The sequence below is a fragment of the Amphibalanus amphitrite genome, unplaced genomic scaffold, assembly GCF_019059575.1.
Source record: "Amphibalanus amphitrite isolate SeventyFive unplaced genomic scaffold, NRLGWU_Aamphi_draft 001999F_arrow, whole genome shotgun sequence".
Classification (NCBI taxonomy): Eukaryota; Metazoa; Arthropoda; class Thecostraca; order Balanomorpha; family Balanidae; genus Amphibalanus; species Amphibalanus amphitrite.
The window spans coordinates 12,607-81,215 of record NW_024883492.1 but is presented as its reverse complement, the minus strand read 5'-3'; the positions used below and the strand labels follow the sequence as shown (position 1 = coordinate 81,215).

Genomic DNA, 68,609 nt, shown 5'->3' with positions numbered 1-68,609 from the left:
TATGGGGAAAAAGTGAAATTTTCCTGCAGGACTGTGTCTGGGTAAACGAGAGCTTTCGATTGATACCCATTTTTACCATAGCACCACTTTTTTGTCCGTACAAAGGCGATTTTACGGATATTTTACGAGTCTAGGGGGCTTTACGGGCCTTAAACGTCAATGCAACGGGGACCGTTTTGGGGAAAGTTTCTCGGCTGGTGGTGGGGCACCTGTGTGCCGATTTTGAACGAAATCGGGGGGGACCCCCCATTGACCCAAATTTTGATTTTCCCGTACAAACTTTCCTATGGGGGAAAAAGTGAAATTTTCCTGCAGGACTGTGTCTGGGTAAACGAGAGCTTTCGATTGATACCCATTTTTACCATAGCACCACTTTTTTGTCCGTACAAAGGCGATTTTACGGATATTTTACGAGTCTAGGGGGCTTTACGGGCCTTAAACGTCAATGCAACGGGGACCGTTTTGGGGAAAGTTTCTCGGCTGGTGGTGGGGCACCTGTGTGCTGATTTTGAACGAAATCGGGGGGGACCCCCCATTGACCCAAAATTTTGATTTTCCCGTACAAACTTTCCTATGGGGAAAAAGTGAAATTTTCCTGCAGGACTGTGTCTGGGTAAACGAGAGCTTTCGATTGATACCCATTTTTACCTATAGCACCACTTTTTTGTCCGTACAAAGGCTGATTTTACGGATATTTTACGAGTCTAGGGGGCTTTACGGGCCTTAAACGTCAATGCAACGGGGACCGTTTTGGGGAAAGTTTCTCGGCTGGTGGTGGGGCACCTGTGTGCCGATTTTGAACGAAATCGGGGGGGACCCCCCATTGACCCAAAATTTTGATTTTCCCGTACAAACTTTCCTATGGGGAAAAAGTGAAATTTTCCTGCAGGACTGTGTCTGGGTAAACGAGAGCTTTCGATTGATACCCATTTTTACCATAGCACCACTTTTTTGTCCGTACAAAGGCGATTTTACGGATATTTTACGAGTCTAGGGGGCTTTACGGGCCTTAAACGTCAATGCAACGGGGACCGTTTTGGGGAAAGTTTCTCGGCTGGTGGTGGGGCACCTGTGTGCTGATTTTGAACGAAATCGGGGGGGACCCCCCATTGACCCAAAATTTTGATTTTCCCGTACAAACTTTCCTATGGGGAAAAAGTGAAATTTTCCTGCAGGACTGTGTCTGGGTAAACGAGAGCTTTCGATTGATACCCATTTTTACTATAGCACCACTTTTTTGTCCGTACAAAGGCGATTTTACGGATATTTTACGAGTCTAGGGGGCTTTACGGGCCTTAAACGTCAATGCAACGGGGACCGTTTTGGGGAAAGTTTCTCGGCTGGTGGTGGGGCACCTGTGTGCCGATTTTGAACGAAATCGGGGGGGACCCCCCATTGACCCAAAATTTTGATTTTCCCGTACAAACTTTCCTATGGGGAAAAAGTGAAATTTTCCTGCAGGACTGTGTCTGGGTAAACGAGAGCTTTCGATTGATACCCATTTTTACCATAGCACCACTTTTTTGTCCGTACAAAGGCGATTTTACGGATATTTTACGAGTCTAGGGGGCTTTACGGGCCTTAAACGTCAATGCAACGGGGACCGTTTTGGGGAAAGTTTCTCGGCTGGTGGTGGGGCACCTGTGTGCCGATTTTGAACGAAATCGGGGGGGACCCCCCATTGACCCAAAATTTTGATTTTCCCGTACAAACTTTCCTATGGGGAAAAAGTGAAATTTTCCTGCAGGACTGTGTCTGGGTAAACGAGAGCTTTCGATTGATACCCATTTTTACCATAGCACCACTTTTTTGTCCGTACAAAGGTGATTTTACGGATATTTTACGAGTCTAGGGGGCTTTACGGGCCTTAAACGTCAATGCAACGGGGACCGTTTTGGGGAAAGTTTCTCGGCTGGTGGTGGGGCACCTGTGTGCCGATTTTGAACGAAATCGGGGGGGACCCCCCATTGACCCAAAATTTTGATTTTCCCGTACAAACTTTCCTATGGGGAAAAAGTGAAATTTTCCTGCAGGACTGTGTCTGGGTAAACGAGAGCTTTCGATTGATACCCATTTTTACCATAGCACCACTTTTTTGTCCGTACAAAGGCGATTTTACGGATATTTTACGAGTCTAGGGGGCTTTACGGGCCTTAAACGTCAATGCAACGGGGACCGTTTTGGGGAAAGTTTCTCGGCTGGTGGTGGGGCACCTGTGTGCCGATTTTGAACGAAATCGGGGGGGACCCCCCATTGACCCAAAATTTTGATTTTCCCGTACAAACTTTCCTATGGGGAAAAAGTGAAATTTTCCTGCAGGACTGTGTCTGGGTAAACGAGAGCTTTCGATTGATACCCATTTTTACCATAGCACCACTTTTTTGTCCGTACAAAGGCTGATTTTACGGATATTTTACGAGTCTAGGGGGCTTTACGGGCCTTAAACGTCAATGCAACGGGGACCGTTTTGGGGAAAGTTTCTCGGCTGGTGGTGGGGCACCTGTGTGCCGATTTTGAACGAAATCGGGGGGGACCCCCCATTGACCCAAAATTTTGATTTTCCCGTACAAACTTTCCTATGGGGAAAAAGTGAAATTTTCCTGCAGGACTGTGTCTGGGTAAACGAGAGCTTTCGATTGATACCCATTTTTACCATAGCACCACTTTTTTGTCCGTACAAAGGCGATTTTACGGATATTTTACGAGTCTAGGGGGCTTTACGGGCCTTAAACGTCAATGCAACGGGGACCGTTTTGGGGAAAGTTTCTCGGCTGGTGGTGGGGCACCTGTGTGCCTGATTTTGAACGAAATCGGGGGGGACCCCCCATTGACCCAAAATTTTGATTTTCCCGTACAAACTTTCCTATGGGGAAAAAGTGAAATTTTCCTGCAAGACTGTGTCTGGGTAAACGAGAACTTTCGATTGATACCCATTTTTACCTATAGCACCACTTTTTTGTCCGTACAAAGGTGATTTTACGGATATTTTACGAGTCTAGGGGGCTTTACGGGCCTTAAACGTCAATGCAACGGGGACCGTTTTGGGGAAAGTTTCTCGGCTGGTGGTGGGGCACCTGTGTGCCGATTTTGAACGAAATCGGGGGGGACCCCCCATTGACCCAAAATTTTGATTTTCCCGTACAAACTTTCCTATGGGGAAAAAGTGAAATTTTCCTGCAGGACTGTGTCTGGGTAAACGAGAACTTTCGATTGATACCCATTTTTAGCTATAGCACCACTTTTTTGTCCGTACAAAGGTGATTTTACGGATATTTTACGAGTCTAGGGGGCTTTACGGGCCTTAAACGTCAATGCAACGGGGACCGTTTTGGGGAAAGTTTCTCGGCTGGTGGTGGGGCACCTGTGTGCCGATTTTGAACGAAATCGGGGGGGACCCCCCATTGACCCAAAATTTTATTTTCCCGTACAAACTTTCCTATGGGGAAAAAGTGAAATTTTCCTGCAGGACTGTGTCTGGGTAAACGAGAGCTTTCGATTGATACCCATTTTTACCATAGCACCACTTTTTTGTCCGTACAAAGGCGATTTTACGGATATTTTACGAGTCTAGGGGGCTTTACGGGCCTTAAACGTCAATGCAACGGGGACCGTTTTGTGGAAAGTTTCTCGGCTGGTGGTGGGGCACCTGTGTGCTGATTTTGAACGAAATCGGGGGGGACCCCCCATTGACCCAAAATTTTGATTTTCCCGTACAAACTTTCCTATGGGGGAAAAAGTGAAATTTTCCTGCAAGACTGTGTCTGGGTAAACGAGAACTTTCGATTGATACCCATTTTTACTATAGCACCACTTTTTTGTCCGTACAAAGGTGATTTTACGGATATTTTACGAGTCTAGGGGGCTTTACGGGCCTTAAACGTCAATGCAACGGGGACCGTTTTGGGGAAAGTTTCTCGGCTGGTGGTGGGGCACCTGTGTGCCGATTTTGAACGAAATCGGGGGGGACCCCCCATTGACCCAAAATTTTGATTTTCCCGTACAAACTTTCCTATGGGGAAAAAGTGAAATGTTCCTGCAGGACTGTGTCTGGGTAAACGAGAGCTTTCGATTGATACCCATTTTTACCATAGCACCACTTTTTTGTCCGTACAAAGGCGATTTTACGGATATTTTACGAGTCTAGGGGGCTTTACGGGCCTTAAACGTCAATGCAACGGGGACCGTTTTGGGGAAAGTTTCTCGGCTGGTGGTGGGGCACCTGTGTGCTGATTTTGAACGAAATCGGGGGGGACCCCCCATTGACCCAAAATTTTGATTTTCCCGTACAAACTTTCCTATGGGGGAAAAAGTGAAATTTTCCTGCAGGACTGTGTCTGGGTAAACGAGAACTTTCGATTGATACCCATTTTTACTATAGCACCACTTTTTTGTCCGTACAAAGGTGATTTTACGGATATTTTACGAGTCTAGGGGGCTTTACGGGCCTTAAACGTCAATGCAACGGGGACCGTTTTGGGGAAAGTTTCTCGGCTGGTGGTGGGGCACCTGTGTGCCGATTTTGAACGAAATCGGGGGGGACCCCCCATTGACCCAAAATTTTTATTTTCCCGTACAAACTTTCCTATGGGGAAAAAGTGAAATTTTCCTGCAGGACTGTGTCTGGGTAAACGAGAGCTTTCGATTGATACCCATTTTTACCATAGCACCACTTTTTTGTCCGTACAAAGGCGATTTTACGGATATTTTACGAGTCTAGGGGGCTTTACGGGCCTTAAACGTCAATGCAACGGGGACCGTTTTGGGGAAAGTTTCTCGGCTGGTGGTGGGGCACCTGTGTGCTGATTTTGAACGAAATCGGGGGGGACCCCCCATTGACCCAAAATTTTGATTTTCCCGTACAAACTTTCCTATGGGGGAAAAAGTGAAATTTTCCTGCAGGACTGTGTCTGGGTAAACGAGAACTTTCGATTGATACCCATTTTTAGTATAGCACCACTTTTTTGTCCGTACAAAGGTGATTTTACGGATATTTTACGAGTCTAGGGGGCTTTACGGGCCTTAAACGTCAATGCAACGGGGACCGTTTTGGGGAAAGTTTCTCGGCTGGTGGTGGGGCACCTGTGTGCCGATTTTGAACGAAATCGGGGGGGACCCCCCATTGACCCAAAATTTTTATTTTCCCGTACAAACTTTCCTATGGGGAAAAAGTGAAATTTTCCTGCAGGACTGTGTCTGGGTAAACGAGAGCTTTCGATTGATACCCATTTTTACCATAGCACCACTTTTTTGTCCGTACAAAGGCGATTTTACGGATATTTTACGAGTCTAGGGGGCTTTACGGGCCTTAAACGTCAATGCAACGGGGACCGTTTTGGGGAAAGTTTCTCGGCTGGTGGTGGGGCACCTGTGTGCTGATTTTGAACGAAATCGGGGGGGACCCCCCCATTGACCCAAAATTTTGATTTTCCCGTACAAACTTTCCTATGGGGGAAAAAGTGAAATTTTCCTGCAGGACTGTGTCTGGGTAAACGAGAACTTTCGATTGATACCCATTTTTACTATAGCACCACTTTTTTGTCCGTACAAAGGTGATTTTACGGATATTTTACGAGTCTAGGGGGCTTTACGGGCCTTAAACGTCAATGCAACGGGGACCGTTTTGGGGAAAGTTTCTCGGCTGGTGGTGGGGCACCTGTGTGCCGATTTTGAACGAAATCGGGGGGGACCCCCCATTGACCCAAAATTTTGATTTTCCCGTACAAACTTTCCTATGGGGAAAAAGTGAAATTTTCCTGCAGGACTGTGTCTGGGTAAACGAGAGCTTTCGATTGATACCCATTTTTACCATAGCACCACTTTTTTGTCCGTACAAAGGTGATTTTACGGATATTTTACGAGTCTAGGGGGCTTTACGGGCCTTAAACGTCAATGCAACGGGGACCGTTTTGGGGAAAGTTTCTCGGCTGGTGGTGGGGCACCTGTGTGCCGATTTTGAACGAAATCGGGGGGGACCCCCCATTGACCCAAAATTTTGATTTTCCCGTACAAACTTTCCTATGGGGAAAAAGTGAAATTTTCCTGCAGGACTGTGTCTGGGTAAACGAGAGCTTTCGATTGATACCCATTTTTACCATAGCACCACTTTTTTGCCCGTACAAAGGCGATTTTACGGATATTTTACGAGTCTAGGGGGCTTTACGGGCCTTAAACGTCAATGCAACGGGGACCGTTTTGGGGAAAGTTTCTCGGCTGGTGGTGGGGCACCTGTGTGCTGATTTTGAACGAAATCGGGGGGGACCCCCCATTGACCCAAAATTTTGATTTTCCCGTACAAACTTTCCTATGGGGGAAAAAGTGAAATTTTCCTGCAAGACTGTGTCTGGGTAAACGAGAACTTTCGATTGATACCCATTTTTACTATAGCACCACTTTTTTGTCCGTACAAAGGTGATTTTACGGATATTTTACGAGTCTAGGGGGCTTTACGGGCCTTAAACGTCAATGCAACGGGGACCGTTTTGGGGAAAGTTTCTCGGCTGGTGGTGGGGCACCTGTGTGCCGATTTTGAACGAAATCGGGGGGGACCCCCCATTGACCCAAAATTTTGATTTTCCCGTACAAACTTTCCTATGGGGAAAAAGTGAAATTTTCCTGCAGGACTGTGTCTGGGTAAACGAGAGCTTTCGATTGATACCCATTTTTACCATAGCCCCACTTTTTTGTCCGTACAAAGGCGATTTTACGGATATTTTACGAGTCTAGGGGGCTTTACGGGCCTTAAACGTCAATGCAACGGGGACCGTTTTGGGGAAAGTTTCTCGGCTGGTGGTGGGGCACCTGTGTGCTGATTTTGAACGAAATCGGGGGGGACCCCCCATTGACCCAAAATTTTGATTTTCCCGTACAAACTTTCCTATGGGGGAAAAAGTGAAATTTTCCTGCAAGACTGTGTCTGGGTAAACGAGAACTTTCGATTGATACCCATTTTTACTATAGCACCACTTTTTTGTCCGTACAAAGGTGATTTTACGGATATTTTACGAGTCTAGGGGGCTTTACGGGCCTTAAACGTCAATGCAACGGGGACCGTTTTGGGGAAAGTTTCTCGGCTGGTGGTGGGGCACCTGTGTGCCGATTTTGAACGAAATCGGGGGGGACCCCCCATTGACCCAAAATTTTTATTTTCCCGTACAAACTTTCCTATGGGGAAAAAGTGAAATTTTCCTGCAGGACTGTGTCTGGGTAAACGAGAGCTTTCGATTGATACCCATTTTCACCTCTTTGTGGCGTCATTTCTAGGGGAAAACGGTACATAAAGGTTTCCCTCTACCGGGGCCTTTTTTCCCCCTACCGAATCTGTGCTGTGCTGAACCTGTGCTGAATCTGTGCCAACTTCCGTTACATACACATCATTCATAATAAAGCATACTAACACGCCGCTTTTGACAATTGCGGCGTCGAGTGGCGCGCTGCTAGCGCTCTTTTTCGATCGCAGAGACCCTGCACGCGCGCGAGCACACTACGTCACGTCCGGGGGGCACAGGTATATGAAAAATCGCAGTGACGTAACACTTTTCTCGCTTCTCATTGGTCAATAGCCCGTTGCCGGGGTAACGTGCACGTATGTGAGCGCGGGCAAGAGTACTAGCCGCAGGGTTGCCAGACTTGGCGATATGTCGCCAATTTGGCGAATTTTGGAAGTCATTGGCGATAGAAGCACGGCGTTTGGCGATAGGCGATAAAACGTCAAATATTGGCGAATTTCCGAGTTCGCCTCCAAATCACCGAATATTACTTAAAAAAATAAACAAAACAAAGCGAAAAACATCGTTACGAAATATTTCGTAATCTGATTAATTTAACCTTCCGACGTTTCATATTAGGCACTAAAATACAGGGGCGCGGGAACTACTTTCCGACTTGGGCACACCATAATAGAGATTAACCTAGGGTACCCCCAAATCTAGTTTTCTCACCGGTTTTAGGCCACTTATTTTTCACCCCTTGGCTTTTTCAACAAAAAAAAGAAAACGTTTGCAAAAAAAGTGTGGTATTCCGTCTCAAAGCTGTGGGGGCACCGCCCCCACGACCCCATTGTTGGGGAGGCAAGCTGCCCCCACTGCCCCCCGGCTCCCGCGCCTATGCTAAAATATAAAATCTTCCTGATGAAAATATCTTCTGAACCACATCTCGCACGACCTTTGCTCAGGGGTGGAGATCTGTCAAAATGTCAGGGGGGGGGGGGGGTCCATGCCGGGCAGATGGAGGCGGGCTGGATGCAGTAGGTACCATTGACTTACATAGCAGTAATTCGTTTTCAGGGGGGGTCCTGACCCCCCCCCCCCCCCCCAAGATCCCCACCTCTGCCTTTGCTATTTTATTTGGCGCTGGTTAAGGTACGCTGTTATTTAGATGAATATGAGAAACGAGATAGGTTCTTGGATAGGTTACACGAACGCCAACTTGCGCTGCTACGTATGCTTATACAGCGCATCCTATTTGGCGAATTTTGGCGAAATTCGAGGGGCGAATTTGGCGATAAGGACCATTCTGGATCTGGCAACCCTGACTAGCCGGCCGCCGATCAGGGCTCATGACAATTTGGCATAAGTTGTCCTTTTCTCTACATGGCGATTATATTTGAACAGTATTTTCAGGTATTTTCGGCACCTTCTACCTTTCATCCATTTTGATTTCAATTCAATTTGAATTGGTTTGAATTGGTTTGGTCGGTGGTGGTGAATATTGAAAGCCATATTAAATGCGCAGGGGGATTATACACGGTTGATGTGCACTGAGGTGGATTAATTTTCGTACAAAATTAATATATACCTGCTACTAACAGAGCGTCAGCAACTATTTCTTGATCAGGTAAGCAATCAGGCCTCAAAGATGAGGTGGAGAGTGAGAGGGATAATTCTGTAGAATCACAATATGAATCAGAATCACTAAATGATCTCTTGCTGGACCACTGCAGTTGTAACTGAAAAGTCAACAAACGCATACCTAGTGTATAGGTAGTTTTTTCCGGTCTCGGTGGATCACATCAGCGTGGTGGTTTGTCTGGGGACTCCAAAGACAAATCGCTGTACGCAGCTTTCTTTGACACCCAATTCTTTGTCCTCAAAACTTTGCACATTTCTTTGTGTCAACTGTCATGTCCTTTGCTCGTATTTCTTTGTTGCACAGATATTCATCATGTTTTTTTTTGTATCCACGTTTGTTTGGCGGCGCATTTCTTCGTTTCACATTTTTTGTCCTCATATTTCTTTGTCTCCTAAAATCTTTGGCAAGTCTTCATCTGAAAATTTTAACCTAGCCTATCCAGTGGCGTATCTAGGATTTCTCTCAGGGGGGGGGGGGGGGGGGTCCGCAGTCAAAAGGGCCCTTGACTGACTGGGTTGAAAGGGCCCTTAACCCTCGCCGGACCTATTGGTTTTCTACATACGCGCCGGCCGAGGGGGGGGGGGCGGGTACGACCCCCCCTCGCCGTTTCGCCCCTGGTGGAGCTAGCGCGTCGAGGAAAAAACGAGCGTGTGCGCCGTTACGAGACGCAGAGATTGGTACCCGATTTTAAGGTCCTAGGTCAACCGGTGACCTATGAGGTCAGGTCAAGTGCCCCAAGGTACGGTTCAGTTTTTGGTGAATAACTTCGCAAAAAACGGCCGCAGAGCGCCGATTTCGGCAGCATCGTGTTCGTCTCGCTCAGGCGCGTCGAATGATATACTTTTTGTCCGGGTCAGGTCAACTTGGGGTGTTGACCTCAGGTCAAGGTCAGGTCAGCACCCCCAGGTCACGAAGTTGGTCGAAAGAGGTCATGTCGCATATCATTCGATTCGGCAGGTCTTCCTGAGTCCATTGGTGGCTTTCTCGACTCGCTAGCTCAATTTGATCAAGAGTTATTGTCGAAAAACTAATATGACCTTGATGACGTCATAAATGACGTCACGCAAGGTCAACATTGCAAAAGTGACGCATCTAACCTTGCAAGGAGTGCATCAAATCACGATTCTGTGTGCTTGAGATAGTTGGAGATCGTTCCCGGCGCCAGAATAGCAGTTTTCATTTTTCCCCATTGACTTATAATGGTGAGGTCACGAAAATGACCTGACCTCATATGACCTTTAGGAAAAATCCGAGATATACAATTTGTGGGACTCATAATGGATACTAGATCCTGCAAGTTTCATTTCCCTGTGACATCTCCTCTGGCAGTGAGGGCGTTGCGAAGTTGCGACATCTGAAGACAGTGCAGAGGTTCACTTATGACGTCATAGGTCAGTGACCTGACCTGACCCAAAAGTGCGGTTGGTGTCAAAAGATCCGGCTTGGATCAAAGGTCAGGTATGCCAAGTTTCAGCTCTCTATCGCCAGCGTGTTCGGAGCTATCGCGAAAAAACCCTATGGGGGGGGGGGGCGGCACCCGCCCCCCCCCCGGCCGGCGGGCAAAAGGGCCCTTGTAGCCTGAGTTGAAAGGGCGTTAACCCGCGCCCCGTAGGGAGGGGGGGGGGGGGCGAAATGGCCCCCTGTCCTCTTCCGTAGCTATCTCCTAAATGACTGCAAATATCGCCACCAAACTTTCAGGACCTCTCTGGGCATCCATTTTACACATTGTGACCAATTTTTTTCCAGAGGCTATGATAGGTTGGCCGCAAATGACGTCGGAATGACGTCATGTTCTGCCATTTTCGACAAAAAAAGGTTTCGCAAGAAGAGCCACAGGCCTACAGAGCTGTAGAAGCATAAAAATGTTCCGACTTAAAAGGTGTAGAATTGACAGGCCTAGATCAAATCTGAGCACAGTTTACAGAAAGAGCATTAAAAGAGCTTTGATTGTTTTGTTGGGTTGGGCCCAGGCCCTTTCGGTCTGACGAGTCCATTTCAGAGCCCTGTTCGATCGCTGTTTTTATATCAGCGTGCTGTCGGTTTTCCCCATATAAGGAAGCTATTGCTGGCGCTTCTTGGCCTCTCATTGGTCTAACGAATAGACCACTTGAATTCGACCAATGAGCCAAGAAGTAGCAGTATGCTCGCAGCCTGCTGATAAATAAACGGGGTGCGAACAGAGCTCAGGGCCGGAAGGATGGTAGGAAAGGAATTGAGGGAGACATTGGTCTGGGCGGGCACCTTGGTGAGTCACCGGGGCTGAGCCTGTCCAACAGGACAGGCCGATCAGCCCCCCAAGTGCTCACTGCACCCGGTTACGAGCGTGCTTGATTAGGAGCTGCACTGCGCTCCAATGGGAGCCGCCCGCATGGAATAAAGTTGCCCGTCCAGGTCCAGCCCGGATCAGGGTTTGCGGCATGGATGAGAAGGATTTGAATGTCATGAGGATGGAACCGGCGAAACGGGTGTTGAAGAGCTATTAACTACGCTTTTCTGCGGCACTGTAGCTCCACATTTCCGAGTCATGCGATGGTTTGTTGAAAATTGTCGAAATTGGATCTGAAAATTGGCGAAATTTGCCCTTGATGACCTATGTGAACTGACTTTTGACCTGATCTAAAAAGTGACCAGAGTAATTTCGTCATTATTGTTTGCGTCCCTTCAGACGCTGCCTTTGGCGTGTCGTGGCTCAGAAGCCGAGTTAGAAGCAGGGGTGCGTGGTGAGTCGCGGAGCTGGAGCTGCAGAGCCGCCGGAGCAGGCATATTTTGCCCGGAGCCGGAGCCGTGAAAGAATTTAGCCCGGAGCCGGAGCCGGAGCCGGAGCATTCAAAAAAGGCGGCGACTCCGGCTACTTTTTTTTTGAAGAGGAAACAATTATTGACCTAGTTCGGTTTGACAGTACAAGGCAGTAAAACATGTGACATTCAAAACAGCCTTGCTATGCAAATACAGAAGCAACGTGAACCAATCCTTCATCTTTTCTCTTCCACCCGTATTTAACTGTATAGAGGATTACTGAATACTGGATCCGGAGCCGGAGCCGGATCCAATTTTTTTCTCCGGAGCCGGAGTCGTCTGAAATTTCCACGGCTCTACATCCCTGGTTAGAAGGACCCTGGCCAGCCGAGGGGGGCCGGGGGCGTGGGTGCCACCACATTGTGTTTTTTTTTCGACAGTTCGGAACACGTCGGCAACAGAGAGCCAAAACTGGGCATAGCTACCTAACCTTTGATGCAAACCGGGCCTTGTGACACCTGCATTTTCACGGGGGGCCTCTGGTCGTCTTAAGGACTCTCTGTTACCCTCAGAGGGAACCTCTGATGGCCTCTGAAGACCATCACTGGCCTCAAAGGGCCCTCTAGTGGCCCCCATGGTCCTTCTGAGTACCCAGAAGGGCCCTCTGTTTTCTCTCCAGGGACCCTTTTTACCTCAAAAGGTCCTCTTTTACTTCAGATGGCCGTATGTTGGTCTAATACATGAGACCCCTGGTGGCCTAAAAAAGCCCTCATATCATCTAAGGGGACCCCTGTTTGCCTTAGAAAAGAGGTCCCTCCGGGTGCCTGAGAGGCCGTTTGTGTCCCAAAGACCCAAAGGGCCCATTGTTCAGGCCTCATAATGTCCCTAGTTGGCCTAAAAAGTCCTCTGGGCCCTCTGTTCGCCTCATAGGGCCAGCTTTTTCCTCAGAGTGCCTGATGACCTCATAGAGCCCATAGTGGCCTGACATAGCCTTCATATCACCTCAGAGGGCCCTCTGTTGTAAGGCTCGAGTGGCCTTCTCAGAGGGCTCCGACTGCGCTGTGACTGACAATTGTTCACTCTTATCCCCCTTTTGGGTGACCTATTTCCCCCTCTGACACCCAAGCCAAAATACAATTTTGGGACACTGACTCCGAGGGCCAGTTGATTTTCAGAGGGCCCTCTTTGAGGTGGATGTGAGGGCCCTCTGTTCGCCTCAGGGGGGTCCTCTGGTGGCTTCAAACTTCAGAGGACCCTATTTTGGCATCAGAGGGCGCCTCTCTGTGGCATCAGAGGGCCCTCGGATGCCTCAAATGGCCCTATTACATCTCAGAGAGCTGTCTTTGACCTCAGAGGGATCTTTTTTACTTCTTTATGGTGTCTAAGGGGCCCTCTGGCCTTTGTTTGCCTCAAGGGGCCTCAAGGGGTCCTCCGATGACTTCCAAGGACCCTCTTTGATCTCAGAGGGCCTGATGACCTCATAGGGCTCATGATGGTCTGACATAGCCTCATAGCACCTCAGAAGGCCCTCCAGTGGCCTCAGAGGGCACTTTGTGGCATTTGAAGACCCTCCATTCGCCTTAGAGGACCCTCTTTGATCTCTTTGATCTCTTCGACCTCAGAGGGCCCTCTTTGAGGCGGCTGAGAGGGCCCTTTGTTCACCTCAGAGGGCCCTCCGGTGACCTCCAGGGACTATCTTTGATATAAGAGGGCCGTCTGGTGGCCTCATGGCTCATAGGACACCTTGTGGCCTGAAATTGACCTTGGTACCTCAGAGGGCCTTCTGTTAGTCTTAACCCATTTACGCCCTTCGTTGCGTTTTCGCAACGCAAGTAAGCGTCGACGTGATCGAAGCTTGAGAAGTGTGTAATGGAGGCTAACCGATGAGACAAGTTTCAGTGTGTGTAACATGGTTGTGCGCATGATGCTACGCAGTTACAAGTCTGTGCGGTCGGTAAGTCACTGCCTAGAGCTCCCTGAGGGAAGTCGAAGGTCTTGTGAGTGATGACGTCACGAAAAACAACACAAATAGGCTAAGTGCTCAATGATATCGTAATGAAGATTGTGTAAACATATTCTGCAGAGTCCCTACAATAGGTTAGATATGCATTTTGTTAAGAAATCATGCTGCAAAAAGGGTTTGTGACTATTTTCAAACATGACTACGGTGGCGTTGCGGAAACGCAACGAAGGGCACATCGGAAAGACAGCGATGTTGCGAAAACGCAACGAGGGGCACATTGGTAGGGTAGCGGAAGTATGAATATCAACAATAGAGTTCACTCGTGATACGCTGTGGGTTCTTTCTTTCTCTCCCCCATCTTCCTCCCTCTCTTCCTCGTTCCCCCAACTCTCTTCCTCCCTCCCTCTCTCTCTCTCTCTCTCTCTCTCTCTCTCTCTCTCTCTCTCTCTCTCTCTCTCTCTCTTTCTCTCTCTCGTTTTGTAGTCATGATGGACGTGTATAGGTATGTTAAGTGCAATGTGCGTTTGCACTTAAAATGTTGCGACATATTTCACATTTACTGCCTCAAACAGCTACAAACACTCCTTTCTTTTTCTCTCATATCGGGATGTTCGTTCACTATGTAAGCCATGTGTTCCCATGCATCTGAAAATCGCATGGTAGGAAGAGGACCTGTATCAAACGGTCGGCGATGCTAACGGACCTGAGAGATAATTAGGTCCTTTGGAAATTGGATCGACTATGCACATACATTGTGCATATACAGGGTGATCCAAAAAAATGGGAACCCCTAACTTAAAATGTCTATAAGTCCGAAAGTATTCACTTTATTGACAAATTGCAAACACCATTAAAAAGAGCATTAAGTCCTCCATAAAATCACGTCAAATTCGTGCATGTATGTTGTAAAGCATTGGCACACTATTAGCTTTTGGAATGAGCGTCAGAAAACTGAGTGAAACGAAATCGCCAAATGTTAACAATGCGCTGAAATCCGTTAGCACTCTATCTGTTGTCTTTTTGCGAATAACACCACATCCATATTCAATATTATTTCATAAAAGTTAGCACAGAAGCACAAAGTAGAACAGATACGCGCGTCCTAGCTTCCGCTGTTCATCACAGCATGTGCTCAACGCGAGCTCCGGGGGCCGTTACGCAGGCCTGCAGTTGCTTGGGGACAGCTCCGACTGCGCGTGCCAGCAGTCTCTGGGACAACTGGTCCCAGCAGGCCGTCAGCCTTTCCTTTCCTTACAATAGCACGTGAATGAGCTATTTTTATTCATGAACCTCCAACAAGCGACATGGTCAGAACAGCAAACCGTCAATCACTGATTTGCGCATAGGATGTTCAAAACCGTTTCACTGAGTTTCGTGACACAAATTTTATAGGCATATGTCTAGGGCAATATTGATAATAATAAGTAAGTACAATCAACTCGATTTTATAGAGAATTGAACCCTCTTTCTAATGGTGTTTGCAATTTATCAATAAAGTAAAAATTTTCTGACTTACATGCATTTTAAGTTAGGGGTTCCAATTTTTTTGGATCACCCTGTATAATGAATAACGGGGATGTAGTCTGGTATCAGACGACAGATAGACATTGCCATTCTCTGGATACAATCTGCTGACTACCAACCTTTACGTTAGAAAAGATAACTCAGGGTCGGCAAATAGTGGGATATGCCCCCTCTGTGGGTGGCAGAGCCCTTCGGCAGGGGTAATGAGGGCGTCTGGGAAAATAGTCTTTTTTAGGATTCATAAGCTGCATAAGTTAATAAGCTGCTTGATGTGGAGTATACGCTTGTTTTCTTACTTGGGATAGGCCTTTTATCGAATCAGACCATTTTAGAGCTAGCAGTATTATTGGAATTAGGGGAGACATTTGTCTGAGCGGGCACAGTTAATCGTCGAGACTGAGCCCAGCCAGTGGGCAGGCCACCCATGACCCAGCCCCCCTCCCCCTCCCAAGCACTCACTGCACCCGGCTACAGGCGTGCTCCTTTGTGAGCTGCCCGAATGCGATACATATACAGTTGCCCGTCTAGCCCGGAAAAGGGGATTGAGGCGTGGAGATGAAGGATTCAACTATCCTGAAGATGGAAAGGACGTATTCACGGAACAGTTGGAAAGTGTGCCACTGCGTCGAATCACCATTCTGCCCTGGCATTGCCTCGAGAAAGAGGTTACACGTGAAGGTCACTGAGAGTGGGACAATGACAATTTTGGATCAGATGTAAACATGATAAACTGGGAGGCGATTTGTTATGATGCGCTACGCCTTGCGCGGGTAATTTGTGAAAGCCCGATCGGTTCATTTTTTTCTCTTTTTTTTTTTTTGCTGGAGTGGGTACGACTAACCTGCAATGGAATTTAACTTTACTCCTAGGAGGGTGGTTAACGATCATTGCGGATACGCGTATACGTGAGGCACTGGTTTACTCCCAACCTCCGTTCAATTGTTTTCAGTGTGGGGTCTGATAGGTGGGGCCCGATAATGGCTCTGTCTAGCATCCAAAAAGAAAGCGTCACCCTGAGTACGTATCGACCACAACTTTAAATGGACAACTGTTGTCGAAAATGACCGTTTGTTGTCATCTCCCCGTTCGCGAATCCTGAAGTTATGCTCCCCCACTGAGGCTTTTAGGCGGGTTATAGAGCATGAGGGATGTGGGTTCCACATTTTCAAGCAATAGTTGTCAACAGTTGATTGATGTTTTGTCAAAATAAATTAGCATATACGGCAGTTCAGTGTACTTTATGGCCGCCTGATGTGCCCGTCGTTGCGTTTTCGCAACGCTGATGGCGCCCGGTGTGCCCTTCGTTGCGATTTCGCAACGCACATTTTTTACGTTTTTCTCGAAAAACTTTTGCTGCAGGCAAAAACTATTTTCGATTCCATGCAAGGCCCTGGTAGGAGCATAGCATATTTTGATTTCATCGATTTTCATGATGGTCAATATTCCTGGGCATAAATGGGTTAAGGGGCCCTCTGCTGGTCTTAGCGGGCCCTTTGTGTGTCTGGGAGGCCCCCCTGAGTGCCTGAGAGGGCCCTCTGTGTACCTGAGAGGGCCCTCTGTGTGCCTGAGAGGGCCCTCTGTGTGCCTGAGAGGGCCCTCTGTGTGTCTCAGAGGACCCTCTGTGAGCCTGAGAGGGCCCTCTGTGTACCTGAGAGGGCCCTATGTGTGCCTGAGAGGGCGCTCAGTGTACCTGAGAAGGCCCTCTGTGTGCCTGAGAGGGCCCTCTGTGTGCCTGAAAGGGCACTCTGTGTGTCTCAGAGGGCCCTCTGTGTACCTGAGAGGGCCCTGTGTGTTTGAGAGGGCCCTCTGTGTGCCTGAAAGGGTCCTCTCTGTACCTGAGAGGGCCCTCTGTTTGCCTGAGAGGGCCCTCTGTGTGCCTGGGAGGGCCCTCTGTGTGCCTGAGAGGGCCCTATGTGTGCCTGAGAGGGCCCTTTGTGTGTCTCAGAGGGTCTTTGTGTGCCTGAGAGGGCCCCCTGTGTGCCTGAGACGGCCCTCTGTGTGCCTGAAAGGGCCCTGTGTTTGCTTCACAAGGCCCCTCATTGGCCTATAGGTGTCCTCTTATAGTCCTCAGGGGGTCCCTAAAAGAGTTCTACAATACTTTTTCTTTTTGCGAATAAAATGGGAAGTGGTCAAAAGGGCCCTTGAAGTCGTTTCAATTTTTTCGTGTTATAAAAAAACGTTTTGTCTAGGCTCCAGGGGGGATCCTAGGACCCCCAGGGTCCCCCCTTGGCCCTTGGATACGCCACTGAGCCTATCCTAACCTAATAAGCTGTCACACTCTTTGCACTGCTACAACACGAAACGCTCGGCTCTGCGACGGGCCGGCGGTAGAGTGAAAGAGATAAGCACCGCCGTTGAGACAGATTCAATAATTGTACGGCCGATGGGAGGGCCAGAATCTCACTGCTGCTACGCTTCAAGCAGTCAGATGCGAACAATTTCAAGATTCTTCAAGATAAACAATTTATCGGGGTATCTTTGATGCAGCTAACCTGCGCTCACACTCAACTCGGCGGGACACTGATCTGGCTCACCTACGCGTGAGGACCGAACCAGAGAGGCGGCGCATGCTCTACAACATCCTCCAATGATATTAACGCATGCCCCACGATTTTAGGAATCTGTCGGTTGGGAAGTGCGTTCGATTTCAGAGTTGTATCTGCGTTTTAACCCTATTCCTGGCGGGGGGGCCTCAGGAGCCCCCCCTGAGGTTTTTTGGTTATTTCTCCCAAACGCGTTGAGCTAGGAAGCTCAAATTTTCTGACTTTTCCTAAAAGGCTTCTACGCAACATGTCTGAAAATTTTGAGCTGATCTGACCTCAGGTCAGGTCACCAGAGGCGGTTTGGTGACCCTACCTCAGAAAAGTTTGCAATCACGCCAGAGCTAGAGTTTTTGACCGATCAATTTCTTCTCTTCAGGCTTTAGTTAGGGTACCAGTATGTGCAATTTGTATATCTCGGAATTTTGATATCGGTGACCTAAGGTCAGGTCAGTTTCGCGACCTCCCCATTATAAGTCAATGGGGGAAAAATCAACTCCCTGTTTTTACCACTAAAACGGGTCGGAATGGCCCCATATACCATACATGACTTCATATACGATCAACCTTCACTACCTTGAGGTCTGTTTTGCTGTTGGGCAGCTGTGAGGTCATGTGACGTCATCAAAGGTCACCAAAGGTTTTTGGCCAATAACTCCGTACAGGAACAAGATACAGATGCGTGGATGGTCTCATTGTGTTCAGCTCGTCAAGACGCATCGAATGATATACATGATGACCTCGAGGTCACGTGACCTGAGGTCAACCTTTGACCTTGACCTTTCGAGGTCAACATATATATCATTCGATGCGGATTGACGAGAGGATCACGATGATGCCCTTAGTTTGTTCCTATCTTGACTAATTCGAAAGTTATTCGAGAAAAACTCTCCATATCTAGCGCCGCCATTTTGACTTTTTCGACCCCTGTGACGTCATCTTTGACCTGACCTGAAAATGACCTCAGTAAAAATTGTAGATCTTGACCGTGCGTATCCGATGCCGTTTACCGTTTGTCGCTGCGATGTGTAGTTTTTGAGATCTGAAGGGGGGCCGAATCGGCCCCCCCCCCGCCAGTTTCTTGTCCCGGCGGAGCCCGCCAGGAATAGGGTTAACCCTCGCCCGTATTGGTGTTTTTCCATGCGGGAACGTATGAGGGGGGGGGGGGGTCCGTTGGACCCGCTTGCCGTTTCGCCCCGGATCGAGCTAGAGATTCGCGGAAAAACGAGCGTGCTGCCCGTGACGAGAGGAAGCCGATGATACCCAATTTTAAGGTCTTAGGTCATTGGGTGACCTTCCAGCTCAGGTCAATGACCCAAAAGTCGAGAAAATCGGGACCTGTTAGAACGTCGTAAAGTGTGGCTGCTATGGGGTTTTTCGAGGTGCTGATCACGAATATCATGTTAGTTTTGATCACAGATGATGCTTTTATGCCTTTAGGCCAGGTCGGTTCAGGTCAGGTCAGGTCATCCAGTAGGGGTCCTGCCGGGTATTCGTAGTAGGTGTCAACCGCCTCTGACAGCTTCGTAACTTGTTACGAAGGCACCAGAACAATTTCGTAAGTGTTCATTTGGTTGCTAAATTCGAATTCAGCTAAAAAAAACTGGCCTAGAATCATGTAAAACTCGAAAAAGTGAACCGAGGTCATCGAAGGTCATTGACCTGACCTGACCTTCAGGTGACCTTGACCGGGCTTGACACCCACCGTAATGCATGGGACGAACATCATTTCACATGTTTGAACGTTTATAACCGCAAAAAGACTAGAAACGCGCGGATGATGAGAGCTGACATACGCTGATTCGCCATTCCGGCAAAACATGGTTTCGAGAAATAGGTCACATGTCAAAGGTCATTTGGGTCAGGATCATGAAATTTACAGAGTAGGTATAAAATTGATCACCTCGAGGGTACTGAAAGTTTCGTTGCGATCGACCTCTTTTTCCGTGAGTTATTCGCGGAAAACCGAGGGCGGGGGTCCGTTCGACCCCCCCCCCCCCCCTATGCGGGCGAGGGTTAAGGTATGAATGAGGGATTTGGTATGTGTACTGGCGACTGCGTGCTGTGATTTATGAGTGGGTTTTAACTCAGATTCGATACTCAGAATAGCCATTTTACTGTGGAGAGTGTTTTAATTGTCATATGCAAATGCCAAATGCAATTAACTGCGTCCTGCGATACGTAAGTTGTTCATTTCTTTTTGAATGATCAGCGGTGAACTGGGCGGGGACGAGATCGGGCAGTGTCCCAAAATTTGCCAGTTTCGGTGGAAAGTAACATCAAAATAAAAAAAATTCCACTCTCAAGTCTCATCCCCAATTTTCCAGAGCGATTTTTCACTCCCTAGTTTACCAATTAAGAGCATCTGCGTGCACCTTGTACCTCCCTCCATATTCGATTCAATGATCTTTTAGGCAGCTCCCACATCCTCCAACACTCACAAATTAATTGTTGATATATATTTTCTGCTCTTTTTTGTACTCTTCTAACTGGCAATTTTCCACTCTCAGCCCTCCTTATAGTCACAGTGTATAATGTATATAACTGCTTATAGTGACGAATCTTCCCCTCTGACACCCAAGCCAAAATATAATTTTGGGACACTGAGGTCGGGTGATGGGTTCGTGGTGTCATTCGCAGCAAGCATCACTTGGCGAGGCACCCGGGTCCAAAGCCATCCAAAGCTACCATTCAACCATTCGAACACATTTTTTTTTTTATTAAAAAAAACTATTATTAACATTTCGTGCGCAATGCGTATAGTGCCTCTGCAACGAAAGACGTGCATCAGCCTCATGCATTACATTTCAGACTGTTGTGCAAATGGGGAGGACGAAAAGGGTGCGCCGTAGGAAGCGGGCCGTGTCCGCCGAGAGCTCGGTTGATGTAGATGGCCGGCTGTCCGAGCTGGTGGGCTGGATGCGGCGCCGCCGGTGGTCGGGACCGGGCCCTCTGAGGCCGGCCCTGTTCCCGGACACGGGCCGCGGCCTGCTGAGCCGGCAGCCGCTGCAGCCCGGCGCCACGCTCGTCTCGATCCCGCTCTCGCTGCTGGTCAGCTCGGCGACGGCGCTGCGCTCCGAGCTGGGCGCGGCGCTGCGGGCCGCCCGGCCGGCCGTCTCGGCCCAGCTGGCCGTCAGCCTGTGGCTGGCGCTGGAGCGGCGGCGCGGCGCCGACTCCGCCTGGCGGCCGTACCTGGCCTCGCTGCCGAGCGCCTACACGACGCCGGCGTACTGCGAGCCGCGCGAGCTGAGCGCCGACCTGCTGCCGGAGGCACTGCTCTCGGCGGCGCGACTTCAGCACGCCGCTGTTCGTCGAAATCTACTGCGTGCCCGGCGGGTGCTGCGCGAAACATCAGCGCCGTGCGTGGCCGGCTGGGAGCTCTCTGAAGAGGAGCTCCGACACGCCTGGGTGACGGTGAAGACACGCGCCATGTGTGTGGAGCCGGAGGAGGACCTCGGAAACGCGCCGTCCGGCCTCAAAGACGACAACTGCGCGCTCGCACCGTTCCTGGACCTCTTCAACCACCGGTCGGGCGCCACCGTCTACAGCAGCGTCTCCGACGGCTGCTATCGGCTGATGACGGAGCACGGCGTAGCCGCCGGCGAACAGGTCTTCATCGACTACGGCCCGCGTGACAACCTGCAGCTGGTGCTCGACTACGGGTTTGTGGTGCCGGGCAACGAGCGAGACGCAGTGCCAGTGCCTGCCGAGTGGGTACCTCTGCCCGCGGAGGCTCAGCGCGCGGCCGACGACGCTCGCCTACGCTCCTTTCTGTCCGTGGGTCGTGAGGGCTACTCCCGCGACCTGCTGACGCGGCTGTACCTGGCGGCGCTCCCGGAGCAAGAGTTGGCCTCCGTGGACGGCCAGGAGGTGCAGTGTATGAGCCTGCAGGAGCTGACTGCTCCGGCGGCGGTGCGCCGCGCGCTGGCCGCCCTGCTGGTGCGTCTGGTGCGGCACCTGGAGTCGTGTCTGGCGGCGCAGCGCGCCATGCCGGCGCCCAGTGACGCGCTGCGGGTCTGCTCGGCGCTGCTGCGCGAGTGGCTGCTGGTGCTGCAGGGCCACGTATGGGAGCTGGGCCGGCGGCCCGGCGCCGACGGTGTGGTGCGGCCCGTGTACGGCACGCGGCTGGGTGATGTCGTCACAGAGAGCGTCATTCATGGCGCGGGCGGGGAGCTCTACGTGGAGATGTGTGCTGATGGGTAGCGCTTCAGGTTATCCACCTTCGGCTACTGATCACGAAAGTAGCAACCAAGTGTTACTCACAACTACTGACCATTGGTTGTAAGTCTTTGTTAACCACTTACTACTTCTGTTATTTGTTATGTAACATGGTTTGTTGTTGTGTACAAATTAGCTAACGTCTCAGGCTTTACTGGAATTAACCGTTTGGTACAAACAATATGCTTTTACTGTGCAATATCTATTGACAAATAGCTGTGAAAAAATGTAAGTGCACTAATGCCTCAGGTTTTGTCTAATGGTAATCGTTTAGTCATCTAATCGTGGTTCAGTCTTGTAGGTATTTACATTTACGTGTTGTGCTTTACATCTCGTTTGTGCTTTGTGCTCACAATCTGCTATGTATTGTCTCGTTTCTGTAACTTGTGCGTAGCTACTAGCCGGCTGGTGTCGAGCGTTAACGTATTCTTACATCGTTACATTGTATTTTACTCGGTGTGTTATTGGAATTCACTCATCACAGCAATGTGCCCTTATAATCGGTTTGTTGTGGACATGTGCTAACGTCTCAGGCTGTATTGTGGTCGCAGCGATGGCTGTGTCACAGGGCTTTCATTCTTGCCTTCCAATAAACATTGAACTAAAATGAGTGTTTTGCCGAGGAGGGCGAAGTATTTTACTTTCTCTGCTTGGAAATTTACGCTGAACTAGGAAACTCTTGATCGGCCTAGTTTTGCGATTAGTTATACATATTTATTTTTAGAGCGAAACTTTTTCGGACTGGAAATGTAACTTTTAGCTTCCTGCCCTTGCTTTCTGAATTGCGACCATCCTACTTTCGCTTCTAAACCTTCAACCGACTTTTGAATTTTGCCTTTACAAATTTGAAGAACATGCAATCATTCATCGAGTATCGACCTGAAGATAAATTGATGACCTGGGTTTTCAAGATACATGATCTATTGTGATACACTGTGAACGACACATTGTATTTTCAGATCAGCTGAAACATGGGAAGAACGAAAAGACATCGCCTTCGGAATCGCGCTAATGCTACGGAGAAACCCATTATCGTGTCGTCCGAGCTGGCCGAGCTGGTGGTCTGGATGCGGCGCCACCGGTGGTCGGGACCGGGCCCTCTGAGGCCGGCCCTGTTCCCGGACACGGGCCGCGGCCTGCTGAGCCGGCGGCCGCTGCAGCCCGGCGCCACGCTCGTCTCGATCCCGCTCTCGCTGCTGGTCAGCTCGGCGACGGCGCTGCGCTCCGAGCTGGGCGCGGCGCTGCGGGCCGCCCGGCCGGCCATTTCGGCCCAGCTGGCCGTCAGCCTGTGGCTGGCGCTGGAGCGGCGGCGCGGCGCCGACTCCGGCTGGCGGCCGTACCTGGCCTCGCTGCCGAGCGCCTACACGACGCCGGCGTACTGCGAGCCGCGCGAGCTGAGCGCCGAACTGCTGCCGGGGGCGCTGCTCTCAGCGGCGCGCGGTCAGAGGCGGCTGCTGCTGCGGCAGCTGGAGCGCGCCCGGCAGTTGCTGCGCCAGACATCAATCCCGTGTACGGCCGGCTGGGAGATCTCCGAAGAGGAGTTCCGTCACGCCTGGTTCACGGTCAACACGCGCGCTGTGTTCCTGGACCCGTCACACGCTCCCGGGCTGTTCTCTGAGGACAATCTAGCGCTGGCACCGTTCCTCGATCTGTTCAACCACTCTCCGACAGCGAATATGAGCAGCCGTGTCGTCGGAGATCACTATGAGCTCGTCACCGAGGACCGTTTCTCCGCTGGCGAGCAAGTGTTTATCAACTACGGCCCGCACGACAATCTGAGACTGCTGCTCGACTACGGGTTTGTGGTACCGGGTAACAGCCAGGACGCTGTGCCGGTGCCGGCCGAGTGGGTGCCCCTACCGGCGGCGGTTCGGGACGACTCGCCCTCCGGGGACTTAACCGTCGGCCGCTCGGGCGTCTCCTGGGGTCTGGCAGTCCGCCTGTACCTGGCTGGTCTGACGGCGGCTGAACGGGCTGCCGGCCGCGCCGCAGATGTGTGGAGACTGGCTCCAGAGGAGCTGACGGCGCCGTCGGCGGTGCGCCGCACGCTGGCCGCCCTGCTGGTGCGTCTGGTGCGGCACCTGGAGTCGTGTCTGGCGGCGCAGCGCGCCATGACGGCGCCCAGTGACGCGCTGCGGGTCTGCTCGGCGCTGCTGCGCGAGTGGCTGCTGGTGCTGCAGGGCCACGTATGGGAGCGGGGCCGGCGGCCTGACGCTGACGGTGTGGTGCGGTCCGTGTACGGTACGCGGCTGGGTGATGTCGTCACCGTCAGTGCTACTCGGGAAAATGGCGAGGAGTGCTACATGGTGGAAAAGGCTGCAGTCAAACCTTGAAGGCTAGTGAAATGTCTCAGTGGTGACGTAAGTTGGTGCTAAAGCTGTGACATTGTTTCAATACTGTTCCGTGCATGTACATCCGTGACGACACATAACCTGTTTTTTTTTTTTTTTTGCATGCATTTGCTGTGAGACATATGTCGAGATTGTTACATTCATGACTGTTGTTAGACTCCAGCAACCGTTTTTGCAATATAGACTGCTGAGATGGATGTCCGAGCATTTTGTTGTCCCTCAGTAGTTTTTTTTCTTATCAAGACATTATTGTAAGATTGAGCTTATCTTCTGCTTGGGAGACACTGTTCAGGTGGATTAGTAGGCACGCCTACACACGCGGCTTTCCTGGTCAAACGGGAAGCGTTAGAAGATTCGATTCGATCAAATATGACGAGCTCGACGAAAATCTTTGGCCTTACTTTTGATCCACATATGCAGTTGTAATATTCGACGATTCTTCACGATTACCCCGACACGCACCTTATGCATGCCCAAACCCTAGCTGACTGCTGGTCAATCACATGTGGGAAACTTGTGAAGCCGTCCGACTGAGTTGACCTGTACCCGCACCAATTTCCACTGCCACTCCATCCGACTCTGACTGAAGGGTGCCACTATCGCCCGACCCTGTCACCATGACGCGGCACTTGCCCGGTGTTCACGCGCCTGTGTGTGACCGCCGTCTCCGTCACGTTTCAGTGGGCCGGCCGCGGCGGGGACGCAGTGAGGTGGCGGAGGCCCGGTGACGCTGCCAGCTGAGCGGTACTGCCCCTCTCCTGAGGTGTCGGTGGTCTGAGAGGTCGGGCGGACCGACGTGACCCGCCGGCCGCCTGCCATGCTGCTCTGGCGGCTGACGGTCCGCGGTGGCCCGCTGTGCCGGCGGGCGCGCCTGACCTGGCCGGCGCCCCACACAGGTCAGTGACCGCCGACGGGGCGGGCTGGGGAATATTGCCGGAGAGGTGGCGTGCGGTGCGAGAGTGTGGATCTGGATTTGGCTCTGGTGAGGTTTTCTACGCTTCCGCCCTGTCAAATGGGGAATGTTTACACTGCAAACACTTTTTGTAACCTTTCTTTCGCCTTGAACTCTAGTTGTTCAACCGAACATGTTGTGCTATTCTGATCAAACCGGATCAGAATCTTTCTAAATTTTCCGTATAGCTACTTGCCTCCGACCGGGTATATTTCGTAGCGCCTAAGACGAAGTGACTCGTTTACTAAGGACCCTCGAGAATAAACCATTTTGGATAGTAGAATCTAGAACTAGCACTCCTGTACTGTATTTTGACCTCTAGACTGTACCCATTTACCCATCAACCTATTTAAAATGGTAACACTTGTTTCAAGAGTTATTTTAGCCCGAAAACATGCAGTACACACAGATAGCCATCGTCCTCTTGTTGCAATCTTGTGATATGTTAATAAATGTAAATAGTGGTTTATTGAACGTGATACACTGAACACTCCTAATTTACATCCTTATTGTAAACTGCACACGATTGTCTTGTCAACATAGCATCTAACCACTGTGTTGTCCTCCGTTTGTAGTGCTCTCCTCCGTAGTTCTCAGCTCCTCGCACGCTGCTTGGTGCCGCTCCCGCTCGCTCTAAACGCCCCGCTGCCGCTGTGTGTGCCCGCTTCCCCTGTCGGCGTCCCTCCCGCGCCCAAACCTTTTAGCACAGAGCGCTCTGAACAGACGTCGCTCCTCCTGACTCGCCGCTCGCCTGCTTCCAGCGGCCGTCACCGCCGGCGCGCACTGGCTGGCCGCCGGACCCAGCCGCGGCCGCAGACGTAAGACTGGCACTGAGGAGCTGACATAGGGTATATCGAGAGACTCGAGAGTAGCCAGGATGGAGGAGTTGACAGGGTATATTGAGTTGAGAGACGGAGGATAGCGGAATCGGAGGAGGTGCGGTAGCGAGCGGGCTTCTCTGGTCGCTTCTGGAGTTTCGCAGTGAAGAGACTGAGTGGATGACAAACGGAAGATGGTGCATGTCGAAACTGCTAATATCTTTTCCCGTTTACTCTTACGATCAGCTTGCATTCGTAAATGTTACTAGCTTTAATTGTACAGAATATTGTATGATCAATAGTGCTGACCCCATCGGTGATACTCTTGAATATAATATGCCCTCTTGATGTCTGACCTTCCATTGTTAGGGACCACGTCTCGACTTTCTCCGAAACTGCGAACTTTGCGCACTGGTTATGCCAAAATTATTCTAGAGCGTCTGATATATTTCGACACACCCGTCACCGCACTCTATTATGTTGTGCCCTATAGGTATTGATGCACAAACTTGACTTTCTTTTTCACTCGTCTGACGCTCTGGGGCGCCGGGTGCCGTATGCTGCAGGTCTGCTTGCCAGCCCTCCCCTAGTCCGTGGCTGCTTTCACCCTGGGGCCTCGACGCTCTCGCAAGAGAGCCTCGGTCCTCTGCAGGGACCGGATGTCTCCTCCTCACAAATGGTCAAAACCATGCTCGGATACGTCTGGCCGAAGGTAAGCGCCTTGGGTGGCGCAGGGAGGGTGGTATAATATGGAGGGGGTTCGGTATCGCGTAGAGGGTGTAACAAAATGTGAGGTCATCTCCCCTGCAAAACCCAGATGACTGACGACCATGTCACCAGAGTTCAATAGACACTGTTCTGAGTTGAATTAACACATTCTTGTTTGGGAGTACTGTGTTTCTCGAGAACAATTCTCATTCATGCCCTGCACATCACAGATAAGCCTCTAACTGGCACCCACCCCACATGCTGACCTCCCCGTATTAACCAGGACGACAAGGAGAGCCGGCGCCGAGTGGTGGCCGCCGTCGGTCTGCTGGCCGGCGCCAAACTGCTGAACGTCCAGGTGCCGTTCATATTCAAATCGCTGGTGGACTACCTGAACACGCACACGGGAGAGATGCTGACGCTGGCCGAGCCGGTCAGCACAGTGACCACCTACGCCACCGCGCTGGTGATCGGATGTGAGTGGCACTGGGCCGGTCCTAATGCTGGGAGACGGAGGAGTGAGGAGGCCAGAGGGGAGAGGGCAATGTAGCAGCCCTACAGTCTGCTGCTCGAAAGTGTCGTTAGGTGTTGAAACAACGCTAATCTGGGTGACATTCATAAGTTCTTTGTTGTATAGCATTCTTTCTCACATAGTTGTTTTACTTTTACATTTGTTCTGTACTACCCCGTTTCATCTTGCTTGTGCTCTTCTCCTTTTGGTCTTCCCCTATTCTTCCCCTCACCCACCCCCTGCGCCCCTCAGACGGTCTGGCGCGCGCCGGAGCGGCCGCCGGTAACGAGCTGCGTAACGCCGTGTTTGCCACCGTGGCGCAGCGCTCCATCAGGAAGGTGGCCAAGAACGTGTTCCTGCACCTGCACGAGCTCGACCTGAGCTTCCACCTGAGCCGGCAGACGGGAGCGCTCTCCAAGGTGAGACCCGAGGGGAGAAGGGCTTACATAGACTGGGAGTGGCGTGATCTGGCTCTCTTCTAATTAAATTCATGCTGCTAATTATGTGGGCTACCTATACCTATCGCTAATACAGCCACGCATCGCCCGCTATCTGGCGTGTAGCACGTCGCGCTGTGTCGCGTTGTTGTTGTTGTTGTTGTTTGACCCCCCGGCTACCGCCGGAGCGGTAGCGTAGCCGACCGGCTCTTGTGGGCCATGTATCCGGCGGCCAAGGCCGCCACCACGTCGTCGCGCCGGACATCGTGGGCCGCGCCGATGATGTTGCCCAGCGCACGGAGCCGGGGGCCGTACAGGCACGGGCATTCCAGCAACACGTGCGCCGGGGTGTCCGCTGCTTCAGAGCAGACTAGGCAGCGGCCCGCTGGGCATTCCTTGTCGTCGCATTGAGCGCACTCAGGTGTAGGTCTTCGACCAATCCGGTGGAGGTACTGCTCCGATCGGGCCCAGTGGCCAGACCGGAGCTGGTGGATGTCGACGGCCTCCTCCCTGGTGGCGGTCCGGACCGGGGCGGGGGCGCGGTCCCCCATGACGGTGCGGTACCAACCGGCCAGCCAGTCCGCCTGCCACTTCCTCTTGGAGTGCCGCGCGACAGCCCGCGTAAGAGTACGGACATCCACCGGCGTTGACTGCTGAGGAAGAGCGGCCGCCTCCTTGGCCAGGGCGTCCGCTCTTTCATTACCGGCGAGCCCACAGTGGGCCGGGACCCATTGCAGCGTGACCGTGCTGCCGTCGGCCGTCATGCGCCGGAGCTGGGCCCACAGCCTGGCGCCCAGTGTCGAGGCCTGGGCCGCAGCGCCTCCAGCCAGGAGCAGCAGAGCCGCCTTCGAGTCCAGGCAGGCGACTACAGGCACTCCTCTGCAGCCCGGCAGCTCGGCGGCCGCCTCCAGAGCTGCCAGCAGCGCGGTGAGCTCCGCGCGGGTGCTGGAACAGAAGCGGCCCGCCGGCACCCGTACCTCCAGGTCGTCTCCGTTTGGTGGGCGGAGCAGCGCGCCGCCGCCACCGTTCTCCACGCCGCCCTCCGCCGAGCCGTCCGACCAAACCCATACGGCCTCGGGCGGGAGCTCTCGGATGCGCTCCTCCGCCGCGGCTCGGCGGGTCTCTGCAGATGTCGCGCGGCTGGCTCGCGGACCGAGGTCCAGATGGAATTGGACGGCAGTACTGTCGGTCCACGGCGGCAGGGAGTGGTGTAGTCGGGTCTCCACTGGGATGTCTTTAGCCCCGGCGGCTGACAGCGCAGCGAGCCCCACCTCTCTCCATCCCTCGGTGGTACGTAGTCGGCGCGGGACGACCGCTTCACCCACTGTCCTCAGCGGGTCGCCCTCCGGGAGGGACGCGGCGAGGCCCACCATTCTTGCCGCTAGCGTCACGCGGCGGGACCGCGCGTCTGCCATCCCGGCCTCCGACATTAGGGCGTGGACGGGCGTAGACGCTGCGCAGCCTGTCACCACACGGGCCGCGGCACGCAGCTCTCTCGCTATGATCTCCACGTGTGTTGGGGGGGTCGCCGGCAGCCAGGCGGCTGCAGCGTACTCCAGCGCCCCCCTGACGTACCCATTTGCCACAGTCCTTAGTTGCCGTTCCTCCAGACCCCACGAGCGTCCTGTCATCTTCCTGAGCTGGGCTACCCTGGGCCTGACTTTCCGGCGGAGTTCCGCACAGTGTGGGCCGAAGTGCAACAGGCGGTCAAACGTCACTCCCAGGAGGCGGAGTTTGGGACCCGCTTTCACCGGGGCGCCTGCCACCTTCACCGTCACATCTTTGGCATCCTGGGCCCATTGCGAGAGGACAATGGCCTGGGTCTTCTCACCCGCCACTACCATCTTCCAGCGGGTCGCCCAAGCTGCGATGGTGTCGGCTGCTCGCTGTGCTCTCTCCCGGGCCAGGGCGATAGAGCATCCGCTGCTGAGGGTGGCGGTGTCGTCCGCGTACATGTAGGTGGATGTACACGGGATACACCGCAGTTCCAGGATCAGGTCGGCGGCCCACAGGGTGTACAGCGTCGGAGCCAGAACGCTGCCCTGCGGGAGGCCGGCTCTGAAGACGCGCTCTGCGCTCCGGGTGCCGTTCACCTCCACCGACGCCCGGCGGTCACGCAGGAACGCCCAGATCCAGCGGGTCATACAGGCGGGCAGGCCCAACCGCAGGAGCTTCAGCTGTAGCATACGGTGGTCGATGACGTCATAGGCGCGGCTGAAGTCGTATGCCATAAGAACGAACTTCTCGGCCGTGACGCCGTCCACCGGCTTCCCTCTCGGTTTGGGCTTGTTCCATCCGTCCTGGACCGTTTGGATCAGCCTTCCCAGGTTCTCTTCCGCGGACCGTCCTCTTCGGAAGCCGACCTGCTCAGATGGGACCATCTCCTCCCTCTCCGTCAGGTAGGTCATGCGTGCAGACACCATTCGCTCCATCAGCTTCGCCAGGTGTGACGTCAGCGCAATGGGTCGGTAACTTGATGTTAGCTTGGGGTCCTTTCCAGCCTTGGGGATCGGAACGATGACGGCTCTGCGCCAGTCAGCCGGTACCTCTCCCCGCAACCAGGACTGATTGATGACGCGCAGGAGCAGGGCCTTGGCTCTCGGGCCGAGATGCTTCAGATGCTCCGCGCAGATATTGTCTGGTCCGGGGGCTTTCCTATCGCTCATCTTCCTCAGTTGGTTGTTCAGCTCGTTTTCCGTGAAGGGGCCGCAGCAGCCGCCGTCTTCTCTCTGACCCGCGCACGCGGTACACGGGAGGCGGCTTAGCTGGTTAAGCTCCTGTTTCACGACGCGGTCCCGTTTCCTGTTACGGACCTGTCGACTAACTCTGGAGTAGGTGCGCACGAAGGAGGTCGCCTTCTCCAGGTCCTCCACGGCGAGGCCGCGGTCCCCTTGGAGAGCGTGGCCGGGGCACGCCTGCACCGATCCCTCCATCTTGCGTAGCACCTTCGTGACTCTCCCGATGTTAGTCGGCTTGTTGAGCGTGGTAGAGGCGAACTCACGGAAACTGCGGGTCTTGGCCTCCTCTTCTACCTTGGCGGCCCGACGTTTGGCTTCCAGCCATCTATCCTTAGCCGCACGGGATCGGTCCTGCTTCATGGCGTCCCTCGCCTCCCGGCGCTCCGCCACCGCCTCGACGAGTTCTGGGTCCAGGGCCCATGGCCGAGGGTCGGCCCGCGCTCCCCGCGGAATTGCGGTGGTGCTCTGGTACAGGAGGACCCGGTTGAATAGTCCCAAGAGCTGCTCCGTGGAGGCGTCTGGCGGCGGCGGGGTCGACTCGAGCACCGTCTCAATGCCAGCGCTGAAGCCGTCCCAGTCTGCCTTATGGAAGGCCCACTTGGTCTTCCTGATGCGTCTCGGCCGGCCCCCATGACATGTGACCTCGATGAGTTGAGGGAGGTGGTCACTGCCGAGATCCTCACCGACAGTCCACTCACACCTCCTGGCCAGGCCACGGTTGCAGGCAGTGACATCCGGGGCCCCCGTGTTGCCTCGATAGTCGGCGTGAGTCGGGGCGCCGGAGTTGAGGGTGTGCCAGTCACCGGACGCGATCCAGTCAGCCAGCCGTTGACCCACGTCGTCCGCGTCGTCACACCGATGATCCCATGAAGGGTGGTGCGCGTTGAAGTCCCCGGTGACTATGCAGTCGCTGTTTGTTCTGAGGGAGAGAGCGAAGTTGTCCACCCGGTCGTCATTCTCACCCGGACGGATGGGCGGCCTGTAGAAGTTGTGTATGTCGATAGACGGTTGACTAGCTTGTTGACTAGAAGAGGGCAGAAACAGTCGAACGCCACACCACTCCGTGACATCGTCAGAGCCGTCGAGCGGGCGGTCCTCAAGCCTTTGGAAGTGAAGTCCGTCCCTGATGTAGATCGCGACGTCTCCTCCTTTCACGGCGCCGTCTGATCTACGCCCGCGCGCTCTCCGGGTGACCGAGGCGGTCTGGAAACCAGGGATGTTGATGGTCTTGTTCGCCGGCATTTGGGCCTCCTGAATCGCCACCACGTCTACCTTCTTGTCCGAGAGCCAGCGTTGAACCTCCAGCAGCTTCCTGCGAAGGCCTTCCGCATTCCAGCTCATGACGAGTAGTCGGCTTCGGACACGGCAGTTTCTACGGTAGCGGCGGTTCTTCTTCGCCCTCCTGCTGCGGCGACCAGCCCCAGCCCGGCCACCCATGGCCCCGCCGCCCGCGCCGGCGGCGGGGGGCGCCTGGCTATTCATTCAGCGCGGGCCGGGCCGCTGCGAAGGGCCGGCCATCGGCCCTCCTGTCGCGGCACCCGGTCCCGCTGGTGGGCATCCGCTGCCCCAGGCGTGTCGTTGGAGAAGATGAAATCCGCGACGACGTGGTGGCGCGTCGGCCACCGGCGACCGGCCCCCGAGGGGGCGATCCGGATCCCGTTTGGTTTCCTCGGGCGCTCTCCACGTCCGAGGCGGGGGAGGTCCCCCACACCGCCCACCTCGAGAAGGCGGGATCCATCCAGGCGGCGTCGTCCTGGATCACGGCGCGCTGGCTGCCGGCGTCTCAGACATCTTGAACTGCGCCATGACGATGATGTAGGTGACGATGGTGGACCAGACGCTGATCAGGGTGGAGCGCCGCAGACGGAACAGGCCCAGGTCGCCGGCCGTCTCCAGGTCGTGTTGGACGTTCCTGAGCAAGGGGCCGACGGCGCCGTCCAGCTGCGGGCGGTGCCACTCGAGCCGCAGCAGCAGCCGGCGGCCGGCGTCCAGCCGGTTCAGCAGCTGCTGGCAGGTCTCACACGGTCCGCCCATGGAGACGGCCGCCAGCGGCAGGTAGCGCAGCAGGAAGGCCACGTCCTGCAGCGGGTAAAAGAGCAGCGCGGCCAGCATCACCTGCGACAGCACGGCCACCGCGCTCAGCATGACCAGCTCCGGGGACATCGAGGAGCACAGGCTGCTGGTCACCTCCGACAGACGGCGGTGCAGATGACCGAGCCGACGCAGCTCGGCCTCATCCAACAGCGGCGGCGCAGCGGCTTCCACACGCGTGACATCAGCCTGGGCGGCTTCGGCGACGGCTTCGACACCAACCGGCTCAGCAGTGGCGGTGGTGTCAGCAGCGACGGGGGCGGCAGCCAGTACCTCCAGTCTGCCGTTCACCAGTTGATGACCGTGCGCCAGCAGCAGCCCGACGAGGACGAACTTCATGGCGATCAGAGCGAAGGACACGGTGGAGTAAGCGAGACCGATCGTCAGTGCAACCCACTCTGTGCACGATAAGTGATGACTCACACCGACCGGAGGTGGTATTACTTTACACACCCACACTATGGTATGTACCTTAGTGGCGAAATAAATGGCCGTCACGCCAGCAGTAAGCGCCCACATGGCCGCGCCGATGGTGCTCGGTCGTAGCCGCGAGGTGACGGGCTGTGGCAGCAGCTGCTCCAACTCCTTCAGAACGCTGCAGAGGTCGGATAGCACACGGCTGTAGCGGCGCCGGCCCACGGTCAGCGACAGCATCAGAGACAGGTAGATCATGGCCAGGGGAATCCCAATGAAGTTCGACTGGAAAAACGATCTGAAGAACGGCTCTCCGGCGCGCTGATCCTCTCTAAACGCCTCGAGGCTAAATATGGCGAAGGTGAATCCAACGACGGAGTGTATGAGGAAGGCTACCAGCGCGCCGACGACGGGAGTCCAGCCGCTGCCAGCCAGCAGGCCGGCGGCACTCAGCAGGCGGACGAACGAGCGACAGGCGCCGGACGGCAGCTCGATGCGCTCGTCGGCACACTTCGCGTCCCCAGGTTCAGAAGGGCCGGCCGGCGAGCGGAGCGGCGACGGACCCACTCGCAGAAAACGAATCCTCATTTCGGATAGGGAGTTCTACCGAAGACAAGGTTAGCTTTGTGCCTCAGCAGCTTCCTCTCGTTCAAAAGTTTTGGAAATGCCTGCGGCGCCACTTCAATAGAAGCTGACCGAAGTAGGACATGTACAAGACTGGTGAAGCTCAGGTGTTGTTCGATATAAATAGGTCAGCAGCAGCGGCAGCGTAATTGTCAGTATGCCTGCCCTATGGAGCATCAAAAGAAAGCCTCAAACAAAAAGGACAACGCGCTAGCGATGTGCTTTCCATCGTACTACCTTCGATCATTTCGAGACAAGACAATGTTTGATTTCCACCCAATGTAAGCAGCTCGTGCACGTCAGAATGGCCAAGTCAATGGAGTAGCTCGTCGCTGAAGTGTCCTGCCGCTTTTCAGTTCCAATACGCACCACTGCCATTTGTGGACATGGTCGACCATTTACCAATAGCGGTCGATATAGCGCAAATGGTGATTCGTCACTTTGTTATATAACACGAGCTTGCACTCAAAGATTATGTAACGCATGAACATTTGGAATTTGGCACACTACCTAAGCAAAAAGAAGTATCGAGTTTCCAAAGTAAAGGGTACTTACAGGATAAGGATAGATAATGCTAATTCCGAGCTATCCGTGCAAAATTGGTTACCACTTACCAGGGAGAGCATGAATTGCTGTGACCGCACAGCGTCAACCCTTGTCAACTCTGTCTGATGTGACAGGCTGACAGCACATGCCGAATGTGGTCAGAACGGAGCTAGCAGTGGGCCGGATGTGACATGGCTTATAATTTATCCGAGAGAGCCTATAGTCTGTACTGAAACTGGTAGACGAAACGACAACTCAGTGCACACCCAAATGATTAATTGATCTGACATTTGACACTATGTATGCCGAATGGCGTGTCCCTCAGCTCAGTTGGTAGAGCGTTGGACTCCTGGTAGTGAGAGCCCGGGTTCAAGTCGCTACGGCGCTCGATATTTGAGATTCCTTGCGGGGATGTCTTGCTGTTGATGGGAGCCGCCGCCGCCAAATCGGCTGAAATCGGCTGAGTGGGACATGCCGTGTCCGGCTTTGATGGGCACATTAAATTTTGACACCTAAATTATCCTATTACTCAGAATTGTGTGATCGGATCGAAGTGGTCAGGGTCTCAAACAACAAAATCTGCCTTGCACTGACTCTGGCTTTGTGATCTGTTAGGTCCTACAGTGAGATGCTGGCACTTAATGAAAGATTGAGACCAGGTTAGGCGTGCTTCAGCCCACTCTGCCCTTAAATGGCACAATGTTGCTTACAGCTTGATTGTTCCACCTATGGTAATCAGCAGAAGCAGCCTATCTGCTATTTACCTACCTATTTACTCACAGCTTTGTGCACAAGGTCCTCAGCCTCACTTTTCACTAGCACCCTAGGCTTTGACCCCCAGCTCGTGAAGTTTGCCTCTCGTCACCTACACAATGACTGCATTTGAGGGGATTGCGTCGGGTATTGACAGAGTTTTTTTGCAATTCATGCACAAAACAGCAACAGAGATCACTCTGTTACCTTGCCAGGGCATACGGTTCATCTTGGAAGTTGATCAGTAGCTACTTCTGTAAAAACGTAAGACACAACTTATGGTACTGATAGAAGGTACTGTAGGCCATTTCAGACGCGTTGGATCAGCGATTTGGGATTTTCCATTAAAATGTTGATGCAACACCTTGAATTAAGCTACGTCTCTCACAAAGCCTTCGTTATTCACGAGGAAATCAAGCAAATCATTTTAGATTGCCTGCTAATCCACGCTCTGCGCTTACATACATCTACCGGATACGATCTTGTGGGATCCTCAGTAATGCTATTTTGACGCCCTTTCCGTGTGTGCTGGTCCCCGCAGGCGATCGACCGAGGCAGCCGGGGCATCAACTTCGCCCTCTCGGCGCTGGTGTTTAACGTGGTGCCCACCATTTTCGAAGTCAGTCTCGTCAGCGGCATACTGGTGAGTGATGTATTTGACAGAACTATAATATATCAACTTCTACAATGGATCGGCATTTTGATGGGCTAGAGACGATGTGGTGTCATGTGCTTCCTAAATAAGTGGAGATGGGTTTCGATAACAGATGAATGAAGTGCAAAAATTACTTTAATCAAGTGGTTTCAAGAATCAGCACAAACGAGCAGATCAGAAATGTTTGGTTACCTTGCATGATTGACGCAATTTCTTTCCTCCACTGATTCTTACGTCCACTGATGGATATCTGGTGTATCCTGACCAGACCCGACCTCCCTATGACAGTGGTACAGCTGCGGGCCGGCGTTTGCCGGTGTGACGCTGTCGTGTATCGCTGCGTACACGGCTCTGACACTGGGAATCACCCAGTGGCGCACCAAGTTCCGAGTTCAGATGAACAAAGCCGACAACGAGGCCGGCAACAAGGCCGTCGACTCACTCATCAACTACGAGACCGTTAAGGTGAGTGTTGAAGGTTGATAGATCTTCACGACGGCGCACCTCATTGTACGAGCCCCAGTCATGGCTCTTCGTTACACAGCGAACATACATATTTGTGTTAAAAGCTTTACACGTAGATTGTGCTGTGAATGAGTTGAAACCGACAACAATGTTCATCTGTCAACAGTCCCCATGTCCGCTGTCCAACGCAGAATCTGACTGGTCTCGTTCCGTTTTCAGTACTTCAACAACGAGAAGTACGAGGCGGACCAGTACGACGCCGTACTGGCCAAGTACGAGCACGCCTCGCTCAAGACAACCACGTCTCTGGCGCTGCTCAACTTTTCGCAGAACGCCATCTTCAGCACAGCGCTGGCAGCCATCATGGTGCTGGCGAGTCGAGAGATCGTCAACGGTGCGTATTTCCTTCGTCCAAGGGTCTTAGTTTTTTTCTGTATTTTGAGGTCTGTTGTGAGTATGGGGCTCCATTTGCTTGTTGGGAATTTCGTATGCATGATCGAGTGGTAGCTGTCGGTCCTAGTCCCGTTGTTTTGGGATGCGTGACCGAAACTCCTTGAGCAATAACTTAGGCCCGATCACTGAGCTCGATAACTAATCATACTCACTGGGTTTCCTAGGCGACGGTAGAGGGACGTCCTTTGGTAGGAGACATAGTTGATTGGCTGTTTTCTTTGACAGACGCTTTGCAGTAGATCATCTGACTGACTAAATAGTGTTTTGGCGAATAGTGATGTCTGCTGTCGAGATATCAAGATATCGTGATGTTGAGTTGAAATATCGCCCTGGTAACACTTACCCCCTCTCCGTACAGGTAACATGTCGGTGGGTGACCTGGTGATGGTGAACGGCCTGCTCTTCCAACTCTCCATCCCGCTGAATTTCCTCGGCTCGGTGTACAGGGAGATCCGCCAGGCTCTGATCGACATGAAGGCCATGTTCACACTGCTCAACGTGCAGCCCAAAGTCCAGGTCAGTCGACACCGCTCTTAGTCCGCGCCTTCGTTGACTTTTATTATGGTTTAATTGTTTTTGAATGACCTCCTTACAAAATTATACTTAACATTCATGTATTTTTTTTTTTTAGATCTTTGTTTTCGAACCTTTCATGTGTTTTTCATAGCTTATGGCTTGTCTTGTATTTTCCCTCTCGGCATTACGTTGTGTTCTGCGTATATCAAATTATAACGATCGTCATGGGGGTCATTATGTGCATCCCTCACTACCACTACCATTACCATGACACACTTGACTGCGTCCGCAGAACAAGCTGCAGGTCCCGGCTCTGTCCCTCACTACCACTACCATTACCCTGACACACTTACTGCGTCCACAGAACAAGCTGCAGGCCCCGGCTCTGTCTGTCACTCCGGAGACGGCGTCCATAGCGTTCGACAACGTGTCCTTCCGCTACCTGAACGACCAGTCGATTCTGCGGGACCTCAGCTTCACCGTGGAGCCGGGGCACAAAGTGGCGCTGGTCGGCGGATCCGGATCCGGGTAGGAACGATAACGTTATTGCTTTGGTGGTATATTGGAGCTATGTGATGCCTCGTATAGTTTCAGTGGTTGGTTCCGATTATTTGGTACTGGCTTTTTTGTGGGCTTGGTTCGAGAGCTGTGAGTGTCCAAGGTCTGCGTGCGATGTGGGCACCAGCACTGGCTTGCGAGCCATGTGATAACTCGCGTGGGTAGGCGGTCGAGCGATAGCATTCAGTGATCAGGAAGCATGGTTCGGTGGATCGTTTTCATCTTGGGTGTTCAATGTTCATGGAGTTTCATTTTCAATTAGGAAGAGGAAACCACCTTGATTGCGCTCACTCATTTTTCACATTGGCTCATTTAGCTGCTCGTATATTGAGAGTGTTGTGATTCACTTGCGGATTTTCGAATGCCCCATTTGTCGCACCTGCAGGAAGTCGACCGTGATCCGCCTTCTGTACCGGTTCTTCGAGCCCTGCTCGGGATCGATCTCCATCAACGGTCAGAATATCCAGGACGTGGACCTCGAGTCACTGCGGAAATCCATCGCCGTTGTACCGCAGGTGAGAGAGAATGTCCTTCGCAGGGAGGATTTCACGAGCAGAAATCGATGCTAGCCCCCCGTGATACCGGAACGATATACTTCATTTTCCGTCGTCACGGGTCCTATTCAAAGTTTTCGTTTATTCATGAATGAAATGAGAAGTCCGCACGGATTTAGCCTTTGCAATGCCTACTACCTCTGCGTTTTGTCCGTGCTGTTTATGTCTACGGTGATGTGATTTTGGTTATTCCAACCCTCTCGTTTGTTGTCAGGACTCTGTGCTCTTTCACGACACCATCTACCATAATCTGGCGTACGGAGACCTGAGCCGACCCAAGGAAGATGTGTACGAGGCTGCCAAGATGGCTGACCTGCACGACTCCATCCTCAACTGGCCCAACGGATACGACACGCAAGTGAGTCGCTTATGTTAGATTCTAATTTGTGCCATATCCCATCAATTGCTGACAAGGAAGTGCGACGGTATCCGTCCCGCCTTCCATATTCGAGTTGTTCCATCCTTTGCCTTATTAGCGGCACAGCCGTTGACGGTGACGCATGAGTAAGTGTGTCTTTGCTGCTCTCAGGTAGGAGAGCGTGGTCTGAAGCTCTCCGGAGGCGAGAAGCAGCGGGTGGCCATCGCACGCGCCATCCTGAAGGACTCACCTATCCTCATCTTTGACGAGGCCACGTCGTCGCTGGATTCCATCACAGAAGGGGTGAGTACCTTGCACCGTCAAGTGTAGCTTGCCCCAGCACCGTTCAGTACCATGACCAGCCCCTGCTGCATTTACGAAATGACTGAGTTGGGTTTGATCGGTTTAGAGGATATGCCACTATCCACTTTGTTTATCCATGTGCACCATTTTTCCGGTAGAGCTGCGTCCTAGTTATAGAACTGCGTACTATCGGCGTCATTTTCAGCATCGTGGCGTTTCTATTCGCCAATCTTGACATTATGCTCTTTGCTCTTGCCACCCACCGGCCACCACCAACCGCTGTCCCTGGCCCGTTTTCAGAACATAATGGACGCGCTGCGGCGGGCCACCAAGGGACGCACCTCCATCTGCATCGCTCACCGTCTCTCCACCGTGCTCGACGCCGACCAGATCCTGGTGCTGGGCGAGGGCCGGGTCGTCGAGCGCGGAACCCACTCCGAGCTGCTGCGCAACCCCGACGGTCTCTACACGCGCCTCTGGCAGTCGCAGTACTACAACGGCGAGGCATGACAGCGCCACGGGCGGCTCTAGGAAAATGTGGACTTTAGGCGGTGGAATCGAGCTTCTCGGACGGAGCTGTGGCGGTGGACGGCAGAGTTGAGGTGAGGAGAAGCGGGGAGTGATGTGTGCTTGCAGCGGTGGAGTCGGCTATTGCTAGCAACGGGTGACGAGCTAGAAATCAGGCGGCGAGATAGCGTTAGTATTATGATGATTTGACATCAGGTGGTTGTTACGAAGTCAGGCGAATATGTGATATGGCCAGCCAAGCTCTACTGAAGAGTTCAGGGCGGTATATGACTGTTACGTGGACAGGTTACTGAATTATTTGCGTCAGTCTGGCCAATGGTGGCAGTGGTGCTCCCCTATCCCTATATGCCGTTTTATTGGATGATCTACTTTCTCTGTTAATTCAACAACAGTCTGCCTTATGTCGTGGTATCGTCTAAGATTGTTTTCTCACAGTCCAAAAATTTTGGCATACCCTACCCTTCAGAGTCGTAACGTTACTCATATAGAAACAAATTGAAAATTATGTATTTCATGCCGATTTTTTGATGAGCTCTTGACTCTTTCATTTTCTTGAGGTCAGGAAGGGAATGTGTGTCGCCAGACTGATAAATTATGTGAGATATGCCACAACGAACTAATGTAATGGGCCCCGCTGAACATATCTGCTGGACGAGACTGACAAGTGATTCGGACGACAATCATTCCCAGCATCAAAATGGTCCGGCCTGCAGTCGTCCGGAGCACAGGGTTTATATACCTACCTAAAAAGCACATCTGAGCTTTATTGCTGAGATGCATACGAGCTCAAAATCCGTACCACAGCTAAGCACTAAGCAGTCATCGCTAAAATCTATAGCTGTCATTCGCCATCGTTTCAGCTAAATTTTATCCATAGCTGCAGTCACATATTGAACGTTATTGAAACGCGGTATGAACTTGAATGGTTGACTCAAGTATTCTATTGAGTGCAGGATGTAGTTTCGCGGAGAAGGCAATGAAATCAACGACCTCTGAGCTAATTGTCATTAATCCCCGGCTAATGTCCGATCTTGCGTTGTCTCTTCACTCGGTTGATATGCCTCTTGGTCTTCACATATCCTCGAATGTGTGACTTTTGACCTTTGGTTATCAAAACGATTTCGGAACACCTCTCGATTTTCTGTCTAAGAAGGGTGCAGCGACCTACCTGCCACCCAGATATGCGTGAATGTTCGTGGAATGTAGTCATACATTGAGAACAAAGGTTTCAATGTGCGAAGGCGTGTGTAGTGCGGACACCCCTGGACACTGTGCAGTTCAGTGGCAGTGGATTTCACTAATTGTACAAATAGATGCGGGGTGTTGTTTGTCACATTGATGGATAATATATTACCCGACTTTTAAACGTTTTCTTTTGAGCTTTTCTTCTACTGGTTTCTTCTTTCCTGGGTGTTCAGCATTTCGTGCGTAACTTCGACATGATCCACGTCGGACATCGTACTTCACAAAAGGCTCAAGCCATTCGTAGAACTTACAGCCTACTGCGCTGTTTCCTAGACGGCAGTCGGTGTCCGTTTGGAACAGTAGCATTGGAGTCTTACTCAGCTTTGTACACCTACACGCGTGTATTATTTCGATGCTGAGATTGCGGATGGGTCTTCATGAAACCGTGCTTATAATGTGGCTCAGTGTTCACGGTACAATAGTCACGCATTGCCATAGTATATTGTCGTTGCAATCCACACGTTACACACACGGAACGTTCAGCGCGATTAGATAGATAGTTGCGTCGTTGCATCAAGCAGTGACCGATCCCCCAACTCGTTCCGTTTCACAGCGACCGGCGCTTTCCCAGCTAGCTACTGCCACAACATTGGCCAATGGCCTCGTTCCACCTTCATATCCCAGTCCCGGACTGCATTGAATTTGCTGTGAATGGATTGTTCTTGTGACAAGCCATGCGTAGCATCGACAAGCCTCAGTTTCGACACTCAAGAATGCGGCACGCCCAGACATTTAGACCACATTTAGACAGTCCACATAACTCTGGGATAATCTGACTCCTTAGATTTCCCACGGCGAAACGCTTAGCCCGCACCCGATCGGGTCTGCGGGAAGTAGTAGCCCAGATTGCGTTACAACTAGCCATTCGTGACCGAATGCATTCACCCTTTACTTGTGACTCGTGGACCAATCATGGATGCGCTCACTCTTCCATTTGACTCCCGTACTAAACGAGTCGTCTTTCCTACTCGTTTGTCGGACAAGGATACATCCAGTCTTCCCTGTAACACGAGGGCCACGAACGGCTACTCACCCTTCTTGTGAATCGAGCTGGACGGCTCACCAGCATCAGATTACAGTCCAATGTTATGCCGACTAGCGGACTTACACAGATCGTCATCGTCAATCACTATTCAGGCGCTCAACGCCGTCAGACTAAAATACACAACGCACACAGTCCATGCACATCCGTCGAGAGCATTCCATCAGCATTGACGACTGTTGGCTGCTACGAGCTGCACAGAGAAAGTCTGTCATACAAATTGAAACTGTACGCTCCCGTTTGAATACAACGATCAATGACAGATATCGCAATATCCCACTGTGACTTGGAGGTAATAGAGACAACGTAATAACATACTGAGGTGCTTACTGTTGTTTCGGCATTTCTCGTTACTCACTTTTCCTCTCCTCATGCCACACACTAGTTCACTGGGAGCACTCGTCCTCCGTTTTATTTACTCTAATAACCTTCTCACGCTCGGAGCTCTCCACCTCTCGGAGCGTCCTGCGACCTGCCAAGCATCTCTCCACGCGTCTCGCCGTCTCTGTGACTGCTCCTTTCTTCCGCTGGGGTTTTCTGCCTTTTCTTATAGCTCTCCCGGGTGCCCTTAGACGGGCGGCAGCGCCCACAGAGTACACGTCTTGTCGGCCCCCGTGGAGAGGAAGCTGAACTCGTACGGGTGCCAGCGGCCGGTGATCACCTTGTCCTGGTGCTGCGCCACCACGACCGACGGCAGCGGCATCGTCAGGTCACCTGAGGTCACACAGAGGAGGTTCAGGAGTCACTACATGTGGGGAGTCACCTGAGGTCACGAAGGGGCGGGTCAAAGCTCACAATAGGTGAAAGTTCATCAGGAGTCATCCATCAGCGATTAACCGTTAACGTTCAGAGCTGGCTGTTCAGTGTTCATGGCAAATACATATACCTATTGTGCGTCACCATGATCCATCATGCTCCCAGTTCCAACAGCACGATTTCTCCTTCAACCTTGCAAGTCACCAGGGCATAAGCGTCAGTTAGACATTGGTTACCATTATCAAGAAGGCCCGAGTTTGTTCCCTGAACCGTTGGCGGTTGCCGTTTTGCTGGATATAATGCTAACAGCTGAGCTATGAAATTACGCGCTGTTTGTTATTAGTAGCTGACTTAGCATGCTTCAGTGACATGCAACCAATATCAAAACGGTATTTGTTATATAAGTAGGTAATGAACCACCCGGACACATTTCTGGGGCGTGCTCTAATTACGCTAAAACGTTACTATATATAGCCTGTGATAAATTGCCGCGCCACAGAACGGCTCGGTTGCGGCGGCCTGCCAGAAATGACACGCTAAGTGCTTTCTAACGCGGTAACTGTCCGTAACTGATTGAGTCGGAGCCGTGCAACGTGCATGCCGACGGTGGATCAAGGCCGCGGAACGGGTCCCGCTGACCAACTGACGGAGAATGTTCTACTCTCCGCGTACAGCCGTATCAGTTCCCAGACATTGTGGGCAACAGTTTCACTACGATATGCAATTGATCTATTTTCTAAGCTTCGAGAGATGTGTGGCATGCCTCTCCTGACATTCCGGCCATGTGTGGCACGACTCACGTTTCCATCTAAATATAAGCGGGACACCTCTGCGCGTTCCCTGTGGCATGAAATAAATCTGGGTTCCGCAGTGGCACACGGCACTTCCTGACGTTCCCGTCGACGCGTTTCTTACCCTGCAAGTCAGAGAGCACCAGCCGGTTGTCATAACCCGCCGTCAGCAGGTAGAAGGCGTGCGGCGAGAAGCGCACACTGCGCACGTCGCCGTCGTGCGGCCGGAACGTCTGGATGACCCGGTCACCTCTCAGGTCATACAGCACACAGGACGAGTCCTCGTGGCCGGAGACGAGCAGTCGGCCGGACGGCTCGACGGCCAGGGAGGCCACCGGGGAGCCGCGGCTGGCCGTGTGCACGCTGGGTGGCTGCAGGCGGTTCACGCAGCCGCGCGAGCGTAGGTCCCAGACGCGGACGGTGCGGTCCTGGCTGCCAGAAACGAACATGGCACCGCCCCAGGTGCTCAGAGAGAGCACAGTACCTGTCGAAGGGTGAGGGGTGGAGGTGTGAGAGAGCGTGGTATCTTCTGAAGAGCGAGAGACATGGTCCTGAGGGTCATTTTTTTGTGAGGATGGTCATAAAACGGTTAATGAGGTCCATCAAATGAACCTGAATGAGCTCTCATTACCCGTCATTGACCTATGTGATCTAACAGCCCTCACCACTGATCTGTATGCTGGACAGTCCCTAGGTCGTCAATTCCTGAGTCACTGACCCCTAAGCTGCAAGGCCCCAGGTCACTGACCTGTGTGACCATAACAGACTCCCCCAGGTCACTGACCTGTGTGTCCGGACAACGCCTGGAACGGCACCCCGGTGGCGCAGTCGGTGACGTAGATCTTACAGTCGCCGGCGCCGCCGCTGACCAGCAGGCTGGACTTGTTGGACATGTCCTCGATGAAGCACACGTCCCTCACAGTGCCGTCGTGCATCGTCAGCTCGGCAGCCGGCTCTGTGTGACGACATTGAAGACGGGGGAGAGTTGGGGATATGACGGCATTGGAATCATTGGGTGAAGGTGGTGACACGAGATGTGAAACGCGAGACCGGTTGAAAGCTGCCGATTATTAGGAAGGATTTAGCGCCGCTTATAGTGAATTAATGCGTCTTTGTATATGCATGCTCTCACATTTACCATATGTAGGAACAATAATGCATTCTGAAGTGACTGAGTGCAGTTTCACGTCTATAGCAAACTGTATTCGCTGACCTACTCAACCCATTGTATGTGAATAATTGTTCGAAAGTGGCAGCGCTCACAGCTCACAGCTCGTTTTACACGCGAACTCCATTGCTGATCGATGGGCCGCGAAGGGAGAGTGCGGTCCTGGGAGCTCCCTCGATCACCTCTTGACCAGCGCGGGATGATCGTGTCGCCACGCCGCGGGACCCATTTGCGCCGCATCTCGCACCGAGAAAGTGTGCCTCGCATCGTGGGAAATCCGGAGGGTCGCGGGCGGCGCTCACGTTTCGTGTCGCCCCGCGCGCGGTGACATGTGCCGCGTGGTCACGATCGGAAACAGATTGCACAGTCACGTAACGCTTGCTAAACGCCACCGACCAGTCACGGGCCGGTGCCGTTACTGAACCGAGATTGGCGACCGGCCGTGACCACTTGTGGCGGGAGACGTTGGGAAAGAACGGCAACAGCTTTGTCGGTGGGATGCGGGGAGCTTGTGTAACGCGAGTGATCTCGGCTGCAGGCAGCTGGAGTGGTGGAGACTGGAGAGCTCGTCGGATGAGTCAGTCGCGCTGATGTAAAATCGAAAGTTAGGTATGTCCAGCGATGCGAGACAGCACAAAGGGTGCTGCTCTTTGGATTTGGTTAAATGACGGCACAGCTCACGCTTCACTGCCGCGGGATCGTTTGAGAGCTGGGGTCGCTAGAGGCATTAGACAAGTGGGTGCAGTGCAGAGACAGAAAAGTGAAGGTGATCTAGATCCGTCTGGATCATTTGCAGCTATAGCCCACTAGTAGATCCGTTTTTCTATGACCTGGCTAGTTCGTGCCCAGAGCCCTTATTATGATCGCCTACCTTCCATAGTGCACGAGTCGGCGTCGAAGCGCATCAGTTTGATGGTCTTGTCGTTGCTGCCGGTGGCGATGAGGTCGCCGACGGGGCTCCAGGCCATGCAGTAGATGGAGCCCTTGTGGTGGCGGGGACGCTTCAGCACCACCGAGGACTGGCAGGTCACGTGATCATCCCTGAGGGCAGATGGTGGTTGAGCTGGATACCTAGTTGTCGTAATAGCTCGCATTAGAACCTCTACATACGAGTAGAGCGACGACTTAGAATACGAAACACGTTTACGTTTAGGATATGCTTACGTCCAACGTGGCTTGTCAAATGTGTTCCTCCGAAATGTCACGGAGTCTCCTCAACAGCCTTGGGTATTGAAACGTTTAACAAATAGTTAAGCTTCCAGCAAGAGGTAAGTAAATGTAGTGCTGATTGATCGCTCTCACCTGAGGTCGACCAGTTTCGGGTAGGAGCAGATGCGGAGCGTTTTCGAGTTGGAGCCGATGGCGTACAGTTTGCCGAACGGGTGGAACTCGGCGCAGCGGATGGCCTGTACATCCTCCAGAGAGGTGACGGGGATGAACCGGGGACGCTCCACCGAGCCGCTCCGCTCCGACTGAAACACAGAGGGGACGGGACGTCAGTTAACTAGGTATAGAATGCGGCATGGGACGGTCGGTCCATTCTTATTCAAAAACAAGACTCGAATAAATGTATAGATCTTTCACTCCATAGCACATATCACTTCGCATCACGTCTACGCTTAAAGGGACCCTCCCACCTTAACATTAGTTTTGAGTTGAGATAGCCAAGTTTGCGGCCAGGCTCAGAAACCACCATTTATCCTGGTCGCAACCCCCGCAGCTTTATAGTGTTCAAGAAATTTCTTCCCTTTACTTGCAGGGTGGGACCAGCGTAGTCCCTAACGGACTCTGATGACGTCATCAAGCCCATTGACCGCGCGTTATAAAATAAAAGTCTTATATTTCAAAAACGGGTGAATATTTTTCGGAGAAATTTGGTAGATGTTCATTTTCGCTCTTTCTGATTCACGGTACACCACTTTTATGCCAATTCATTAACTTTTTTAAGGTGGGAGGGTCCCTTTAACATCGCACACGTTACACCAATTTTCCGCAACTGCTCAGCGCTTATATGATTGCTCTGCCTGCAGTGCGCCTAGAACCCTGTCGACATTTCCATCTTATCTCAGTTTGCTCTCACGTTTCTGCTCATGACCATGGCCACCGTGACCAGCGGCTGGTGACTATGGCAGACTGGCGACCTTGTGTGTCCACAAGGACCCGTGTCCAGTGGCGCGGGTCGCCGGCCACTGCAGAGCGCTGTCTGCTCCGTTTGATGGCCGTGAATTGCAACTGTGTCTGGCTCGCCGTACCACACGGCCCACCGGAGTGGAAAGTCCGGGCTGTGTGTGTCGGCGGTGATCAGACAGGGCTTGTGCGCGGTGCCGTGACTGGCTCGTAGCGCGGTGACACCATGAGTGTCACCACTTGTGACGGCCGCCCACCGGCCACCGCCAACGAGAGCGAAAGGCCGACCGATGACGCTGCTTCCCGAGCAGTCCCGAGCGGAAACATAGGCACGAATCAAACCAGATGAAAAAGAATTCGTTGCAAACGCGCGAATCAAACGCAATATAAATCGTACGTAGTACACATGCAATACACATAAAGCATGTGCTATTCGATTACCTACTTCATGACTATTGTCTTCGTTTTAATCGGAACCATTTTGCAGAGTTTCAAAGCGTAGTCCAATAAATTCGGTGCGCATCAGTGCAACGGTTTGTAGGCCATGTTCTGTGTGTATAGCCATTTAGGATGGTTGAAATCATGCATGCAGTGAGGTATTATATGTTACACCCGTTTCACATGTGTAGCTGCTGTGTGGGCATTCAGGTGTAGTGTAACGTTTACGTTGTACCCAGTTCGCGTATTCGAAGACGGGAGACGATGATATAGCTTACATGCGCACAAATCTTCCAGCTGGGTTTCCGCCTGTCTCGGTTACCGGTCGGACTGTGTTGTCTCTGTTTGTGACCCCGACTCGGGTCAGCCTGGGGCGGACGCTGTTCAGCAGGCGGCAGGTGCTGGTCATTAGGCGGCAGGCCCTGGTCGGCAGGCGCGGGGGACCACGGCACTCGCTGGTAGCCAGTCTGTAGAAGTGCGGGGTCGCCGTGCCGACGCCAGGCCGCCTCCTCTGCTGTGTGCTGCCCGGGTCCCGTCGCCATGTAGTGACGGTCCAACAGCACTGGTCCCCTCTCCGCCATCGCAGGTACCCTGTCCATCATAACCGGGCCCCTCTCCGTCGGCACCGGGGGCTGGTCCATCAGCAGCCAGGCAGTCCTGCCGTCCACGATAACCGGCTGAGGCCAGAGCTGGGGTGCAGCCGGACCTCCCGGGTGCCAAGGCGGGTACATCGGGGGGCTGCCGGGGTGCAACGGAGGACTTCCTTGGTGCAGCGGGGGACTGCCAGGATGTTCCGCTCTCCGCCGACCCCGCTGCTCGTGCCGACCAGCCTTCCTCTGAGGAGAATGATGGCGGTGTTCGCTCGAGCGCTGCGGCATGACGCCGAAAGTAGACTCTTTACCGAGTTGTGCCGATCAATAGGAGAAGGGTCCAATACCACTGTTCACTGTCCAGTGTCCACCGTTCCCTGTCCTCTGACCAGCTATGTGATGTGCCAGGCCGTTCGAACACCTCTGATCATCGCCATCACAGCCGACGCCGGCAACGAACACTGCTCTGATCGCAAGGGTCTGTGATCACCATCAGAACCGGTATCCAATAGCTCCGGCAAGCGTCACTATCACCTTCAATACCTTCCGGTTACCACTGGCCTTCGTCCTCTCAACACTGGTTACCACTGACTGATCACCACTGGTTTCTCTCCTGTCACTACCGGTCACCACTGGCTGCCGCTGCCGGTCAGTACTGAACGCTCCGGCGGTGCCCGCCGCGCGTGGAGCCCCTCTGCTCTCGGCTCGCTCTGCCGGGTCCACTGGCACTCTCCGGCGCGAGCCGTGACGCTCGCCGGCAGCTGTCGACACCGACTGGTGCCGACGGGTCTGGTCGCGACCCTGCCGGTCGCCAGATCGTGACCACGTGACCCACTAATTCTCCGGCCGCGCGGGGTCACCACTGAGCCGTGACGGCCTCGGGACCGCTCCCCCGCCGGGCCAGGGGACACCGGGGGAGTGGAGTGTGCAGTTTGCAAATATTTGATTAATAAATAAATGTGTAGACCTCTGCACACCTCAGAAGTCTTGGATAAGGATGTGTTGACTTAGGTTATGCTTTTAAGCTTGACTTCGTATGAAACGGAATTTTTCCTTCTCTAAATTTCCAGTGCTCCAGTAGGTACTCCAGTTACATAACTATGTTTTATCGCTTTGGGTTACTGTTGCCTTGATTATAAGTCAAAATAAAATTCCATTTCTAGGTTGTCATATCGAATGAGAGCATTGACACAATAAGACGGTAAAAATTATGTTTATGCCTACATCAAAACGACAGTTTTTTTTTTTTTGCTTTAGCGCTCACATTCCGTCGTAGGCTAATCTTGCCTTCTTTTATTGTTCCCTCCTTTTAATCTGACCATTCAATCGGCCTGATTCAACTGTATAAGAGCCACTTCAGTGCCATAAACATGACCGTTGGTCCGTCGGCCTTTGAGCGGGATCTGCCCACTGATCCGTGACGAATCTCCAAGTGCCTGATAGGGTAGTGTGGGGTAATTTGAACATATTTTTACGTCTTCTCCGTTGTACCAAATTCCAGCTTAACCCTGGATGAAGAAAAACTGCTTCAGTAGCGCAAGTGTCACTTGCTTTCACCATGCAAGCCTCATTTTTGGACGAGCCGAGCATGCCTTGAAAAGCATAGCCTCACTTTGCCACCAAGTCACGGTGTGTTCAAATGGCCCCACCGTGGGGTAATTTGAACATACTGCCTTTACCTGTCATAAAAACGACAGTCTCGCCAACGCCGATGTTGTTTGACCCATAAACAAATAGGCAGAACAATTCTAAACATACCTTCACTTGAAAAATTGTAGCACGCTACATCTTGAACATTTAACGTAGTATCTTTTCGGCACGGCTCGGTACGGCAGTTCCCCCCCCCCTCGCAGTCCGGTCACAGGCCTAGCCCTCCATTCACACACCCGTCGCTGCTACCGGGTGACGCACAGCTGAGCGGAGCGCTGCTGCTGCGCTCTCCTCCCCTCTCATTATTCACTACCCCCCCCCCCGTCACCAGGCCCGCCATCCCCATTCAGCACTTTTCCCCAACTCCCTCAACGAGCACTGTCCGTGAGAATAGCCCGCAGTAGACACATCTGCGAGAAGACGATGCCGGTCACATCAGTACGAACCGCCGAGGCACAGCTGAGTCAACAAGCTACGTCAGAACTGCGGCCGGCGGCGGCGGCGAGCGAGCACGTTAAGGTACTCTGTCACTTGTCACGTACTCTGTCAGGTACCACAACAGCTGCGCCGCGCTGAGTCCCACGGAGGGAATGGCAAAACCAGAAAGATCCTACGGCAAGCAAAAACGCTGTAGTTCCAGAGGTCTTCGCAATGGGCAGCCGTTAAACTCTCATTACGACGCTCGCCTATGGAGACAGCTACCGCAGGATGAGCGATCCGAGCCTCCTCAAATAACGCTGGATCAGTAAGATATGTCAACAGATCATGGAGCAGTGTCAAGGATGGATGCCGGCTGGAGCACACAGCCTCCTTTGTCGGGCACAGCAACCCAGGGTGAGTGAACCTGGCAAAATAGCCGGGTGACCGACCTCACAATGGCCTCATGAGGTAGTTCCAGAGATCTCCGCAGAGGAAGAAGGCGCTGACTTACGGCCACGCCCCGGTACGGTGGGCGGAGCAAGAGTGACGTCACAGGGGCGTTGGCGGCAGACGAAACGGAAGGAAACAAAAGTTTGAATAAAATGAAATTGAAGAATCAAAATTAAAACTCGAAAATCACAAACCTTTCGTGGATTGTTTTATGTCAGCGATTACTAAAATGATAAAGCACTCAACACGAAGACGATTCGACGGCCAAAAATTGCAGGCACAGAGGAGCAAGGTGACTAAACAGGACAGAGGGCGCCATCTTACGGCCCCACCCACCAGAAGAAGGCAGAGGAAGATGACGTCGCAAGGGCGTGGCAGTCACCCCTCCCCCCCCCCCCCAACTATAAAAGGGTGCGCCACCCAACCAGAGGGAGAATCACAGTCGAGCAGCCGAGAGTCACAGTCCACAGCTGGAGCCGGAGACGCCATCTGGGAGCCGCCGCCAGTCCGGGGTCACCCGCGAGAAGCCTCTTCAGTTCGAGAACCAGAACCGAGGACAGCAGTCGACGCTTGTGACCACACTGAGAAGCGGAAGCGCAGAGAAACTCCAGAATGTGAGTGTTGTTGAAAAGTCTGCTCAATCCCTGATCCTAGCCCCCCCCCCCTTGCCCAGCCTGCCGTGCCGTGACGACTGCCAAACATTTTCGGTTGCCATAAAATGCACTCTCAATTGGAATTGGAAAACTTAAATTACTTTGAACTTATTGGTCCAGACACCCTAGTAGCATATTAGGATCTGAATTGGGAAGGTCATGTCAGAGTCGCCAGCAAACCGTTATTGTCCGTCGGAATTCACGATTAGGCCGGGAGCGAGATGCTAAAATTTGAATAAGCAGCTCATTGTCACGAACGTTGAGATTGATGACATGATGCGTGTCAGCATTGAATAACGAATATGTCTTTGTGTTTGGCCAAGCTGGTTCGTTCGATTTACCTATTATCGGCGGTAGTCAGGTGCGATTAAGATTTGAGGTTGGAATTCGTTTGTGAAATTAAGGGTGTAGATTCGTGCTGTACTCACTAAAAGTTGCTTTGCGAAATCATTGGTAATATTGCTGTAGGAATTAATTGCGAAGTCGAAATCAATTAGTGAACAGGTAAATACGGTTGACAGGGAATGTAATGTTTTAAGGTGGCGACTGATTCATGCAATCGATCTATGAATATGGCTATGAGTTATGATTTTCAACAGATATGAATGCTTGAGCTTACGGCGGAATTTCTTCTGTTACTTAGGTGCAGAGTTGAGAGTAGTGGTTTGAGGTCGACGGTCTGACACTTTGCGACTTTAGATGGTCCTTGTACTTTGCGTCATTGTAGTTGCGAAATGTCGAGTAATAGGTAGATGTAGAATTGTTTGTGGTTAGAACTAATATGCGACTAATATAGGTACCGATCGTTGTGCTTTTGTAGAATAAATACTAGAAAAATCATATCTTTTGGGAAAGATCGAAGGGGATACGGAGCTAGAAAAAAAACTTACGTGGAATGAAGCTGATGAGATGTCGAACAGGGAGATATTGCAGCGATATTTTACCAGATTCACACTCACTGACACATTCGTTGAATCTAACCGGCCCGAAGAGACCGCACACACCAGTACTGCACCGCGAGTGATGGCGCGCCCATCGCGGCGCGGCCTTGACAACTGTCGACTGTCGACGCGGCGCCGGCCGGCAGCCGTGGTAATCGTCGTTCGCGACGCGGGACCGTGCGCCGCTAGATGGCACATGAGAGCAGCGTCGGGAGTGGAGCAGCGGCCACAGTAGGGCAGTGGGCTAACCATAATTGGGGCGCGTGCGGTAGGTGAAGATCATTGTGTAGGAGCATGGTTAGTTGTGGAAAGTTGCAACGGGATAAGAACGTAAACAGTTAATGCATAATTTTAAATATGACATGCTATTTGATATTTAGGACTGCACTTCGTTTGATGTGCATTGTTTACTGCTAATAGGATGATTTAAATTATATTTTCTATGAAAAGCTAGGGACCCCTATGACAATATTCTGGCACTCTATAAAGATAATTTGTATAGATAACTAGTAGCCCATCAGAAGCTATCGAACGAGTTTCAAGGAGTCATTTCCGTTTGAGCATTCAGCAATTCACTATGATACGGTGGAACACAACCAGACGACAGATCGGTGCGTACTAATTGGTTCTAGATCATCTGATGAAATCAAGAGCGGTTCAAGGTCTGCTAGGATTGTATACGAGAACTGATGATTAGGTTCACGCGTGCAGCAGCAATTAGGACTTGAGATTACGATTAGATGCGTTTCTGTTATTCGCGTTCTTGAGAGTTAGCGCCAATAATTACTCCACCAATATTGGCACAGGGCATTGTGAGGCACAGACGGCTTGTTTGCCCGCCTCCTATGGCGTAACGTTTACCAGCATGACTGTATGAGACACAGATGCACTTCTCTAAACCCAAGTCCAGACCGGAATAATAAGAGGGACACACCGTCACGTACGCAGGGCATATGCACGTTTTCCGCCAGTGGTACCGGCCACTGTTAGTTTTCCCGCTTAGGTAACACTGGGTGAGAAGGCAGTGAGAGGTTTCTACGGCAGGGGGAAGGGGAAGATTGGCACAGTGTGCAGTGGAGAGTAAGTTATGCCAAAGGCAAGAAGCCGAGGGTCAGGGGTGAGTCACCCAAAAGTGCGGATAAGGCGAGCCGTAGTGTCCCGAATAAGTCCTCATACTTATTTTGTAAAGGTACCTTAATCGGTACTGGACAGCCTCAGGGGAGGGAAGAATGTACTCCAGGACACGTAAGGCCTTGAAGAGTAAATCCCATGGTTTAAGGAGAGTTCCTGAGGAGAGTTCCAGGATATGAACGGTGGTCCCTGGGTCGTGAACGGGAATGTTACACGCGGACCGGAAGAGGGCATAGGTAATCTCTCCCGGATAGAGAGATAAGTCGGATATAAATCGTGTATGTGTGTACTATAAGTCTATCGGACGTGTAGTGAATCCCATAAATTAGTAGGGTGGATATTGGTGCAATTATTCTGGACGGCCCTGCGATAAGTATCTTTGTCGCCGGTTAGCGGAGCATGCACTGGATTTCGGAAAGAGACATTTATCTCGCCGGGGAGACCATGGTTTGTAAGACGCCTAACACTATCGGAGGGAATTTCGGGGGCTACCAATTAAATTTGGGTGAATACATGAAATGTGAACGTAATGCGAGCAAGGGTGTGAGAATGATGACGCATGAATCTTAGAGTAAGGCCGATAGGAATTTGGTAGAGTTCGGTTACGGCAGTCGAACAAATGATTCTTGAGGGCAACTTAAAACTAGCAACGCTAATACGAACTAAGTGGGCAATTTTCGTAATGGGGAGGCCAGTGATATAGGGATGGGTGACTGGACGAATGATCACATTCAATTAATCAATGTAATTACCACCCATAAGTTTGGCAGTGGTCATCGGGACTTCGAATGCCCTGTCCTTCACCTGCCCATCTGTGCCGCAAACCCAGCTGATCGGATCCCGTTATCCCTAATCCGAGCAGCGAAGAAGCATCTCGTGCATCATGGTCTATACAATGAACAGAATCATCAAGCCTCTAAATTAAAAAGCATCTTCCATCAGATGTATTTGTATGCAAGGTGGATTTGGATCTACATCTCTCCCAGGTGGATCTCCATCTCAAGATCCCTATCTGGATCCATACCTCTCTCTGAGGTGTATCTACATCTATCTCAGGATCTCATCACTGTCTGGATCTCTCTCTGAAGATCCCTCTCGGGATCTCTTCAACGACTCTCAAGTTCCCCATCACCAGCTCTACTATCGAGTCTTTACAGCAGCAAATACTTCTCTCTTCGGCTACAACAGCCAAATGACAGTGGACCGCGGTGATTGATGAACCTCAAGATGCAGCTTTTTTTATTTCTGTACTTTTCCTTCCCTTCATTCCCTTGCTACAAATGGCGCCCAAAACGTGGGGATTTGATAATTCTCAAATTGTGAAGCTGGTAGACTGGCACAAGCCGCCGAACCCGAAGTTGATGAATTGAAAGTCAACCGTATGGAGAAGAGGAAGAAGTCGAAGAATAGAGCAGGTGTTCGAAATACTGGCAGCAGTGGAAATGAGCGTGCTGCAGGGGTCGATATGAAGAAAGAGGATGAGCTAAAGAAAGCTGTGTGAAGATGATGAAGCTTATGATGGTGGCTGATGACAGGAAAGTTGAAGAATTGAGCAGGTGTTCGAAATACTGACAGCAGTGGAAATGAACGTGCTGCAGGGGTCGACGTGAAGGAACTGATGAGAGGAAGCGGTCTTACGAATACTGAAAAGGACATAGAAGAAGCTGTTGAAGATAAGATAAGGAAATGAAGCTGTCTCATGAACAAAGGATCAGACTAATACAGAAGACAGGCCGAAAATGAAACTTGACAATTGTTTGCATCAGCATATCAATTCTTCTACGTTCTGCTGTACAACAAGTCCAAGTCACGGTCAGCTGCTGTATTGCAAAGGAGAGCTCGAACTTTCTAGAGTATTGAGGATAAAAGGACAGCAATATCAAAAGCAGAAGAGGAAGAACAGGCGGAATGCTCGTGTTGTACTGAATCAAAATCAAACACGGTCGTCTTCACAACACAGCCAAGGCGATTATCATGTTGGTGAACGAGGAGAGGGTGCCAGGATGCTGCAAGACCAACTGCCAAACGATCCATTCAGATGGGCTGCTGCAGAGATCACCCACCTGGGCTGCTGCGACGGCTGTCACCTGGTCCGCCGAAAGGTCGCTACCTGAGCTGCCACGGAGGTCACCTGTGCTGCCACGAAGGATGCATTGCCCTCGCGGGCTGCCTCGGAGGTCACTCACCTGAGCGGCCGCGGAAGTCGCCTACCTGAGCTGCCACGGAGGAAGCATTGGTCCCGCGTGCTGCCTCGGGGGGTCACTCACCTGATCGGCCGTGGAAGTCGCCTACCTGAGCTGCCACGGAGGAAGCATTGGTCCCGCGTGCTGCCTCGGGGGGTCACTCAACTGAGCTGCCGCGGAAGTCGCCTACCTGAGCTGCCACGGGGGATGCATTGCCATCGCGTGCTGCCTCGGGGGTCACTCACCTGAGCTGCCGCGGAAGTCGCCTACCTGAGCTACCACGGAGGCTGTCACCGGGTCTGCCACGAGGGTCACCTACCTGGGCTGCCACGGAAGTCGCCTACCTGAGCTACAACGGAGGCTGTCACGGGTCTGCCACGATGGTCACCCAACCGGGCTGCCACGGGGATGCATTGCCCTCGCGTGCTGCCTCGGGGGTCACCCACCTGAGCTGCCATGGAGGTCGCTCACCTGAGCTGCCACGGAGCCTGCCACCCGGGCGGCCACGGAGGTCGCGGCAGGGCCGGCCATGGAGGTCGCCTACCCGGACTGCCACGGAGGTGTCGTCCACCTGGGCTGCCACGTAGGCTGCCCACGCGGGCCGCCGTGCAAGCTGCCCACCCGGGCTGCCATGGAGGCCGCCACCCGGGCCGCCATGAAGGCTGCCCACCCGGGCTGCCATGGAGGCTGCCACCCGAACTGCTGTGGAGGCCGCCCACCTGGGCTGCCGCAGAGGTCTTCACCCTCCTAAGAAGCCGCTTACCGGACGACAACCGACGACATCGGGCTAACCAAAGTGGTTGGTGCCCGTGACCCGGATCTGGTGAACGACAAACTGAGGTGGGGACGAGGAACAACAGGTGCGTGTGTGTACTGTACTAGGTATACGATGTCATGCTGTGGGCGTTGCGGAAGTTCACATGATTGTGTAAATTTAGATGAGTAAGGGGTGTGACTTTTTTGTATGAGTTGCGAGGACGCAACTAGGGTTGTTTGGACTGAAGATGTAGCACGCTACATCTTGAACATTTAACGTAGTATCTTTTCGGCACGGCTCGGTACGGCAGTTCCCCCCCCCCCCTCGCAGTCCGGTCACAGGCCTAGCCCTCCATTCACACACCCGTCGCTGCTACCGGGTGACGCACAGCTGAGCGGAGCGCTGCTGCTGCGCTCTCCTCCCCTCTCATTATTCACTACCCCCCCCCCCCCGTCACCAGGCCCGCCATCCCCATTCAGCACTTTTCCCCAACTCCCTCAACGAGCACTGTCCGTGAGAATAGCCCGCAGTAGACACATCTGCGAGAAGACGATGCCGGTCACATCAGTACGAACCGCCGAGGCACAGCTGAGTCAACAAGCTACGTCAGAACTGCGGCCGGCGGCGGCGGCGAGCGAGCACGTTAAGGTACTCTGTCACTTGTCACGTACTCTGTCAGGTACCACAACAGCTGCGCCGCGCTGAGTCCCACGGAGGGAATGGCAAAACCAGAAAGATCCTACGGCAAGCAAAAACGCTGTAGTTCCAGAGGTCTTCGCAATGGGCAGCCGTTAAACTCTCATTACGACGCTCGCCTATGGAGACAGCTACCGCAGGATGAGCGATCCGAGCCTCCTCAAATAACGCTGGATCAGTAAGATATGTCAACAGATCATGGAGCAGTGTCAAGGATGGATGCCGGCTGGAGCACACAGCCTCCTTTGTCGGGCACAGCAACCCAGGGTGAGTGAACCTGGCAAAATAGCCGGGTGACCGACCTCACAATGGCCTCATGAGGTAGTTCCAGAGATCTCCGCAGAGGAAGAAGGCGCTGACTTACGGCCACGCCCCGGTACGGTGGGCGGAGCAAGAGTGACGTCACAGGGGCGTTGGCGGCAGACGAAACGGAAGGAAACAAAAGTTTGAATAAAATGAAATTGAAGAATCAAAATTAAAACTCGAAAATCACAAACCTTTCGTGGATTGTTTTATGTCAGCGATTACTAAAATGATAAAGCACTCAACACGAAGACGATTCGACGGCCAAAAATTGCAGGCACAGAGGAGCAAGGTGACTAAACAGGACAGAGGGCGCCATCTTACGGCCCCACCCACCAGAAGAAGGCAGAGGAAGATGACGTCGCAAGGGCGTGGCAGTCACCCCTCCCCCCCCCCCAACTATAAAAGGGTGCGCCACCCAACCAGAGGGAGAATCACAGTCGAGCAGCCGAGAGTCACAGTCCACAGCTGGAGCCGGAGACGCCATCTGGGAGCCGCCGCCAGTCCGGGGTCACCCGCGAGAAGCCTCTTCAGTTCGAGAACCAGAACCGAGGACAGCAGTCGACGCTTGTGACCACACTGAGAAGCGGAAGCGCAGAGAAACTCCAGAATGTGAGTGTTGTTGAAAAGTCTGCTCAATCCCTGATCCTAGCCCCCCCCCCCTTGCCCAGCCTGCCGTGCCGTGACGACTGCCAAACATTTTCGGTTGCCATAAAATGCACTCTCAATTGGAATTGGAAAACTTAAATTACTTTGAACTTATTGGTCCAGACACCCTAGTAGCATATTAGGATCTGAATTGGGAAGGTCATGTCAGAGTCGCCAGCAAACCGTTATTGTCCGTCGGAATTCACGATTAGGCCGGGAGCGAGATGCTAAAATTTGAATAAGCAGCTCATTGTCACGAACGTTGAGATTGATGACATGATGCGTGTCAGCATTGAATAACGAATATGTCTTTGTGTTTGGCCAAGCTGGTTCGTTCGATTTATTATCGGCGGTAGTCAGGTGCGATTAAGATTTGAGGTTGGAATTCGTTTGTGAAATTAAGGGTGTAGATTCGTGCTGTACTCACTAAAAGTTGCTTTGCGAAATCATTGGTAATATTGCTGTAGGAATTAATTGCGAAGTCGAAATCAATTAGTGAACAGGTAAATACGGTTGACAGGGAATGTAATGTTTTAAGGTGGCGACTGATTCATGCAATCGATCTATGAATATGGCTATGAGTTATGATTTTCAACAGATATGAATGCTTGAGCTTACGGCGGAATTTCTTCTGTTACTTAGGTGCAGAGTTGAGAGTAGTGGTTTGAGGTCGACGGTCTGACACTTTGCGACTTTAGATGGTCCTTGTACTTTGCGTCATTGTAGTTGCGAAATGTCGAGTAATAGGTAGATGTAGAATTGTTTGTGGTTAGAACTAATATGCGACTAATATAGGTACCGATCGTTGTGCTTTTGTAGAATAAATACTAGAAAAATCATATCTTTTGGGAAAGATCGAAGGGGATACGGAGCTAGAAAAAAAACTTACGTGGAATGAAGCTGATGAGATGTCGAACAGGGAGATATTGCAGCGATATTTTACCAGATTCACACTCACTGACACATTCGTTGAATCTAACCGGCCCGAAGAGACCGCACACACCAGTACTGCACCGCGAGTGATGGCGCGCCCATCGCGGCGCGGCCTTGACAACTGTCGACTGTCGACGCGGCGCCGGCCGGCAGCCGTGGTAATCGTCGTTCGCGACGCGGGACCGTGCGCCGCTAGATGGCACATGAGAGCAGCGTCGGGAGTGGAGCAGCGGCCACAGTAGGGCAGTGGGCTAACCATAATTGGGGCGCGTGCGGTAGGTGAAGATCATTGTGTAGGAGCATGGTTAGTTGTGGAAAGTTGCAACGGGATAAGAACGTAAACAGTTAATGCATAATTTTAAATATGACATGCTATTTGATATTTAGGACTGCACTTCGTTTGATGTGCATTGTTTACTGCTAATAGGATGATTTAAATTATATTTTCTATGAAAAGCTAGGGACCCCTATGACAATATTCTGGCACTCTATAAAGATAATTTGTATAGATAACTAGTAGCCCATCAGAAGCTATCGAACGAGTTTCAAGGAGTCATTTCCGTTTGAGCATTCAGCAATTCACTATGATACGGTGGAACACAACCAGACGACAGATCGGTGCGTACTAATTGGTTCTAGATCATCTGATGAAATCAAGAGCGGTTCAAGGTCTGCTAGGATTGTATACGAGAACTGATGATTAGGTTCACGCGTGCAGCAGCAATTAGGACTTGAGATTACGATTAGATGCGTTTCTGTTATTCGCGTTCTTGAGAGTTAGCGCCAATAATTACTCCACCAATATTGGCACAGGGCATTGTGAGGCACAGACGGCTTGTTTGCCCGCCTCCTATGGCGTAACGTTTACCAGCATGACTGTATGAGACACAGATGCACTTCTCTAAACCCAAGTCCAGACCGGAATAATAAGAGGGACACACCGTCACGTACGCAGGGCATATGCACGTTTTCCGCCAGTGGTACCGGCCACTGTTAGTTTTCCCGCTTAGGTAACACTGGGTGAGAAGGCAGTGAGAGGTTTCTACGGCAGGGGGAAGGGGAAGATTGGCACAGTGTGCAGTGGAGAGTAAGTTATGCCAAAGGCAAGAAGCCGAGGGTCAGGGGTGAGTCACCCAAAAGTGCGGATAAGGCGAGCCGTAGTGTCCCGAATAAGTCCTCATACTTATTTTGTAAAGGTACCTTAATCGGTACTGGACAGCCTCAGGGGAGGGAAGAATGTACTCCAGGACACGTAAGGCCTTGAAGAGTAAATCCCATGGTTTAAGGAGAGTTCCTGAGGAGAGTTCCAGGATATGAACGGTGGTCCCTGGGTCGTGAACGGGAATGTTACACGCGGACCGGAAGAGGGCATAGGTAATCTCTCCCGGATAGAGAGATAAGTCGGATATAAATCGTGTATGTGTGTACTATAAGTCTATCGGACGTGTAGTGAATCCCATAAATTAGTAGGGTGGATATTGGTGCAATTATTCTGGACGGCCCTGCGATAAGTATCTTTGTCGCCGGTTAGCGGAGCATGCACTGGATTTCGGAAAGAGACATTTATCTCGCCGGGGAGACCATGGTTTGTAAGACGCCTAACACTATCGGAGGGAATTTCGGGGGCTACCAATTAAATTTGGGTGAATACATGAAATGTGAACGTAATGCGAGCAAGGGTGTGAGAATGATGACGCATGAATCTTAGAGTAAGGCCGATAGGAATTTGGTAGAGTTCGGTTACGGCAGTCGAACAAATGATTCTTGAGGGCAACTTAAAACTAGCAACGCTAATACGAACTAAGTGGGCAATTTTCGTAATGGGGAGGCCAGTGATATAGGGATGGGTGACTGGACGAATGATCACATTCAATTAATCAATGTAATTACCACCCATAAGTTTGGCAGTGGTCATCGGGACTTCGAATGCCCTGTCCTTCACCTGCCCATCTGTGCCGCAAACCCAGCTGATCGGATCCCGTTATCCCTAATCCGAGCAGCGAAGAAGCATCTCGTGCATCATGGTCTATACAATGAACAGAATCATCAAGCCTCTAAATTAAAAAGCATCTTCCATCAGATGTATTTGTATGCAAGGTGGATTTGGATCTACATCTCTCCCAGGTGGATCTCCATCTCAAGATCCCTATCTGGATCCATACCTCTCTCTGAGGTGTATCTACATCTATCTCAGGATCTCATCACTGTCTGGATCTCTCTCTGAAGATCCCTCTCGGGATCTCTTCAACGACTCTCAAGTTCCCCATCACCAGCTCTACTATCGAGTCTTTACAGCAGCAAATACTTCTCTCTTCGGCTACAACAGCCAAATGACAGTGGACCGCGGTGATTGATGAACCTCAAGATGCAGCTTTTTTTTATTTCTGTACTTTTCCTTCCCTTCATTCCCTTGCTACAAAATCAACACAACAACAAAAATAACAGTTGCAGAGTATCAATATCTGCACGCTGCACACCGGTCAGTTGACAGAATTCGCCTGTCTTCAATTAACAGAACGTCTATCATTTTTGTTCGATAAAAACTCTCCCATCCTTACTGCATCTGTTATAGTGGTGCCAATCGAAACCTGGACATTTGGAGTTCTGATTTTGTCCAATGTCCAATTCGGAATTGGTTGGACAAAGGTAGCAGACTGGACAACATTGGACGATGGCTTGCTACACTTCAGCGCTTTTTATAAAGTAATCGTGCATAGCATTGATTGGCGAATGGAAAGCTTGTTGAGCTCTCAATATAATGAACACTTTTCGGCTGGTAAAAGTACATTATAAGCAATTTAAATGACAGTTTTGAGTGTTAATTAATGCGTAACTTTCGGACATATTTGGACAAATGGCTGACTTTAACATTTTTGATCGGAAATCAACAAAAATGCCGGGCATTAGACGGATATTAGACGTAAATTTTACAAAACTGGCATCACTTATCTGCTACTGCTTTGGGTCGAAAATATTGGCAAAAAAACTGGGAGCGTTGTTTTTTTTTCGGAGCTATCCCTGTCTTCATTGAAATTCCCACACTATGTTCAAATTACCCCACGCTAAAAGCTATTTTGCCATACTTAACCCGCGCCCTGATGGGGGGCCATTTTGGCCCCCCCCTGTGGTTTTTCTTAAATAGCGAAAAAACGGCGGCGCGCAGCGCCGCCAAATTTTGGGTACCTTACCGGGCATCAATTTGACACCTTCATACAAAATTTCAAGTCACAGGTCACCTCAGGTCAGGAGTTATTGAGGTCAAACTGAGGTCATGTCCGAGCAAAAATGAGCAAAAAACATGACATCTTGAAACGCTCACCAATTCTACAGTTAACAAGCAATTTTAAAGTTCTTTATGTGGTTGTGTAGAGAAAAGACGGCGCTACAACACTGCTATCTCGGAATTTCTAAAATTTTGGGATTTTGACCCCCAAAAATAAAAGAATTGATTTGTTTAGAAAAACTCAAAAAATTTCCAAATATTTTTCGAATTTCGTAAAAACCGGAACATATGTGATAGTTCCTGCACTCTTCGATATACATACCAAATTTTAGATCGATACCTCTTTTTTTGGCCAAGTTATAGCGAAAAAATTGTTATAAATTGATGACGTCAAATTTTTGAACTCAATTTTTAGCAATTCCAGGCCTCGTAGCGCAAAACAGAGACCACCATTGAACTCTCCGTGACGAGTTGCATCGAATCGATACCCATTTTATGCAAAAATATCAACTTTGAAATTTGACCTAATTTGACCTGACCTTGACCTGACCTTGACCTGACCTTGACCTGACCTTGACCTGACCTTGACCTGACCTTGACCAAAACGTGACCTAAGCTGGCCCTAAAGTCTGTCTGACCCACATAATCGCATTTGTCATGTAAAATGGACCATAAAACATGTATCACACGACACTTTCATATTGTGACCCCCCCCCCCAGTGACCTGACCTCTGTGACCTGACCTGGTATCAGTGACCTCAAATAGCAAAATATGTGTTTGAAGAACATTTCTCCATCGATGATTTTCAATGAAATGCATTTTACTCGATTTTACAACGCATTTCTTGAAATGCCTGTAAACGGTGAAAATTCGACCTTTGAACTGACCTGTGACGTCATCGGTTTGACCGAGGTCAATGAAATTGGGTCACAACGTAGTTCCCCGTTGGGGCTATCCAACACCGTTTACCGCTTGTCGCTATGTTGCGTGGTTCTCGAGATCTGAGGGGGGGGGGGGCAAAATGCCCCCCCCCCATCAGACCGCGTTGCTCGGCAGACCCCATCTGGGCGCGGGTTAAAAACAGGTTTCAAAAGCAAATTTCTTGGATTGAAGGCACTGATTAGGTCATTGTACAACAAAAGCCGTTGCGTATTAGGCGCTAGCAATGCAAGATTTTGCGCTGCAATGAAGTTGCAATGACGTGCTTTTAGGCGTTTTTACTTGCGAAAATGATTTTTTACAGTGTGCGTCAGCATCTTCATTCCATGAAACTTTAAACCCCGTTCATATGATAGCCCTTTTAGTTACGATAATTTCTCTCATTGGTCATATTGTCATGCCACTTATTGATTTTCCGTAATTTTGTGTTTTTCACACTATGTTCAAATTGCCCCACATGTTCAAATTACCCCACCCTACCCTATACGAGTATGTCGATTGCCCGATGTCTACGAGGGAACATCTGATATACATAGTGGTTAGTGGATAGATTAAGACACACACAGACACAGGTAGCATGCAGTGCATGCAACTGCATACTTAAGATCCTACTAAGCAAACAACTTATTACAGCCAACACCTATACGCTCACACATATCACCATTATACGGGATTTTGCCTAAATCGGGCTTGTGGAGCAGCTCTTCTTTTCTTCCTGGGACAACGCTACCAGTTTTATAGCCGTGATTACACAATGATAAATAATGCGCCCCCGGCGTTCTCGGGTTAAACGGTCTGGCGTTTACACAACGTCATGACTACTCCCGGATCTACGAGTGGCCGGGGTTCGGGCGCCAGCTGGCTGACGGTGTAATGACCGGCTTTCCAGTCGTCTGATGAACTCGCAGAATACTTTATTGCCGTTTATGGAAGCCAACCAACGATGTGGCGAAACTCAGGTACTAATGAGCATTGGACGGCCGTCTGTGAGCGTGTGCAAAACATCTCGGGATGCCGCACATTAAGGCTAATATCCTTAAAAGAAATCGAAAGAGGTCGGTGCCTACCGCCTGTTTATTTTTACTTACTTTTTATTCGAACGTGCACGCATTATGCATATACAAATTCCGTAACAGATATAACACGTCGCAGCAGCATAAGGCGTAAGACGGTATCTGTTCGTTAATTTTAATTCATTTTGCGACGACAATCGCAGGGGCTTTACTGAGTGAAACAAACGGCACACAATGCACATACCATGCCCACCTGGCGTGCGGGCCATAATAACTGCCTACATTGACGGCCAGATGGGGATCTAAAATGCACTCTAGTGCATTTTAGATCTCTAACTTTTAAATTTGAACATCAGTTTCCCCGAAAATATTACAAAGTCTCATGCCGGTAATGGAGCTACCAAAGCTATAGTGCCGGGCTGTTGGCGGACTCGCTCATCAAAGTACTCCGTACAGGAACAGATGCATCTGTATGCGACGACGGCATAAGTGCGTGACAATGACTAGCGTGATAACTGGAAACACCCCTGTTTGCTACGACCACTGAAGGTCAAATAGTCTCGAGGCGAGAGATGGAAAAATGAGCGGGTGAGAGACATGGAGAGAGAAAGAGAGTAGAGAGAGAGAGAGAGAGAGAGAGAGAGAGAGAGAGAGAGAGAGAGAGAGAGAGAGAGAGAGAGAGAGAGAGAGAGAGAGAGGAGAGAAAGAGAGGGAGAGAAAGTCCCTGAGGTGCGTGGTCACAATCAGTGTTGAAGTCACTTGCTTCCTACACTCAGGGCGAGAGTGTGCGGGGGGGGGGAGGCAGAGCTGTCGACGAAGATCAATCACGCTCCGACGTTTTTTTTTTGGGCGCCGCCCACGCCCACTACCTACGTGATTTGGTAGCTAGCATTCGTAGGTTGCGTGCGATGCAATTAGATTGGCGATTGCCATTCAGTGTTGTTTTCAGACTGGACAACGAAGAAGCGAAGCAACTGATTACGGCACCTATTTGTGGCTATCTTAACTCGACATTGTAAACATTACCGTTTGTCGTGTTATAACGGTTATAATAACGGTTGGCTTATAATATAACCCAATGAAGTTGGGTGACGTTTTTCTGAGATTTTATTTACGGCATTGCCAGCGTAAAGAATTCGCAGGAAGATTGAACAATACCCGTGGAATTAATTTCAATTTGTTCTTTGGTCATAATCGATAAGAGGACACCTAATAATGATGGATGGGTGTTATTATCATTAGGCAGAACAATGGACGCCCTCAAGATTTCGACCAATCACATCCAAGCTGATTAAATATTCCCGTTCTTCAATCATCTATTGAGGTCGTTACGTCTTTTTCACACTCGCAAAACCGTTGACTGATGACCGTTGGCTGAGGCCGCTGCGCTGCGCCCCCGGCTGTCCTCCTACCCAGGTCGCCACCACACCGCCGCCCAGCCGGCGCCCAGGACAGAGAGGACATCAGTGCAGCGCCTCACCAATATCGCGGTGATTTGTGATCCGTTCGGCTCGGCCACCGCAGCGACAATTTGGCACTGCGAGTCGGCGGGCTGACGGTCTGGGTCACCCGGCAGCTTGTGGGTCCGTTCGTCAGCCCGGCCAGCCGCCGACCTGGGGCGGTGCCTCAGGGTGCACCGAGCGGGAACTGCGGCTAAAACGGCGCAGCCGACACACTCCCATCTGTCATACACGCCGGCAGACGGGCCGGGGGCAGTGGCGGCCCAATTCCACGCATCAGGACCGTGCGCTTCGGCACCGGTCCCAGGAAGAAATGGGGCTGTTCGATGCATATTAATTGCGCTCGTCGTAAAATGGACCAGTTAGGCATTGTGGTGATGCGCCGCATCGGTTGAGCCTGTTCCATGGGTTACGCCACCACGACGCGCAAATGGTCAGCCCAATAGGTAGATATAGGGTGTGCAGTGGCGTATCCAGGATCTTGAAAAGGGGGAGGCCAAACCTGCTCAGGGGGCCCCACCCTTACCTTAGGGGCCCCAGTAGTGGCGTGCCCAGGTGCAGTACTTTGCCACTTTCACCATGTGAGGTAGCCTTTTTAGGCACACTCGGCAATCTAAAAGGAAAAGAAAACGTGAAAAACCATCGATATCGATAGCTCTGTATGAAGTGTACAATTTATTTCACCAGACACCAGTAGGCAAACAGTTTTTTTTTGCTTTGGTCGTTGCCGAGGCCACTTAAGATTATCCAAAGCAAAATGTTTTGTCAATTTTTTTTACGATTGAAACATTTTTCAAAGGGCAGATGTCAATCTCTTAGTGTCTTGCGCTGGTTGAGGGCTGATACCCTAATTAACTTTAGAAGGGCCCGACTCGGGTTGAGCTCTGATCTATGTAGACTCTGATGGCTCTATGTCGCCCACATTTGCCTCACTCCGACCTCTGAAGGCTCATTCTGGCCTCTGAAAGTCTCACACCGGCAACAGAGTGAACCAGCTGGCCTCCGGGCCCCATGCTGGCTTCAGGAGACCCATGCTATGGCTGACCCCATAGCCCCCCCCCCGCTGGCTCTTAGGATTTGGGAGTCTTTGAGTCAGTCTGACGACCCTGTGCCGCTTTCGAACCCACGCCGGTCTCTAGAAGCCCATGATGCCCCCTGAGGGTCCCACGCTGGCCTTTAAGGGCCACTCCTACCTCAGGGGGCCCAAACATGGATAATATCTGAAAAGAGGTCGCCGAGGCCCTCGAGGTGGCCTCTAATGGCCCGACGCCAGCCTTTGAAGGCCCGCGCTGGCTTCTGAGGGCCCAGCGCCAGTCTCTGAAGTCTGAAGTCAGATGACAGATGGCCCCACGCTGGCCTCAGAGGGTTCACGCTGGTCACCGAGTGCCCCACACTGGCCTAAAAGGGCTCCACATTGTCTTCAGAGGGCCCCAAGCTAGTCTCGGTGGCCAATGGGCCTCAATCTGACCTAAGAAGGCCCCATGTCGCTGGGCTTAAAAGACCCCACGCTGGACATAGACGCATGCTGGACATGAGGGTCCCACACTGGCCTTACAAGGCCTCACACTGGCCTTAGAAGGCCCCACACTGGCCTTAGAAGACCCCACAATGGCCTTAGAGGGCCCCATGCTGGCCTTAGAGGGCTGAGCGCTGGCTCCTTAGGGCTCTACACCAGCGTCAAAGGATCCCACGCTCGAGTCTAAGTTTCTTTATGGCCACCAAAGCGAGCTCTGAGGGCCCACGCTAGCCTCTGGGGGCTCGGCCTTGGCCTCTGAGGGCCTATAAGGGCCATCAAATGACATTTTAAGATAGTTTGACGCAGTTTGACTTTATTTATGCTTGGGCCAGTACTTTAGATGAGGCCCTGAAGGTCGTTTCTCTTGTGACACTCAAGCAGGCACGTACCCAGGATTTCGCCCAGGAGGGGGCCGCCTGCTCTCAAAAGCGCCCACGGGTCACCTGGATATGCCACTGTCAACCCAGGCAGGGGTGTATCCAGAACCTTTCGATGAGGGGATTGGGCACAGTGGGTCCGGTCCCCCTTGCAGACGGGTCCCTCTGTCCGTCTGTCTGTCTGTCTGTCTGTCTGTCTGTCTGTCTGACTGTCTGTCTGTCTAAACCCTGAGAAAATGTGCAAAATTGGCAGGTAAAAATATCATTTTTTTTTGCTTGAGAAGTATGCATAAAATGCACGGTATTTTATGAGGAAGTGAAGCGAACGAGCGCCTCAGAGTCACCTGTGTTAGTCCTTCAGAGGTGTCGGTGAAAGGCCATCAGATGCGCTGGTGTGGGGTCCTCACAGGCGCCGTTGTGAGGGCCTTAGGGCTTAGAGACACTGGTGGGGGCCATCACTTAGGCGTGTGAGGGGCCCTGAAAGTTACTGGTGGCCCTTCATAGGCCGGCAACTGCGGCAAGGGACCCTCAGAGGTCGGTAAGAGGCCCCCAGAGTCGCTGGTAAGTGACCGTCAGATGCGCTGCATAGGACCCTCGGAGGCGCCGATGTGGAGGCTCTCAGAACCGCCGAAGTAGGCCCTTAAGAGGCACTGATGTGGGGCCCTTAGAGGTGGCAGTGGAGGCCCTCACAGGCGCCGTTGTAAGGGCCCTCAGAAACACCGGTGTGGGCCGTGGGGCCATAGCAAACGGGTATTTGGCCCTTACAGCTGATCCCTTATTGGCCGGCAAGAGCCCTCAGGGCCGGCAAGGTCCCTCAAAACCTGGCGTGAGGCCCTTCTGGAGATAAGTGTGGCTACACAAGAACCCATGGGGTGTTCTCACAAGCCCTGTGGTCTCCTTTCCAGTTGAAGCGTTGCCAGCGCGGACCCTCTACCGCCAATGGCACCGCAGGGCCTCTCGGGCCCGAGGGGACCCTAAACCCTATAACGGACACGTGCCCCCTCGCCCCTGGCCATACCATTGAATCCCAGTGATCACGGGCCGTTCAGGTAATCAGGGGCCTCTCAGGTGACCAGGGGCCTTTCAATTGAGCAGGGCCTTTCAATTGACCAGGGGCCCACCAGGTGACCAGGGGACCCTCCGAGAAACAAGGGACGGTTATACCAGGGGCCCCACGGGTAACTAAGGGCCTTAATGTGACTGCAGGGGCCCTTCATATAACCAGGTACTCCCCGGGTAAACATGGGCCCTTCAGGTGACTAGGGTTTCTTCAGATCACTGGCCAGGGGTCACCCAGGGGATCAGGGGCCCCTCAGGTAGCTAGGGGCCCTTTAGATAACTACGGCCCTCTCAGGTATCCACGGGCCCCTCAGATAACCAGGGACCCCTCATATACCAAGAGGGTTACCAGGGACTAGGGACCTCTCAGAAAATCAGGGTCTCTCAGGCAATCACGGGCCCCTTAGGTAATCAGCGGCCCCTCAGGTAACTATGGGCCCCTCAGATAACCAGGGCCCCTCAGATAACCAGGGCCCCTCAGGTAACCAGGGCCCCCGTAGCCAGGGGCCCGTCAGGTAACCAGGAGTCCTTCAGATAACCAGGGACCAATCAGGTAACCAGGGCCCTCTCAGATAACCAGGGGCCCCTCAGATAAACAGGGGCCCTTAGACAACCATGGGCCCCTCAGATAACCAGGGGTCACTCAGGTAACCAGGGGCCCCTCAGGTGACCAGGGAGACCCTCAGGTAACCAGGGCGCCCCTCAGGGCCCCCATGGCCCCCCTTGGGTACGTTACTGCACCCAAGTGACCCAAAGGGCCCACTTGCATGTTTGATGCCAAAGGGGGAGGCCATGGCCTCTTGGCCTCCCCCCTGGATACGCCACTGAGGGTGTGCTCAATCCTATTGGAGCACATTACTGGCTTTTTTTTAGCGGAGTTCGATCGTTGGCCTGGCATATCAAAAGGTAAGAAAGAGACATCTTTTCTATCAACCGTT

General features: G+C 51.9%; 4 protein-coding genes across 6 annotated transcripts; 3 read left to right on the top strand and 1 right to left on the bottom strand.

Annotated features, from left to right (window-relative positions):
* Positions 1-8,508: 8,508 nt before the first annotated feature.
* On the top strand, positions 8,509-40,531 carry LOC122376056 (iron-sulfur clusters transporter ABCB7, mitochondrial-like). Of its 3 annotated transcripts, none has more exons than XM_043355727.1 (15): positions 8,509-8,832; positions 24,861-25,075; positions 25,893-25,949; positions 26,516-26,661; positions 26,941-27,133; positions 27,421-27,587; positions 35,313-35,414; positions 35,715-35,891; positions 36,111-36,285; positions 36,703-36,860; positions 37,225-37,388; positions 37,804-37,933; positions 38,187-38,330; positions 38,502-38,633; positions 38,934-40,531. In XM_043355727.1, exons 2-15 carry the CDS (start codon positions 24,997-24,999, stop codon positions 39,141-39,143), a joined length of 2,034 nt encoding a protein of 677 aa, XP_043211662.1. In that variant the 5' UTR covers positions 8,509-8,832; positions 24,861-24,996; the 3' UTR covers positions 39,144-40,531. The 3 variants fall into 3 exon arrangements, with proteins under 3 accessions (XP_043211662.1, XP_043211664.1, XP_043211663.1); XM_043355728.1 differs by having other exon boundaries at positions 8,541-8,618; XM_043355729.1 differs by lacking the exon at positions 25,893-25,949 and having other exon boundaries at positions 8,529-8,832.
* LOC122376057 (SET domain-containing protein 4-like) lies at positions 20,340-22,591 on the top strand. Its single transcript, XM_043355730.1, has one exon. It carries the CDS (start codon positions 20,434-20,436, stop codon positions 21,811-21,813), a length of 1,380 nt encoding a protein of 459 aa, XP_043211665.1. The 5' UTR covers positions 20,340-20,433; the 3' UTR covers positions 21,814-22,591.
* On the top strand, positions 22,611-24,367 carry LOC122376058 (SET domain-containing protein 4-like). Its single transcript, XM_043355731.1, has one exon. The coding sequence runs from the start codon at positions 22,800-22,802 to the stop codon at positions 24,159-24,161; it is 1,362 nt and encodes a 453-aa protein (XP_043211666.1). The 5' UTR covers positions 22,611-22,799; the 3' UTR covers positions 24,162-24,367.
* Positions 40,532-40,830: 299 nt separating the features above from the next.
* LOC122376059 (WD repeat-containing protein 47-like) lies at positions 40,831-47,309 on the bottom strand. The gene is made up of 6 exons (XM_043355732.1): positions 47,007-47,309; positions 45,466-45,635; positions 45,035-45,204; positions 43,780-43,950; positions 43,120-43,479; positions 40,831-42,162 (listed from the first exon to the last, which is right to left on the bottom strand). The coding sequence occupies exons 1-6, from the start codon at positions 47,307-47,309 to the stop codon at positions 42,017-42,019; spliced, it is 1,320 nt and encodes a 439-aa protein (XP_043211667.1). The 3' UTR covers positions 40,831-42,016.
* Positions 47,310-68,609: the final 21,300 nt, after the last annotated feature.

Excerpts from the sequence above, each read along its gene's own strand:
- LOC122376057 (XM_043355730.1), top strand. The coding sequence starts at position 20,434 with ATGGGGAGGACGAAAAGGGTGCGCCGTAGGAAGCGGGCCGTGTCCGCC.
- LOC122376058 (XM_043355731.1), top strand. The coding sequence starts at position 22,800 with ATGGGAAGAACGAAAAGACATCGCCTTCGGAATCGCGCTAATGCTACG.
- LOC122376056 (XM_043355727.1), top strand. The coding sequence starts at position 24,997 with ATGCTGCTCTGGCGGCTGACGGTCCGCGGTGGCCCGCTGTGCCGGCGG. Across the intron at positions 26,662-26,940 it reads TCGGATACGTCTGGCCGAAG|GACGACAAGGAGAGCCGGCG; the intron begins GTAAGCGCCTTG and ends CGTATTAACCAG. Across the intron at positions 35,892-36,110 it reads TCAACTACGAGACCGTTAAG|TACTTCAACAACGAGAAGTA; the intron begins GTGAGTGTTGAA and ends TTCCGTTTTCAG.
- LOC122376059 (XM_043355732.1), bottom strand. The coding sequence starts at position 47,309 with ATGGCGGAGAGGGGACCAGTGCTGTTGGACCGTCACTACATGGCGACG. Across the intron at positions 45,636-47,006 it reads GCTGGAAGATTTGTGCGCAT|TCGGAGCGGAGCGGCTCGGT; the intron begins GTAAGCTATATC and ends TCTGTGTTTCAG. Across the intron at positions 43,951-45,034 it reads CGACTCGTGCACTATGGAAG|AGCCGGCTGCCGAGCTGACG; the intron begins GTAGGCGATCAT and ends GTCGTCACACAG.